The sequence below is a fragment of the Mercurialis annua genome, linkage group LG1-X (genome assembly GCF_937616625.2).
Source record: "Mercurialis annua linkage group LG1-X, ddMerAnnu1.2, whole genome shotgun sequence".
NCBI classification, from domain to species: Eukaryota; Viridiplantae; Streptophyta; class Magnoliopsida; order Malpighiales; family Euphorbiaceae; genus Mercurialis; species Mercurialis annua.
In genome coordinates, this window is record NC_065570.1 from 56,173,860 (window position 1) to 56,244,187 (window position 70,328).

A 70,328-nucleotide genomic window follows, 5' to 3' on the forward strand; every position below is an offset into this window, starting at 1 on the left:
TAAATGTTTTGTGAATTTATTTTAAAATACATTAAATTTTATAATTGTATTTCTACAAAATAAACACATGATAAATTGATATTAAATTAACCAATATTCACTTTAATTTTATAATTAAAAAAATAAACTAATAGTGAACTTGTTTTTTCAAATAAACATATAGTAAACCGATAGTAAAATTCTTTTTTAGTTAACCGATAGTAAACTTAAAGTAAAAAAAAAAACGTATTTTTACAATTAGAAAATCTACTTTTGCAACTTTAAAAAGTCAAACTGTATTAATAATAAACTCAAGTAGGTGAATCTATATTTTATAAATTATTTGCACATCGCAATACTTTTCAAAAAAAACCTATAATTTATTGGATATTTATTCTCCTTTGTCATGTAATTTTCTTTATATATTTTGAATAAAAAATACCTATCTGAAAAATAAATTAAAATGAGATTCATTTGATTTGTTTAGTTAATAATGTTTTTTTATATAATTGAAAAGGAAAAAAAATTATGAAAAAAAATTATATTCACAAATTAATAGTTTATTGTTCAGTATTTATAACATTTGAAGTATAATTCTTTGATCAGTTAAACAGTTTTTAAACCTCTCCGTATCAAATCGAAATTAAACTTAATAACCAAAATTAACCATTTTTTTGGCAGATAAAAAGAAAAATAAGATTGAACCGCACTAAACCGGCCACTTTGGTCTTCAGTTTGGCTAATTCCAAAGCTGCCCACATTGAGTGCATTTACTTGCGGTTTTGTACTCCGATTACGACGCGTCAGAAGCAAAAAAGAAGAGTGAAAACCAGGCGCAAAATGGGTTCGTCGTCCTTAACAATTTCAACGGCACCTAAACTACGACCTCGGGTACCCCAACCATTCAGCTCAATAGTCCCACCATTTCAATTACATCTCCTAAGCGGAAGAAGTAAAGAAAATAAAGTAGGGCCTCTAATCATGTGTTGCTCCAATTCAAATTCTACTGCTTCTTCCTTTCCAACAGCAATTGAAGAACTAGCAGAAGATTCTTCTTCATTCGCAGCAACAAACATGTCGAATCCTGCTCCAATTGTTAGAAAACGAAAGAGATACAGGAAGCCGTACCCAGGAGAGCTCAAGGGTATAACCGAAGAGATGAGATTCGTTGCCATGCGGCTTCATAATATTAAAGGCAAATATACCCACAACTCCAAAACCAGCAGCCGAAGTGACGATGATAAAAACGATGATTATAACTCTCCAAACGACGCCGCTTTAGGTAAAGAAGATGGTGAAAGTTGTTGGGAAGCCAGTATGGAAGGGTTCCTAAACTATCTTGTTGACAGTAAACTCGTTTTCCAGACTATAGAGCGTATTGTTGATAAATCCGAAGATGTTTCTTGTGAGTTATTTGTGCCATTAAATTTGAAATTTACACATCTAATTGTTTCTTCAATTTGTGCTCAAATTTATAGTTTAATTATTTTACAGATGTTTATTTCAGAAGAACTGGTTTGGAACGGGCAGAGGGTCTTGCACAAGACATACAGTGGTTTACCCAACAACACAAGGATACGGTGATACCTGAGCCTACTTCTGTTGGACTGACTTACGCCAAGTATTTGCAAGAGCTTGCTGACAAGAATCCTCCCTTGTTCCTCTGCCATTTCTACAATATATACTTCTCTCATTTAGCAGGTGGTCAAGTTATTGCAAAACAGGTCAACTTTTATGTCTTCCTCTGCTTGTTTATTTGTCCCGTGTCGGTGGTGGTGATCATATTTTTTCATTTCTTTTCATGCTTTTGATTTCACCATAGTTAATTGACATACACCTTGCTTTATTCGAGCTTACAGAACTTGAGCAGACCAGAATTTATTTGTTGGAACTTACATTCTAAGTTAACGAGTCCCCTCTGCGGCTCTGTGTGCTGTGTTGATATAAAAAGAATCTCTCAATATATTTATATATGTAGCAGGTTGAATAGCAAATTTCAAGTTCAATCTTTTCATAGGCTATCAGGTTTGCTTCAATCATGCTTAATCAAATAGCCAAACAGATAATATCAAGTGAAGATTTTAAACATGGAACTTACATGATTTGTTCTGCTCATGTATCGAGTTTCTTTCTCAAGAGATAATAAAATCATAGTTAGAGACTCACCAAACAGATTGAGCTTTTGGTTGAATTGGTTATTTAATATGGTACTAGAGTCTATCGGAAGGTCTAGAGTTTGTTGTAATCCATCTTGAGAATTTTGGTTCGATTCTTCTAAAAACTCAAGTTGTCAAGTTGTTAGGTGAGGGAGCTATAATTATATATGTCAGCACACCTTGCATGTGAAGTTTATCTAATCTCTAGCATGTATGGTGTCATATTGCATTTGCCTATCAATCTGGCCGATGCTTCGACGTTCTATGACCTTACGCATCTGCTCTGAATGTTTGAGTGACCGTTTAACGCATTGAATTCTTTTTGTTTTTCAGAAACCCCTAGAATATTAAAACTTATAAACCAATTGCACTTTTTAAGAAGGGCGTCTCAGCCTCAATATGTAATTAAAATCATTATCTGTTGGTTTGTCGATTATAGGTCTCTGAGAAGCTCCTGGAAGGCAGAGAGCTAGAATTCTACAAATGGGAGGGAGATGAACAAGAACTGCTCAAGGGTGTTCGAGAGAATCTCAATATGCTCGGAGAGGTAGATTGATCGAGACTAGTGTATATGATTTGATTTGCATTAACTTTTACGGGGGCTGAGAATCCTTTTAATGCTATTGATGCAGCACTGGTCTCGCGATGTGAAAAACAAATGCTTAAAAGAAGCAACAAAGTCATTCAGGCATATGGGGCAGATAGTCAGGTTGATCATCCTATGAACCAAACTTGGATACAGATGCAGCAGTTTTTGAAGTGTGTTCTTGGTGAGGCTGCTATTAATTGCTACCTTGTTTTAGTCTTGCATTTTGATTGAGCTGATGTTTATGCATATTATTTACCCCGTCAACCATCAGTTTAATCTTGTAATGTTAGTGCCCATAAATTCTTCGATTTAAATATTAATTTGCCTCCCAAACTTGCACATTATTGGTAATTAGTACCAGAATTAACTCTTTTGTCAATTAGTTTCTCGAACTTGTTAAGTTTTATCAATTAGACTAAATGTATCTATTTTGAAAACAACTATAAGAAGCTAATTGACAAAAAAAATGGTTTAATTGATAAAAAAAAAGGGTTAAATTGATATTAAATTACTCAGCACTCCCTTACTTTGTCTTGGAGGAGACTATGCCGTCTTGAGGAGGAAAGGGGAGAGATTCATTGACCCTGCAACTGAATGAGTTTAGATAATTTTGAAGTGGAAAATGCATATTAACAAATCGATAGTACCAATTCATAAAAAAGTTATTACCATCTATTCCTTGCAAGTTCATGGGGCAGATTGATATTTAAGTCTAATTTCTTCCCCTTTGACTTATTATTGGATTCTGTATACTTTTTTGCAAACTTCTGCTATACTAATGTGTAAATATGGCCTCTTTTGACTATTTTCATCATCTACGTACCATCTCAGATATATAATCGCAATCGCAAACCCAACAACGTATTACCGAACCAGCAAAATGAGCTAAAATGATTGACAATGGAATTGCACGCATAAGTTTATCAGAAACGTTCAGCTACCTTGAAGACCAACAGTCAATTCTCCAGCTCTACTTAATCATAATAAAACAGAGAACTATTATCTAACTAAGCAATGCCTAATTAAACAAACAATCGCCCCTTAAAGGAACTCAACATAATTCTGGCAAATCTTTTGTCAATGGACGCTGATATTAGTGGGAGGCACGTCTCTCTTAAGTTTGGTCAATCTGTACATAATTCTAATAGAATTAGTAGGTGAGAAATCTTAGCCTTTTTCCGGCTTTTCTTCACAAAGTTGCATTATTTGTTTGTATCCTCAAAATGTTAAAATCATGAAATTTTTATAACATTTTGCCAACCACGTAATTCGTGCACGTAGTTAAGCATATTATAACACATTACTAAATATATTTTTTTTTGGTACAGGGTCCATGAGGTTTCCTGAACGGGTCTCAACTATGAGACGACACCTTTAAGCCTTCCACATTCAGACTAATCCCCACTCGAGCCGTGTAGGTCCCTTGCGGGAGGCAAACTCTGGCCCCAAGTTTTAAACGGCTGCATACATGAGTACGGTTCGAACCCGCGACCTCACTTAAGCTAGAAGAGCGCCTTACCAACTCATGGGGTTACATTACTAAATATATTGATAATGTAATTAGTTAACTAATTTTTTTTATATCTGGTCACCGACAGACAGAATCCATTGCCTTGCATGTGGATTAGGCACAAAGTCAAAAGCCATTAGCAATCATAGAAGAAAATTGTAACACTTCAAATTGAAGCTGAAACTCGTGCTTTTTTGTCAAAATGATTTGATACACCAAAAAATTTCGTGCATTTGCAAAATGGCAACAGCCAACGCTTATTGAATTTTGATCGAAGACTCCAATTTTTGAAAAGACAATTTATCCTTTAAATAAAAAAGAATGTGAAAGTCCACTATAAAGATAAAACGTCATTACTGGCTGAAAAAATAAAAAAAGTTTCTTGTTTGAAACTTGCTGGCAAATGTCCCTAAAAGAAAATGGAATTTATATTAAATACGCGTTAAAGACAACATATCAAACCAAGACTGTCCAAAGATTTTTATAAAATAGTACTCCATGTATTAAATTATTAATGTGTCACTAGAAAAACAACTTTCTCCACAAAGAAAAACGAGGATGAAGAAGAAGAAATTAAAAAGCTGCAATTAATGATTCTTTTATTTTATATGTTCCTTTATTCTTTATTTTCTTCCTTGAAGGATGGCTGAACATAAATGTTTCTTCTACAAAAAGGTACTGTAACTTTAAGTTATATTTTTATTTTTCTTGTTTTAATTTGTTTGGTTCCTTTTTTTTTATTAGTGACTCAGAGGTTTTATGTATAAGTGTTAGTTTTTTTCTGTTTAGTTTGTAAGTTATGAATTAATCATCAAAGTGAGCCTATGAAAACTCTTGACCATTTCTATTGCCTTATTTTTCTCTAAATGATCTAACTGAATAAAACCCAAATCACTTCCTATACTTTCTTTTTTCTTCTTTTGTCTATCTATTTTGATGGATTATTATTGTAGATGGAATCCACAGTAAGTATGATAATAAATTTTTTTTTTATATATATATCATTTTTTTAAATAATTTGTATAACTCTTGATTTTTCAGGATTCATTAGTGATAAAAGCTCCAAAGAAATCTCCATTGGTATTGAGATTAGTGGTGTTAGCCTTTGCTATGATCTGTGGTGTTTACATTTGTTCAATATGTTTAAAGCAAATAGACCCACACACAGCATCAAAATTGTTAAAGTTTGAAATTTTTGATCAGCCATGCAATAATTCAGACATACAACCATGGGAAATTCCTTATGTACATTACCCAAAACCTCAAACATTTAGCAGGTATCACCCTAATTATTCTCCAATTAAGAATGTTCTGTTTTTTCTTGAAATGAAGGACTAAAGTGCAAATTTTATAAGTGCAGGGAGGAATGCAGGTGCAATCCTGTAAGATATTTTGCAATATTTTCAATGCAGAGATCAGGAAGTGGATGGTTTGAGACATTGATGAATAGTCACATAAATGTAAGTTCTAATGGAGAAATATTTGGGAAAAGGGAAAGGAGACAAAATGTTTCAGCAGTTGTGAATACATTGGATAGAGTTTACAATCTTGATTGGTTTAGTAGTGCTGCCAAGAATGAATGCAATGCTGCTGTTGGCTTCAAATGGATGCTTAATCAGGCAAGATTTGTTTATCAAACAATCAATTTTAATTACGTCCAAACTTTAGGGTTCAAATTTCTTGCGATTATTGAACTATAAATTTTTTATATTTCAGTTACCGTCGTTTTATTTATTATATTTTGGTAATTCAATTTGGATTTTCTAAAATACGAGGTCGCAATTTCGATCAATAATTACTTATGTGGCAATGAAAAAATTAGGTGCACATAATTTTTGTCGCCCATATAAGCACTAATTTGCTTAACTTTATCGAGTAACCTCCCGTTAAGAAAATGGAAGTTGAGTTATTAAAATATATAAATGAAATGATGATGCCTGGACTTTTAAAAAAAAAAAAAGCTTATACTTCATTAGCGGCAAAAAAATTAACCCCAAACTCTTTATCGTAATCTATTGGGGAAATATTCGAGTGATGCCTAAATATTGCCACTTATTTCAATTTGCTACTAGAGTTTTAATTTATATATTTATGATAACTAATTTTAATTTTAGTTTCAGAAAAAGTATCTCAATTTTTTTGATCAAATTAAGCTTACGTATTCTAAAAAATGTTTCATCTAATTGCCACGAAAGCTTAATTTGATAGGAAAATATTGCAGTACTTTCACCTGAAGTAATAATTTAAAGTAAATTAAAATGTAGATACCACATAGTTTAGGTACGTCATAGTCATTTAACCATGGAATGTGTTATTGAAATGATTATGTTTGTAATTTATAGGGTGTGATGGAACACCACGAAGGGATAGTGAAATACTTCAATGAGAAAGGAGTTCATGCAATTTTTCTATTCAGAAGGAATTTGCTGAGAAGAATGGTATCTGTTCTTGCTAATTCCTACGACAAATCTAAAAAACCTCTCAATGGAACCCACAAGTCCCATGTTCACTCATCAACTGAGGTACAATGTTCTTGCAAATTCCTATCACTTAATTTTTTTCCTACCTTTATAAAATTCTAATAAAATGTAAATATTTTTTAAATTTTTATTCACATTATATAAACAAATTATGAGTCTGCCATTGTTGCAGGCGGCAGTTCTTGCAAAATACAAGCCAAGAATAAATGCCACCACATTGCTAGCTGAGCTCAAGCATGTAGACGACAGAGCTGCGAGGGCAATAGGATACTTCAAAACCACTCGTCATATTGTCGTTTACTATGAAGATGTCGTAGGTAACCACAAGGTAAGGCCAGCTTGTAATATTAATCTAGTTCTAACATTTTTTATTAAGATTAAACTAATATATTTGTGAAATGTAATGTACAGAAACAGAAACTAAAACAAATTCAGGAGTTCTTGAGTTTGCCGTATAGAGAGCTTACGAGCCGTCAGATTAAGATCCACGTACGGCCCTTACTTGATCAGATTGACAACCCGGAAGAAGTTCAACAAGTACTTAATGGAACATCTTATCAGAGTTTTCATCAGTCAGATTATCAGTTATAGTTTTTAACCATTTATTTCAAATATTTAAATCACATTTTTTCTCTCTTTTACATTAATTTTTGATATCAAGAAGTTTTAAATGATTTTACGTTAATCTTACTCTTAGTTTCTGCCTTTTATTTCTTTTTCTATTTTCTCTTTTCTTTCTTTTCGATAAATAGAAAAAGATGAGCGCTTGTGGAAAGATTTGAACCCACGATCTGATAGTTTGCTGCCAATATTTATTGGCCATTTGAATTATAGCTCATTAATTTTTTTTTCCTGTTATTTTCATTCAATTACAATCCTGAGTAATTTGGCGTAATTTTAATAATATATACTAGTAATATGTTTATTAAAAGTTTTAGGCAAACACAGAGACTAAAATTTATTAATCTAACAACTTTTAACTGATCGGTGGTATTGTAATTACAATGTGATTCTCAGATTCCGACATGTCAAACAAAACACGCATGCACAGCATGGCCAAGCATAATCACATGTAAAATACCAATTGACTTGCATATAAAAGAAAGCAAAATATAAAATAAAATATAGACAATTTATCGAAAATTTATTTAATTTAACTCTTCAATTTATTTAGTTCTCAATAAAATCCATTCAATAATTTTAATTGTATAGATACATATATTTTAAAAAACAAAAAACAAAAAGTAACCACGGTGACGTTTGATAATATTGAAAATTAATTGCTGAAAATAATAATTGTTGAATTAAATAAGTCTGTTTGATAACTTCAAATTACTGAAAAATTATTAAAATTATTAAATTTACATATTAAACCTTTAATTCTAATTTAAAATATGTTTTATGACCAATAAATTTACTCTCTATTAAACCAAATATTTTAATTCAATTACATCACATATCACAAAATCATAAAAAATCATAATTCTATTTAATAAACTAGATTCACTTAAATGTATATTAATATTAAATGTAAATTAAATTTATAGTGTTTAATATTTGTCAATATATCTTTATATTATTACTATTTACACGTTTCGTGTCCTCTATATTTATAGGATATTGTTTTTATATGTGTCGTTTTCGTGTCGTCTTTATTTTCTGTTTTCACTTCTATGCTACCTAGCGGTGAACCAGTAGTCAATTGTTTCGATCACCATTTGATTTTTAAATACTGGTTGAATGCATAGAAAAATAAGAAGAGATCTTTAATTTTTGGCAAAGAGAAATATTTTTTGAGAAAATTAGGGAAAACACTCCATTTTTGAAAATAATTGTAAAGATTACCTCACCAAAAAAAAGATATGGAAAATACTTCCCGTTTTTTTTTATTTCTGTTTTTACTCTGACGTGGCTTTTTTTAATATAACTACCTGGTTTATTTAAGTTTTTACTCCCTCTCTTTTATAATTTATTTTTATACTCTCAGAGCAGTTACTGCTCTTCTTCTTCTTCTTCTTCTTCTTCTTCTTCTTTTCTTCTTCTTCTTCTTTTTTTTTCTTTTTTCTTCTCTATCTTTATTTTTCGTCGCTCGTCAATCCTTCACCGATCTGCAGTCGCTTCGCCGCAAATCCGCCGCTCTTCTATATTAAATTTTAGCAATTTTTTTCTTAACTCGTGGTGATTATTACGAGTTATTTTAACGCTCAGATCCGAAAAAATTGTTCTTCAAATTTTTCTGTTTTAGATCTAAAAAATCTGCATAAATAACAATTTTATGATGAAAAAAATAATTTTCTGCAGAAATAACGATTTTTTACAGAAAACAGCGTCTGATTATCATATCGTTATCACTATGACGTTATCATATCATTATCATAACACTGCAGCGAAAACGATTTTTTATTAAGAAAAGTGCTTGATTATCATTTCGGTATCACTAACGTTAGCATATCTATACCATTAACGTTATCATATCAATATCATAATATTATAAGATTATGATAATAATATGATAAGATTATGATAATAGTATGATAAAGTTATGATAAAGTTATGATATAGTACGTCATGATAATGTTATGATAATATTTTTTGATACTGTTAAGATAAAGTATATTGTGATAATGTTATGATAAGTTTATGATAAAAAATTATGATATAGTTATGATAAAAGTACGTCATGATAATATTATGATAATAGTATGATATAGTTATGATAAAAGATAAATAATGTTATGATAATAGTATGATAAATTTGATGATAATAATATGATACCGTTTGATAATAATATGATAAGGTATAATAAAATGTTATGATAAAATACGTTATGATAATATTATGATAATGTTATGATAATATATTATTATGATAAAGTAGGTCATGATAATGTTATGATAATATACTGTTATGATAAAGTACGCCATGATAATATTATGATAATATAGTGTTATGACAAAGTATGTCATGATAATGTTATGATAGCAATATGATAATCAAACATTATTTTTCATAGAATTTTTTTTATTTTCTGCAGTATTATGATAACAACATGATAATGTAGTGATAATGATATGATAATCAGACACTGTTTTTCCACAGAAAATCGTTTTTTTTGCAGAAAATTATTTTTTTTCAGATGAAAATCGTTTTTTTCTACAGATTTTTAGATCTGAAAACTGAAAAATTGCAAGATCGATATTTGTTAGGTGTGTAAGTTAAAATAAACCATAAAAATTACAGAATCGATAATTTAAATCTCAAATAATAGTGGAACGACGACGGAGGCGATGGCGGAGCGATGACGAAGGCGATGGCGGAGCGATGGCGGAGCGATAATGAAGAAGGAGAGAACAAAAATGGAGAAAAGAGAACCAGAGAGAGAGAGAGAGAAGGGAGAGAGGCTGTCAGTTATATGAGAGTAAAATTCTGAATATTTTGACACAGAGAGTATAAAAATAATTAGACAAAAATCATGAGGTATTTTTAATATCTTTTCCACACTGAAGTAATATTTCCTATTATTTTCTTATTTTAGGTAAACACCTAATAAGCCCATGTTTTTTAGCAAGCTGCGATATAGAAATTGGGCCGGGGCTCGGGCTCGTCTAACCCTGTAAAGTGTTGGTTTTGGGCCTATGATATTAGCAGAAGAAGAAAGATGCGGCATCTTGTCCGAAAAAAATCGGTCATGTAAGCATCTCTAATGACTCCTGTCGTGCAAATTAAGATTCGGCCTCCCGCCATCTTCTCCTACTTCTGCGATTTTTATTTGTCCTAAAAAATACCAATTTTGTTTTTTTTTAACACCACAGGGACTTCAATTCTCCGTCTCTTCAATTTCATATTTTCCCTTAAAAATAGTTGTGATGCTTCGTCTCTCTTTTAAACTCCGTCGTTACCGTCGCCTTCCTCGCTATTTCTCTTCCTCTTCTAAAAATCCCGCCCAACCTCCGAATAACCTCCACAATTCCCGTTATGCCCCTCCTGAACCGCCTATTCTTCACAATAACCCTCTCCTAACTACAACAAATGTCGCCGCCGCCGCTAATTCTCCTCGCTACTCCGTAGTTTTTATCTCCGCTGCTGCTGTCGTTTCTGCTCTGATTGCCTCCGTCGCTATTCTCTCTCCAAATGACAAAACTAACCCTAGTCATGATCATAGCCATAGCCATCACGCCTCTAATCCTCTCCACGCCGCGATTGAGCACGCCATTTCAAAATCGAATGAGTCCTTTAGAAGATTCTTTTATCACGTGAAACAAACAGGCGTTGCCTCATCGGTTTTATGGCAATCTTTGAGGTCCGTACTGTCTTCCGCCAACCATGAAGTCAGGGTTGGATTCGAACTTCGTGTGGCTGCCTTGTTGGCCGACATTGCAGCCGCTAACGGAGAGCGCAGAGCGGCGCTTGTTGGGGCTGGCGGCGGGAAGGTGGTTGATTGGTTGCTGGAGACTGTGGCGGTTGGCAGTGGGACCCAGGCTGAGGCTGCGAGGGCGCTTGCTTACTTGATTGCCGACCCTAATGTACGCGGTGATGTGCTTGGGAGGCCTCACGCTGTGCCCTATCTCTTGCGCTTTATATTTTCTTGCCAGCCTAAGAAGAAGGTTAGTTTTGCAATTGCCTTCTATTAAGAATTCGTATTTTAGGGAAAGTTTATGAATTAATAATTGTGTGCACAGTGATAAACATTTCATTGTTAATTGTGAAATATAAGCAATTTGAAGACGAGGTGGCTGAGAACTATGTAGGGGTAGAATTTCAGATTGTATTGAAAGGTCAAACTTGTAATATGCATGTCAGCGCTTATAAATCTATAATGTAGAAGCATTTTTACTTTATTAGTTTTTATTTGCAAATGCAGTAGATCACTTGGAGCTGTGTGTTTTTTACATTGATGTATTGCATTTCTGTGGGAGCAGCATTCAAGACGTAGTTCATTCGATATTTCTGATTCTTTGAAAGGTAGGAGCATGCTCGTTGCTGCAATCATGGATATTGTCACATCCCACTATGATAGCAGTTTAGAAAAGGTTCCTTTCAAGTCATCCTTGTCAGGGAATGCTGAAACAAGGGATATTGCTGCAGCTATCGAAGTCATTGAGGAAGGTGGCCTTCATATGGATGGGCAACAAGAGAATGAACGCGATGATGACGATAATGGGAGTGGAATGAAGGGTATTGGAATTAAGATCCTTGAAGGTACAACTGTTTTAGGACTTGGTAGAAATAGTGGGCTTGCAAAGCTGGAGGATTGTAATTCTGGTCATATAGAACTCCTTCAGACTCCTAAAACCCTTAGCTTGCTACAAAAGCAAGATGGTGCTCTGGCACAAAATTTGTCTTCAGCTGTTGTTCCTGGACTCTGGGATGATCTGCATTGTCAGCATGTTGCTGTACCTTTTGCAGCATGGGCATTAGCCCAGTGGGCAATGGCATCCGATGCGAATAGATCCAACATCCAGGAACTTGACCAAGATGGGCAAGCTGTCATGACTGCAATAATGGCACCTGAGAGATCCGTGAAATGGCACGGAAGCTTGGTAGCAAGGTTGCTGTTAGAGGACCGTAATCTGCCCCTAAATGATTCTGTTTCTGATTGGAGTTCCAGCCTTCTTACAACTGTTTCTCAGGCAAGTAAAAATGATGATATCCCGTTGGCTCAGGTGGCTTTATCGGCTTTCTTGCTTTCTGTTGAGAGAAGCCCAGGGGCACGGAATATAGTGATGGACAAGGGTCTTCAGCTGATGAGAGACACAGCGAAGCATACAGAAAAATACAAGCAAGTGCAAGAAGCATTAGCTAGGGCTTTGGAATTACTTTGTACTGGGGATATGCACTTATCTCTTGAGGAGAGCCAAAAATGGTCTGGCATTCTGCTTCCTTGGGTTTTTGGGAAAGTTTCATCGGACACTATAAGATCTTCAGCCATGAAAATCCTCTCATGCATTCTCGAAGATCATGGACCATCTTCTGTACTGATTTCCCAAGGATGGTTAACCTTGTTGTTAAAAGAAGTTCTGGCTTCCAGCAAGGCCTCATTTAGCAACGGAGTCATTCAGCCTAAAAATGGCAAAGTGAAGGTTCGTCAATACTTCTTTTGTTTTCTTTCAGGAATATTTTTATCCAGATTTTAATTCCGCATTATTTAATTTTTCACGTATGACTATGATGTGCTTATTTTCCATGATGCTAATTTATTTATGCAGACACAAATTGATCAGTCCAACATTCAGTATGCTACACAAACTGCTATTCAGTTGGCAGGTGCTGTTGTACGTCTAGCAGGGAAACAGCTGGGAGTAGCCACTGATTCTGTTGATACATTCCCACTGGAAGATCTTCTTTCCTTGGAACCCTTTGTCGGACTATTTCAAAACTATAAGAAAGATGCTGCGGCTAAATTTAATGTGGCAGATTCTGCTTTTGCGACCCTTAAGGGGATTAAAGCATTAACTGAACTTTGTTCTGAGGATTCCTTATGTCAAGAAAAAATTGTCGAACTTGGGGTCTTTTGTTTGTTGAAACGCTTTTTGTTATGCGATGATTACGAGAGGCTATCTGCAATGGAAGCTTATGATGCATCTAGAACCCTTGAGGCGCAGGAGCGAGTTCCAAATGCTAATGGAAAAACGCTCAATGCAGCTAGTGATTCTCTATCTAGTGTTCGGGTTCCACCTACAGCACACATTCGTAGGCATGCAGCTAGGCTGTTAACTGTTCTCTCACAGCTTCCTAAGGTTCAGAAGGCCATTCTAGCAGATTCAGCTTTGTGTGAATGGCTAGAGGATTGTGCTGATAGCAAGATCCCAGGTTGCAGTGATTCTAAAATGCAGAGTTACTCTAGGGCAACACTCTTAAATGTGTTCTGCTGTCAGCATGCTGCTCTACACAGTAGTATTCCTGATGGTGGAGGTACCAACAGAAACAGTGGTTGTACTCGGTATAATGACATGATATTTTTGATTAATCCTGAGTTGCCTCACTGGAAGCATTGTGAAAATATCTTTAGTAGTAGTATTATTAAAAGGAACGAAGTATCTTTGGTTAGGGATAATTCCGACGATGGCTGCAGTTCATCTGTAACCAGAGTTTCAAACACTAGTGAATGTTCTACTTCTGCCAATAATTCCCTTCATAACTCTAAATTAGAGGCTCCTAATAGCGCTTTAAATGATGGTGAATGTTCTACCTCTTCCAAAGAATACTTTAATAGCTCTAAATCAGAGGCTCCGCAGCTAGATGTTGTTTTTATCCATGGCTTGCGTGGTGGGCCTTATAAGACTTGGCGTTTATCTGAGGACAAAGTCTCAACTAAATCAGGTTTGGTGGAGAAAATTGATAAGGAAGCTGGAAAACTAGGAACATTTTGGCCTGCTGAATGGCTATCATCTGACTTGCCTCAAGTACGCATGTTTACCCTCAAATACAAGGTTTGTCTCTATCTTAATGTTTGTTAAAGAAAATCCTGATTTTATGGGAATGTGTTCTGTCATAAAATACCCCTACATTAGCAAATCGAAATTCCTACGCTAAAATATAATTTTAAGGTTTGTGAACTTCCCGACTTAATTAATTAGTTGAAAATCCTAAGTTACATAAGTTTGTTTTAAACTTCTAATTTCATAATTCTTATTCTCCATTACGGTTACATCTGGAAAACCTTATATTTTTCATTCTGGGAACTCAAAATGATTATATGTGCTTTTTTTTTTCTTTCGATTTGGATTTATTTTTTTTACTTTTAATTGTTGTTGTTTGCAGACAAATCTTACACAATGGTCTGGGGCCACACTGCCTCTTCAGGTACTTTCGTTCGGCATTCTAGTGGCATGAGCAAATATTTTGATTTATTGGCGGGTTTATCCATGCTAGAAGTTAAGTTACCGAATTTGAATTTTTTTATTTTTTTTTTCTTTATGTTTAGTAAAATCAGCAAATGATTGTAGGCTAGCAAATAATTGCTGATTATATTAAGCTCTGTATCAAAGGCTTCTTTCTTGAAGTCTAAAGATGAATACAGCATAACTCTTGGGTTTTTTTAATTCATATAAAAAAAAGACTCGTGAGTTTTAAGTATGTTATAGGCTTTTAGCTAATAAGTGTCAATCTTGTTATTTACACCAATAAAATTAGTTTATTCAATGGCTCATATATGTTTCTTGTATTTAATACTTTATGCTGTTAAAGCATCATTAAATTGTCATTGGAACGTGCAGGAAGTGAGCTCTATGTTGTTAGAGAAGCTTGTTGCTGCAGGCATTGGGAATCGGCCTGTTGTGTTTGTGACTCACAGGTAGCAGCTATTCGTCTTTCTTGTTACTACTATCATTGATGTTTATTTTACAATTAAGCTTATTGAAGGTCCGAAATATTCCTGCACCAGTTAACAAAATGATGGCAAACATTTAACCTTTTTAATTTAAAACTTTTTGATAACAATGATTTTGATATGAAACAGTCTCAACTCAAGTGTTGATTTTGAATCTCAAGTGTTGATTTTGAAGAGATTATCCAATTTATAGATAATGTACATCAAGGTCTGTAAGTTAAACTTGTGTATAATGATATGGTATAGTGTGTATATACATATATATTGACTTGTTGAGAGTTAAAGCTATTTAGCAATTTTCTGTGGTTGGTATATAGGACTGTTATAAGTTCTTTTTGTTGGTCATTCCACATTTCTATGGTTGGTTTCATCTTTTGGGACATTTCCTGATGGCATCTTGCTTTTGGTAATAACAGTTTGCTGTTGTTTGCAGCATGGGAGGCCTGGTTGTGAAGCAGATGCTGTATAAAGCCAAGGCAGAAAATATCAATAACCTTGTGAACAACACTGTTGGAATGGTAAGATTCACCTTATGGTGGTTAATTAAATTGCAGTTGTCCAGTGTTACTGGACTATATTTTTAATCTAAATCGTTACTATGTATCCAGGTATTCTACAGCTGCCCACACTTTGGTAGTAAACTAGCAGATATGCCTTGGCGAATGGGCCTTGTGCTCCGTCCTGCTCCAACTGTTAGTCCCTAACTCAATGCATCAAGTATTGGTTGCATAATTCATTGTAGTCAAAGTAATTATTATGAATCCATCCATGCTTATAGCAGTTATTTATCTGTTTCTTTCTCAGATAGGGGAGCTAAGAAGCGGGTCTCCTAAATTAGTTGAGCTCAACGACTTCATCCGCAACCTTCACAAGAAAAAACTAGTTGAAGTCCTAAGTTTGTGTGAGGTAATTAATGTGAAATTAAGATTTGAGACTGAACTTAAGTTTGTGTTAATTTTTAAATCATGTGAGACTGAATGCCGGTTATTATTGCTTTCCAGACCAAGGTAACTCCAATTGTTGAAGGTTATGGTGGATGGGCCTTCAGGATGGAAATTGTACCAATTGAATCAGCATACCCAGGATTTGGTGAACTTGTTGTAAGTGCTGTTTTCACTATAAAAAAAAAAATCGCTATCCATGCATGTAACAGTGTCTGAAATCTGATAACATGTTAGATTCTTAGGGAAATATGTTGCTCACTTGCTCATTTGTCATATAACTTGAAACAGGTGTTAGACTCGACAGATCATATAAATTCTTGCAAACCAATAAACCGTGACGACCCTTCCTATAAGGAGACGTTAGAGTTTCTGCAGAAGTTAAAAGCTCGTTATTCAAAAGAAGACGCTTCACTATAATCTTAAAGCACGAACACAGTTGGTGATGATCATGCAAATTTTTTGGATTAAGCTTTCTTGGTGTTGATGACGGTTATATATACATGGACAGTGAAAACAAGTTTTGCAAGATGGAGTTTTTTAGTCATCAACAAGTGGAGCAGCTTAGGGTGATCAGGTTACTTATTATTTAATCATCCAAACACAAGACTTGGAAATTCATTTGTACATTGATTCGGGGTGAATTTTGTATACTATCAGCATCTCAAAAGAAAAATACCCAACTTCTGTAAATAAGCTTACAGCTTATATTTAGTTTAAAGGTATTGTACTTGTACATAACTTTTAACAAGTAAAAGAAAATATAGAAATGCATGTTTATATGGAAGTTACTGCCAAGTTTGGATGGTTAAGGCATCTATAAGAGGTTATGGCTTCGAATCACGTATTTGTAACTAACTACAACTAACAATTGAGACTTTAAAGAGTCGAGATTAAAAAAACTGCCTAAAGTCTTAGTTGTAAATTACAGTATTGGCCGGGCAAATTTTATTTGTTGCACGGAATGAACATACGAGCCGTCAGATTAAGATCCATGTTCGGCCCTTGATCAAATTGACAACCCGGAAAAAGTTCAAAAGGTACTCAATGAAACATCTCATCAGAGTTTTTCTTCATTCAGATTATCAGCTGTAGGTTTTATTCAAAATATTTAAACAACAGTTCTCTATTTTGCATTAATTTTTGACATAAAGAAGCTTTAAACGATTTTCTCTGCTATCAGATCTCAACCTTACTCTTATTTCTTTTCCGATTTACCCTCTCCCTTTTTCTGTTATAATCAATCAATTACCATCCAGAGTAACATGGCGTAATTTAAATATACTAGTTTCGCATTACGTGCTACGCACGTGGCTCGTAACATGACTCGTCAATTTATGTATAAATTAAATTTATTATAATTAACATCAATTAAATTTATTTATAATAGATTATTATATAGTTAGAGCTATTGTTAGAAATAAATATAATATTCAATTTATTAATTTTAAAATTAATCGACGCTAATCAATATTTTAGAATAATGATTGATATAATATAAAAATAAGACTTCTTTTTTGTCTAGATGTAATCCAAGCGGGTTCAAGTGCCTGAAGAGCATATTTGCCTAAACAAATATGATAACCTCGAAAAGCTATTTCTTTCACTCTTCCTCGATGTTGTTTATGGAATCGGGTTATTTTGGAGTTATATTTGATGAGATCAGAATCTGTGAGGAAAAAAAAAAGAAAAAAAACAAATCAAATAAAGAACAGGTAAAAATATATCTTAAATAGAACCGTACTTGAGATATTTTTTTTTTTGGTCAAATCACCAAAAGGCATCTTTATTAATAAAGGAGGAGCAAACAGCCAAAACAGACCTAGCAAAGCTAATACACAGCAAAAACAGAACAGACAACAAAGAGCCAAGAAACTGACAAACTACTATAGCCTACTATCCAACCCAAAAAGACAGCAGAGAACCCAACTAGCACACAGCAAGTCTGATGTTCTTATAGACTTGGTGATCAGGGATCATACTCTAATTGAAAATCAAACTTGCTCTCCAAATGTGATAATTGGAGGCATAAAAGATAGACTTTCTAAAGATAGCAATCTTGGACTTACCTTTAGTTCTCCTAACAAAAAAACTGACTTCTCTTCTCCAATGCATCACATCTCTATTAAAACTCATGTCAGCAAGTAATCTTTTCCAAATTGCTTTGGAATAGCCACACTCAAAGAATAAATGACTGATGGACTCAGTTTCAGACTTGCAGAAACAGCAAACATCACTTTGCACCACCTTCCATCTAAGTAACTTGTCTTTTGTGTTAAGCTTATCTTGCAAAGCTAACCAAGTAATGAAAGAATACCTGGGGATGTTATCCTTATACCAGATAATAGAAGTCCAGGGGATACTGCTAGCAGCAGGATTCAAATGCTTCCAACAACTATTAATAGAAAAATTTCCATTTGCAGACTTGCAGGTCACTTTATCTGTCTCATCTTGCTTGATCTTAAAATTGCTCTTGACATACTCCCAGATAGCTAGAGTATAATCATCCAAAGGATCAGGAAAAGACCAGTTATCATTTTTCCAAAGACTTTTCACAGTAGCATTTCTGTCTAGCTTATACACAAAAGGAGAAGTTGGCTCCATCACCTAGCTTATACACAAAATAATCTGCAATTCTAGATCTAATTTTCATAATCTGTCTCCAGCTGCAGGAAGCTTCATGAGGCTTAGCTATACCCCAGAACCCCATCTTCTTCAACTTGTTTGCATTAACCCAGCTACCTCATACGGCTCAATAGTCAATTCTTTTTGTGTCCCATTATTTTTTAGTTAACGCAAAAGCTATATCTGCCTCATTCTATGAATCTCTTTCTTTTTGCGTATGATATCACCACACCCTTTGGCAGCATCCACTAATTCAACGGATGAATAAGAGAAAATAGAAGAATCCCTTTATTATCTAAAAAAAGATTGCTCATATTCGTCTATTGTGTGTCAAATTTATGGTTTCATTGGTGCAAATTCAATCACCTCCATTTTCAATTCAAAAATTATTTATAATTTATTATAATTATATCAATATATTTTATATATAATTAATATTAAATTAGTTAGAATTTTTTTGGATTAAAAAATATCTTTGTGAGTTAGATTAAGACTATTATTTATACTAATAATTAAAATAATAGTAAGTGTAATATTATATTAATTAAACTCATTTCAATTATACTAACATATTTTAAAATAATAATCAATGTTAAATTAGTTAGAATTTTTGTTAGATTATAAAATATCTTAAGAGTTAGATTAAATTTTTTATATTAATTAAATTTATTTATGAATTAATTTAAGACTAACTATTAATTATCTATACTATATATAAAAGCACGGATGGGGGGGGGGGGGAACAGGCAAATTTACCAAATAATCCCTACTAATTGATTAGTTAATTAAAGGTTTTATAGTAATCGATTAATTAATTTAAAAATTAAAATATCTATTTAAATATTTGAGTTAGAATAGAACTGTAAATTAATTTGAATAAGAAGCAACGAAAACCTGTTCATTAATAAGTGATGAAGAATACTAACTAAGGTAAAATTCTTGGAATGAATTATAATTTGATAAAAACTATAACATAAATATACAAGTAAACTCCTTTGTCACGAATTATTGGTATAATAAAGTCAACAATTTTATTTTATTCTTAATTTCGTAAGAAAAAAATAGTCCAGTTTCTAATATTTGTCAGTTTGTATAAATTGTTATATTCATTCATTAATAATCTATGTTATAAGCTATCTTTATTTTGTTGTTGAAAATACAAACAAAAAATTAATCTTTTCTTTTTATTTTACTGAAATTTTATAGATACCAATTAAAAGTACAAATAATTCTTTTAAATTAAATTTCAATTTCTTTTCAATTATATACCATGTAGGGTATTTTAAATATTATTTGAATTTTACACTTACGTAGTATAATTTTAATTATAAAAATAATTATTAATTAAATATAAATATAATTATGATGATTCGAAGAGTCACACTACGAGCCACGTGTGAAACACGTAAAACGACACTAGTTATATATAAAAGCACGGATAGAGGGAGGGGAACATGCAAATTTACTAAACAATCCTTTCCAGTTTATTATTAAATAAAGATTTTATAGTCATTAACTAATTAGTTATTCAATTAATCACTATTATAATTAAAGTCCTAATTAGAAAAGATAGCTAAATTATCGCCAATTAGGTTTTAGTTTGTAAAAAATAGCTAAATTGTCTCCAAATTAATAGGAATACCTATCTTTTAGTTTGATTTAACTACAAAATTAAAATACTGTATTTGGTCAATATATTATTATTTAAATGTTTATCTTATTATTTTTTAAAGATATTATTAATAAAATTAAGTTAATTATTTAATTATGGTTATTATAAAACCAAAAGAAGAATAAATTCAGTATGGAAAAAAAATTAATAAGCGAATATATTATATTTACTTTTATAAAAATTCTTAACTAATTTAATATTAATTATAAATAAAAAATTGATATAATTTATAATAAATTTACTAATATGTATATTGACGAGTTACGTTACGAGCCACGTGCATAGCACGTAATGCAAAACTAGTATTGATTAAATGTATAATTTCAATAGTAATAAGTGTAGTATTAAAATATCATATTCATATTTCAATATACTATATATAAAAGTACGGAAGGGGGGGGAGGGCATGCAAATTTACTGAATAATTGTTTTCAATTTACTACTAAATAAAGGTTTTATAGTCATTAACTGATTAGTTATTTAATTAATCACTATTGTAATTACATGCAAAATACCAATTGACTGCATATAAAAGAAAGCAAACCATAAAATAAAGTATAGACTATTTATTAAAAAAAATTAATCTAACTCTTTAATTTATTTAGTTTTCAATATAATCCATTCAATAATTTTAATGGTATATAATACAAATATTTAAAAAAAAAACAAAAAGTAATTAAGTTATCAAAAAAATATTAGAAAACATAAAATTTGTAAAAGCATTCAGGCGATAGGCATTCATAAATAAAACAAATATAATGATCTTTAGTGATTTCTTCAGGTCCATGCAACGCATAATTGCATTTAACACATATATTTGCAAACTTTAGTGCTAATTCTCTATAAATGATTGTATTTGTAGCCCTGAAAAACCAGACTACATCAGTCAAGCAAATGATCTGAAGTGTAATTCAGCTAAATTTTTATTTACTACTCTATATACAGCAGATCTTAAGTACAACTAGTCAGTGCTCTGAGGAAATGAAACTGAAAATAATCGATATCATTTCCATAATTTCTTTTCTATTTTCTTCTACCATTGCTTCCAAAACTACAGATTATAACTAAGCTACAAACCCAAGCAGCCCAATCAGCAAATCGCTGAACCATTCATTGCCCCACCGTTTGGTTTTCTGTTCTTCTTATAACAAAGCTGTCAACTATTTTAACACTATTTATTGGATCCTGATGAGAACTAACCGCCCGCCATTTACTAGGGTGACGTCGCTGATGATTCAACACATGCGGCTGCTTTTCTTCTCCTTCCCACTTCGAATCCAGTTTCCATTCCTTTGGGATCTGCACATCAGAATGAATATCAGTAACATCCAAAGTCCAAACTGTGATTTAGTATTGCAGAAAATGTTTTCTATAGATCTACTAGTAACCCAAGACTTGTCACAAAATCTACCTAAACCTTGGTATCTAACAACAGTTTGGTACTCTTCAAAACTAGACAAGAATATTAAAGAGATCAAAACAGGAAAGAAGTGGAAAAGGGCATTTATTTTTTATTGGACCGAAAAATTTAAATGGTAGAACATTCCAATGATATCTAGCATAAAGTGGCTCACCCAGCTCATATATCGTTTCCACAGAGTGAAAAACAAAATAAGTTCGTTTTCTTACCTTATCAACGGCAAGGGTGAAAACTTCAAGATCACCATCCTTATTGATATGGAACCGTGTGAAAGACTTGTAATTAGCAATTCGCAGTGACGAGAAGGCTTCATCAAAGTGTAGGTGAAACCAGTTAATGCAGATGTACAGGTAACTTCCAAAAACCAAAGAAACAATGGGCGTTGAAAAGACCCAGAAGTAAAGGAAGACAGACGCATAATAGATGATAGCACCCCCTCTAGACAATGACTCCATTCCTTTCTTGCAAATATTAGTCCGTGTTACAGCCATGACCTGGTAATTTATCTCGTGAACATTGTGAATTTGGCCAATAATTTATTTCTGTAACTATTACAACTTTGTTACCTCAGGAACATCAAATGCGGACATGAGATATTTGATACATGCTGGATAAAGACCAAATGTCCACTGCTCTATGCGAGATCGAAGGCCAGTAGGATCTGGAAAGTGCTCGCTTTCAACTGATTGGTACCACTGGTACAAAGTATGATAGCCTGAAATAAGAGATCAACTATTATGTCATGATCAATAATCATATTAGTCGAGAAGCTTCAAAAGCACTACGAAGAAGAAAGATATAATCACGGGTTTTAAAATTTGAGGAAGGAAAAGCGTTAAATAATTGTCAAACGACTGCCATTATAATAATAAATGAAAGTTCGTCAAACATAAATCAATCAGCTATCTTGATCAGCAGAGTTTCAGCTATCCATTTCTGCACACCACTGGGATGATTATTGACAAAAACAATAAAAAGTAGAAATGCACAAGCTGTCCTCATACTGTAGACCATAAGCAAGCACTAATTACAGGAAAAAGAATATGCAACTCACCTGAAGTTGCTAGTAGGTTATGCCTAATACAAGTCTCAACCCCCAGTTCGAGGAGCAACATAAGGACAAGAGCTGATGCCAAGTGTGAAGAAACATGAAGAATCCCTATAATTGCCCGTTTCTTCCTAGACACTTTCGGTGGTACGAACGCAATTGCTGCAATAAGCAATACCACAGCACCTGCCAAGGATACATAAGAGTGGTCCAGCACATACATGAAAGAATTCCACACTGTGCCAAAGAAACTCCTCAAGTGTCCGGAAAACGTATCAGCTTGCCAGATGTGGTCGAGCTTACACTAGAAAATGAAGGGGAAAACTCAGTCAACCATCAGAAACACAACTTATAAGTCTTGTTATGTACCGTAGTATCATTAATTCCTCTGTAAAGAAAGAACAATAAGGTAGAATGGCAGCCACTTATCATCTTATAGGCTTTTAAGCTAGTTCATGCTAAAAAAGAAGAGGCGGGAATTCTAACAGTCAGCCTAATTGGATCCAATCACTTAATACTGGCTTGGATGAAAGCAGTTTAGGAAAATCAAAAGGCATTCTAACTCTAAGGTTAGGTGAGTTAAATGGATTGTGGATCTAATAACACTACAGATGGATGCTCACCTGTGGAAACAGAGAAAAGCTCAGCAGAAAGTATATAATGCCACCTATGAAATCGAATTGCCAATTCTTCTTTCTAAACTTCAAAATATTTCCCAATGCTATCTGCGACAGTGGCATAGCATGCCATTAACAAATAGATGGATACAAAGAAATCAAAGAAAAAAATAAGAGCAAAATCAAAAAATTACCCTGCTCGAATCTTCTAAAGAAGGATAGGCAGCCTTGATTTCATATTTAGTTTTATATAATTTGTTGAAATTACTGAAGACATGGGTAGGATGTAGAAATGCACCACCACAGCCATTTACAAGTAAATGTTGCACATGAACAGGCCCATCTGATGGAACATATGAATGACGCATATAATGATGTAAGTCTCCAGCTATTCGGAGCTTACATCTTCCTTTCAAATAGTCACATATCAAGTGTGAGACATTTTTTGCAGAGACACCGTCCCAGTACCAATCCAGCAGCCAATTTGGTTCATGAGTCATAATAATCACCGAGTCATTTTCTCCAATCTACATTTAAGATAAAAAGAAAATGATCTCATCAGTCCATAGCAAGGGAACGACAAAAATAGGTTACATAGGAATTATGCTAGCTGTACCTAATGTACAAAATAACAAATGGCTACTTCCAGTTTAACAAGATCCAATTTCATGCAATGACAAAAAAGGCACAAGTCAAAATGATTATCAAACAATCAACCATCTAAGTGCCCTGAAGGTTAAATGGCAGATTGAACTACGTCTATCCATATACTAAAAATATCATTTTAACTATGATATGATAAAACGATGTGATCCCCCTAAACGGTGCATTCTGAAACAATATCTTAATCATTGACAGGGATTAACCAAAAATAGCAGAAGATATAAAAAAAGACTGAAATTAATGGGACTACAGTCCCAATTGTATCCGCTTCTGTAACCTTAGTTGCAAAGGTATCAACATGTTGAAAAGGAAAAAGAAGAAAGTACCTTCTCCTTTATTAATTCTGAAAAGAATTTGAACTGGTATACATCAATATCATTATGGAGTGCTAGATCAAGACCAAAAACCCACCATCGTTTAGGGAGTTGCAAGGCGAAATAACTCTTCTTCTGCGGCATAAACCACCCACCCAACCAGCTTTTGTGACATATGTACCTCATAAAAGTATGAAGTCCATCAAACCAATCTGAAAGTTAGAAACAAAAAATCTATCAAACCGAAAAACGATGAAAAACTTTATTGGGGAGCACAAGCAAGAGAAACACATAAGACAATTATATCGGACAAACTCATATAAAACTGAAAACAATTAGAATGAGCACAAGCTTTTCTTGATACGGAGGAACAAATAAAATTTAGGAGGTTCAGACTAACAATGACGAACCATGATTCCCAGGAATGACAAAACACTCAGGTCCGTCATACTGCTTCAGTTCAGACACCCCAACAGGTAACTCAGGTTTATTTGCAGCTATATGCTCTGGTTTATACCATGGTGGAGGCTGAAGAGCATACTCAAAAGGGCGAAATAGCCGGTTCTCATATGAAAATGCTGACGGATTAGGATATCTACAGAAAAAGCATAAATTATAATCAACTATCAACTACTATATAATAAAGGAAGACAGATGAATAACATAATCACGCACAGAGAGGCATGCATGTAAACATAAAGTAATTTTCCAAATGAAACTACAACAACAGATGCTTTTTATCAGTCAAGACCGGTAAAATAATAATGTGCCAAATTTAAGGAAGTCGTTGCAATAACAAACAGCAATAATTGAATTCAATAACAAGTTTCTTGTGGTGAACCGTTTTAGACCCAAGGACAAGGACACCTCAGCACCCTTAAGCTATTCATTACCAGTTTGATCTAGTGAAATTTCAGAATCTCTACAGACAACAATTTAATCACACAACATGTACCATTGAAATCAAGGAATTGCCAACTTTCAGGGAGTTAATTAGCCGATAAAAGGACTCTATCAAACAGTAGAAACTTAGGTTGAGAAATAGACCAGTAATGATCAGATAATGTCATAAAACAAGGATAACAACTTGCATAGCAATTATCAAAAACAAAATTGCATAGTAATAAATATGGTCGAACTTACGCAAGATCTCCTCCTATAAGGAGTAGTTTCCCACGAGGTAAGGAGCGGACAGATTGACCTCTGGTAAGAATGGAAGGTTGAGCAAGTAGTCGTGCAACAGCATAAGATGAGTTTCCACCATCACCCGTATCAGCCATGAAGTCAAACCACAGATCTTCCTTCTCACTAAAATGATCATACATAAGATCCCCCGGTTGTACTCCGTCTTCAGCCTTGCTCATTGCTGCCTGATAATAAAGAAAAAGATATAGCAAACAAGTGATAAATTATCTAAGATTAAATGAAAACTGACTAAACAAAGAAAAAAGGAACAAACAACATACTCGTATGTAGTAAGATGCTCAACTAAACTACAACTAAGACAGTAAGCTATAAGAGTTTTTATAGGGGGGACAAAATGTTAATGGATATAGAACGGAGTACACCAGAAATTATACCTGCATCATTCGCATGTCAAAGCGACCAACAAATACAGTTACTGATACCAACAGGTCAAAGACTGTCTTGAATAAATCGGCTGAAGTTCTGCAACATGTAGCCACTAGCAAAGTGAGAAAATAAATTACAGTGTTTCTGTCTTATCATCACGTCTCAAAAGAAGAAGGAGCAAAACAAGAGTAAGGGACTAGTAACAAATACCCTGAATACCAAGGAACCATATCCAGAAATTCAGGCTTCATTTGCTTAGCCTTCAACTTTTCATACTCCTGAACTGATAATGGATGAGAAAGAGCCCACCTGTATTTCCATAAATGTGGAAGCTGCACTTAGCAAACAAAAAGTTCCTAAAACTAATATCTAGCAACTCAAAAAGACAAAGCATATATATGATAATGAGAGAATCTTAACTGAATGATATGCCATCCTAATTTTAAGTACAGTTGTAAGGATCACTACTCACCCCGTTGATCTTTCCACAACATAATTGGCAATGTAAAGCCCGATAAAAGTGGCCCACAACGAGTATATAGGCGAGATTTCATCTGATGAACCTGCACATCCACTTCCATTGCAGCCTAACTGCAAAGCATAAAATAACAACAGAAATCCTAGGAAAATCAGGACAAAAAGAACGATAAAAATCCAAAAAGCCTTAGAATAACTACAAGAAGACTTTGAATGAAACAAAAATTAAGGAAATGGCATGTGTGTACCTCCCCATAAATAACCCATTTGGAGAGAAGTGGATAATCACTTGCAGACCCAACTGGAGCAAACCAAGATGAACAGAACTGGTCTTTTAATTCATTCATGCGGACAAGGTTTGCAAGCCATGTGTTCCTCTCTTCTTTTTTGAAAAGATTAAACCAACCAGAATACTTTCTTGAGAGCGTTCTATCTCTCAAAATAGCACGGTTACCACAGTGGCTATAAAACACACAGCAAGCTACGCTGAGAACCTAATCGGAATCAAAGGCATAAAATCAATTATTAAACCATTGATATCAACTAAAAGGAAAACTGAAAGTTGCATAATATGTGCAAGTATAAGCAGGTTTTTCAAGCACTTACAGCGCAATTTTGAAAAATGGTCAATAACTCTGGCTTCTTTCCAGCGACACGGGAAACAAGGCCAACATACCAAAGGCCAAAAAATACAATGTGGAAGACAAGAAGAAATAAAATGGAGGAGATATAAATTGTTAAAAACAAGGATAAATTCATCCTCAGATCAACTCCCATTGATTGAAAACTAGGGAGATGATACAGGGCTGCAACTAAAATCCAAGCTATGTACCTACAAACAACACATATTCAATTCAGAAAAGCCCTCCATCTCTTTTAACTGAAAACCATATTAGCAAATGAGCAATGGTAGGGAGCTTACCAGCGGCTGAAATTAGAATAGCTGGGTTTAATAGTCTTCTCTAAAAATGGGGAAGAAAAGAAATAAAAGAAACCGAGTAGGCAGGCATACATAGACCACCATTTAACATTATTGTCCAGCTTTTCTACAAGCGTGAGCATATTATCAGAGGATATGAAAAACAAGCAACCCACAACCACAGCAATGATGGCATGCCGCGAATGCTCGTGTGGGTAAGGATATGTATGAGTCAATATAGTTCTGACTCTCTCCATTTTTAGATTGTTTAGTAACCTATCAGAACCCATGGACCAAAATTGTTGCACCACTGAAATCTTCTTCTTCTTCTTTGTCTCTATAATAACAGAAATCAGTCAATTCAAAATTATGCTAAAGAAACCAGAATTTATCTTCTGCAAATGCCAGCTCCAGTATCCTGATCAAACAGTGCAAAGAAAAAAACAAAACTGTTAAAAAAATGCAAAAAGTGGAGTGAATTGAAGAAAATAATAGAGGAAACTTGGGAAGAGAAACAAAGAAGAAATAGTGGCATTCGGATAAGGAAATAAAAGCAGCCGAAAACAAAAGTTTAATGAAGAGAGCATTTAGGGTTTACCAGAAAAAAGAAAAAGAGAAGCGCAAGCAAAAGCAAAAGCAAGAAAAAAAATGAAAAATTCAAAGAAAAATGGATACCTTAAAGATGAAGAGATGGAAGAGAGGCGGTGAATTGGGCAGAGAATAACAAAAAGAAATGCAATTTGAATTGATGGAGGAAGAAGATTGCTTGAACCGACTTTGGGCATTTTAGAATGTCTGACTCCAACATTACCATCGCATATTCTCTGCACCTTCACTTCCACATTTTCCTTCTTTTTTTTTTAAATTAAATCCAAATGTTTTCGAGAAGCTATTTTTTTGTTAATTACGTAAATTGGCCAATACATATACAACCTGCCAAATTTCTTATGATTAAAGTATTTCACATGGTTTCCACTTCTATTATTAAAAATATTAGGCCAAATGTTGCAAAAAGACCAAACCTTTTATAAAAAGTCTTGACCTTTCAATTTTGTCGATTTTGGCCAAAAACAAATTATTTGGTTTCAATTATGGCCAACTCTCAATTTGATTTCAATTTGCCTATGTGACGCCTATGTGGCATGCCAAATATTGAAAGGTCAGAATTTTTGTGAAACCAAATAATCCATTTTTGGCCAAAATCGACAAAATTGAAAGGTCAGAACTTTTGTGAAACTTTTGTGAAAGGTTTGGCCTTTTCACAGCATTTGGCCAAAATATTAAATTTAAGGATGGTATTATTTTTAAAACATGTTACTGTCGTTTTGCAATCTTAGCAAAAAACCATAATAAGTATGTGTAAAATTTGCGGACGTGCTATCGAAAAACAAGCGATTGTGATTTGATTAACCTTACAACAAGTACTCCAAAAATTTGCTAAGAGAAATTGAATGAAATACTGAAACTCAACCGCAAAAGTGTTTACAAATTGAAGAAAATTGAAAATACAGGTGTTTGAGCGTTTATGCCTTTGGACGGTGTTTTTGTGAAATTTATTCGGAGGGCAAAAATCGTCCTGCTCCTCTCTTATTTATAGCACTTCTGGAAATTGTCAGTGATAATATAATTAACTGCCCACGTTTTCACAGCACTTCTCCACTTCTAGAAACTGCTCCTGAACTACCGCTTTACAGAAAAACATGTGATATTTTGAGCTTCTGCTCTTTTAACTTCTAATAAAAATATTTTTAGGGTTATGGCCAATTAAACACGATTTAATGGCCAATCTATCTGTGGACTCATTCTTCTGAGGATGAACTTGAATTTTATGAGTCTTGGGCTTCCAACAAATTATTTTTAGACTTTTGGCCAATTAATCACAATCTAATGGCCATTTTAACTATGGATTTATTCTCTTGAGAAGAATTTGGCCTTAAGGGTCTAGGGCCATATTTTTAATTTTGGTGTAAATAAAATAATAATGGTAAAAATATAATGTTAATATTTTCAGAAAAATATAGATTTTATCCTTTTTTTTAATTGTAAAAATATTTTGAAGTATTAAAAATTACACTTCCTACTTTTCCACTTTAAACATTTTTAACTTATTTTTACTATTTATAATTTTACTGAAAATAGATCGTGGTGGTTTAGACACGATGATCCAGTCGTTGAAATTTGGTCGGAATTTTATAGTTGAATGGCTACAGTTGGTCGGCAGTCAATAGTGGTATGTTAATTGTGGACTTGTGTCACGTTGTTGATTATGACCAAATATTAAAGTGTATTAAATGAGAGTTTTTCAGGTAGACTCAGTCTACCACGTCATCCGTAAACTAGCCTATCACATTATAATACGTCATTAAAATAGTGGTATTATCGTAATTTTATTTATTACTTTTTTACACTTTTAAATAGTAATATTACAATAGTGCCATTATTTTAATAAAATATTCATAATATGATAAATGTTAAGTATATATTACTACTTGACCAGTTGATCAAATATTATTGCATTTAATCTCAAGATCTATTCATCTCGGATTATCATAAAATCCACTAAAAATCACTTGAATTTATTGATCAATATGTATACAATAAAAAAAATTATCTAGGTCTGCTTAAATATACAACATAGGTCCACCAAAAATACTTCAAACCATATCATATGAACAAATCTATACTATATATAAAAGCATGGATGGGGGGACATGCAAATTTACTGAATAATCCTTTTCAGTGTACTATTAAATAAAGGTTTTACAGTCATTAACTAATTAGTTATTTAATTAATCACTATTGTAATTAAAGTCCTGATTAGAATAGGTAGCTAAATTATCTCCAATTTAGCTTTTAGTATGTAAAAATAACTAAATTGTCTACAAATTAGTAGGAATAACTATCTTTTAGTTTGATTGAACTACAAAACTAAAATACTGTATTTGGTCAATATATTAATTATTATTTAAATTTCTATCTTATTATTTTTAAAAATATTATTAATAAAATTAAGTTAATTATTTCATTATAATTATTATAAAACCAAAAGAAAAATAAATTCAGTATGGAAAAAAAATTTAATAACCGAATATATTATATTTACTTTTACAAATTTTCTTAACTAATTTAATATTAATTATAAATAAAAAATTGATATAATTATAATAAATTTACTAATATATTCATTGACGAGTTACGTTACGAGTCACGTGCATAGCATGTAATGCGAAACTAGTTAATGTAAAATCCATCAAAATTAACGTCAGTTCCACCACTTAAATTTATTAAATTCACGTTAAATTTGAATTATGATCTGACTTTAAAACTAAACAAATTGACCAAAAATTCATCGCCTATGGTTCTAACAATGATTTTTTGATGGATTTTTAGTAGTTTTTTAAAAGGGTAATGTCATAAAAATTCACCAACTTTACACATTTTTTCAATTTAATCACGTTTTATAAAACTTCTCATAAAAATACACCAACTTTCATTTTTTTTCCCAAATTCATACACGGTGCTGATGTCACTCATTCATTAGTTAAAAATGATTTACACCTCAACAAATTGCACCAATGAATGAGTGCCACATCGGCACCATGTATGATTTTGGAAAAAAATGAAAGTTGGTGAATTTTTATGAGAAGTTTTAAATAACTTGATTAAATTGAAAAAACGTGTAAGGTTGGTTAATTTTTATGATGTTATTCCTTTTTTAAATGTAGTATTTTAATAAATATTTTTTTGGATAGTTTGAAAATTAGTTTTCGTGATAAAATTGCCATATTTTATAGGTAAAAAATATTGCTATGTCTTAATCGTTGCTCATAAATAATATTATCTTACATTTAAATTTTAATAATTTAGCCAGTTATGATAAAAAAAAAGTATTTAATTTTTTAGCGGATTAAATAAGATTGGAAATTAGACATTGTCTTATGAACTTATGTCATTGAATTTGAGTAAATTGGTGGATTTTAATTTGATAATAAAAAATTCTGGATTTAAAATATTACCTTTGGAGTGGATATAAAACTTACAATGACTATATTACAAAATAAAAAAGAAAATGCGACATAATTCATATATATGTTCAGCTGAAAGAATCAGATAGAAATTTTTCAGTATATGTATAAAGCAACAAAATTTGAGAAATTACCGTACTTACTTCGACTCACTTGGAAAAGAGCTATATTCTAAAAGAATCAAGAATGGTTTTGAGAGATTTCTGAGATGATTGCCATTGTTTATCATTTGCGCTCGCTACGAACAACACAACCGTGCTTCCTTTTGCTGTTGCCTTTGCAAGATTGTGAGTACCCGTAAGAGCATATGGTGTCTCAAGCACATATTTGTAATACTGCCACCAACAAAATTGTTGTGAGAAACTAACTCATCATGTCTATATTTCACATTTTCTATAGTTTTGATGATTATTCAATTGTTTCTAACACAGAATTGGATTTTCCATTCACAATTTCAATGAGTGAAGTTGTGCAATTCAAGCTGAGAATTTACATCCTAGGACAGATTTTCTTTTCTTTTTAAATCCTTTGTTACATAAAAATAGTATCTTACCGATTCATAAGCACTAAACTCCTACTCCTACTTTTCTTTTTCTACCAAGCTAAAAGAACTAAACACAAAAACTTCAGAAAAAGAAAAAGAAATCCAATGAAAGTTGGATTAGAAGTTCAAGCGGTACTAAATTTTTACTCCATATTCCAATTTTGTGTCAAAAGCTTCCGCTCATATAAAATGGTATAAAAGTTAATTATTTATTTTATTCATCAATTTTCAATATGATATGATGATCAGGTGAAACATAAATACGATGTCTTGTCAATCACTTATATAAGTCTTCATCTGACGTGAAGCTTTTCATAGCAAAATATACTTACAGATCGACTTACATGTTTATTCTAATTTAAAAAAAATGAAATAAAAATTAATTTTTGAGACAAATTATAAATATTAGTACTGAACAGAAATATATGATTAAAATATAAATACCCACAACTAATAGTACGAAAGCAATACAATACTAGTTAGGAATGAGCAAACATTCAGTTCAACTAAATTAATTAATCTACTTCGGTTAGTTTAATTAAAACATTTTGGTTAATCTGATTAGTTCATTGGGTTCAATTAATAAAGAAAAGTATAGTTAATTTTTTAAAAAAATCATCGAAACCGAATTAACTAAATATTTTTTATTTTACTTTAACAATTATACTTTATTTTTTTTTCGATTTGACCAAGTTAACCCACTATGTCGGTTCAATTTTGTATTTTTAAATTTTAATTGATTTGATTGTTCAATTTCGATTAATTTAGTTAATTCAGTCTGGGAGAGAAACTTATTCAATTAATTTGGATACTAATAATTCAGTTTGATATTAAAACACAGATGTTCATCCCTAAATTACTAGTGTTAAAAAACACGTCAATTAATTTGTTTAGTAAAATGGCGCCCATGGCCTAATGGATAAGGCGCTTGACTTCTAATCAAGCGATTGTGGGTTCGAGTCCCACTGGGCTTGCTTTCCTTTTGAATTCAAAAAAAAAAAAATGTTTAGGAGGAGGGAGCTAAAAAAAGAGTACCGTCTGATCTCCAAGCTTCTCAACTGATGTTTCCAAGAGTTCGTCGGGATCATAGGAGTTTCCGGTAACAAACGGACCAAGCGAAGCAATAATCCTTTCGGGGCTCCCAATCTCTTCAATGGTGGCATTGAGTTTGTTAGTCAATCTGAGCAAAGGAGACACAACAACCTGAACTTTCCCCTGTTTTTCATCCTCAAATTTGACCTCAACCCAAGGCTCTGCGCACTTAGGTTGGCAATAATTACCAGATAAAATATTGGCTATTCGCATCTGCTTCCAAGTGGGTGGAAGAATAAACTGATAGGGTTGCACATTTCCTGCAACACTCTAACTTTCAATATCAGATTTAGGGATTTCAATTTTGGTTTAAAATGAAGAGTAAATTGTGGAGTTTCGAACCTGCGCGAAGAGCGGGCGTGTCTTGAGGAGAAGCTTTGAAGAGTACAAAGGAAGGATCGGAAGGGGAAGGTGGCAAGTAAGAGCCAACTTGTACGTCTCTAGCTTCCGATGTTTTTGTCAAAATGAGAGGCGATAATCCAATTCCTTTTAAAATTTGTCTTCTCAAAGAAAAATTGGTATTATTATTAGTAGCAGAAGAAGCGGTTGTTGGTTTTGTGAAAAATGGAGAGAGCGAAGCAGTTGCCATTACAGAGTTTGATTGATGAGTTTGGTACTCTTATTTCTTATCCTTTTATGTCTCACTTCTCTTACTTATGTGCCTACGCTGCGTCGTTTTGCTATCTTGTCGTTTTGCTACAAAGAAACCAGCAGTTCAACAATTTCACATAGGTAAGTGATTTTGTCATGAAATTATCAGTAAAATAAACTTGACGATTATAGGAAGCGCAGACGAGATTGTTTCATGTAGTATTTAGCAGTGTTTTTACGGGCAGCTGAATGGATAGAGGCTGTAGAACTAGTCTTGTGATGCTGCTAGAGAAACAACTTCACATTATCATTAATTTTTACCTTATTGCAGCAAGCCTCATTTCACGGTATATGCTATTCATCCTTCACAGTTCAATTCCGAGGCGAGCACAATCCCGAAACTATTACTCCAGCTGGGAATCAAGTTTGTAGCGAAGAGTGAGCAAATAACTGTAATTGATGTTTGCAAGTGAATCATTTTTGCTCAGAATTTCGAATTGCGTATATCTAATATTTATACTGCTCTATGGTAAATAAGAAAATTTATACTCAAATTAATACTCCGAGTCTCAAATCTCTTATATACCTATATTTTACACTATGTAGTCATGGAAGGGCGGCCTATTCTTTTAGATTCCTAATTATGAACAAAATTTAGATTCTGCTGCATCTTTCTCTATTATATGTGCGCCCCATTAAATTTTCTGCTTCTTTGTATTTTGCTCAAAAAAGTTGATAATAGACTGGTTCAGATGAACAATGTAAATGATGTTTATTACCTCTTTATGGACTTGAGGAAGGATTTCGAATTTAAAGATCTGGCCAATGACTAACAACATAATGCCACAATTATTTTGGTATTTTAGATGTTCTTTTTTTTTAGTTTAACTTAAGTCTGAATTTTCCAATTTTTTCATTTCAGTCACTAATTTTTTTTCTTCTTTTTGATCATTGAACTTTCATTTTTTTCATTTTAGTATTTCCGGCCAAAAATGCTTAGGTGGCAGCCGGAAATTGACATGTGAAAACTGGATTTTGCTAGTTTTACTTTGAAAATTTATCACATATACATAATTGATAATTTAACTTTGAAAACGAGTATTTAGGTCAAATTATGCATATATAGAAAGTTTTCAGGTATAAAAAAATTAATTCGGGCTTGATGTGCTGTTTTTTCCATAGTCACGCTAGTTAAAGCCATCAGATTTTCAAACTATGATATAATTGTTAAAAGGGTTAATTCCTAAAAAAAATCACGAATTTTACACGAAGTTTCATTTTAATCATGACCTTTAAAAGTTGCCATTTAAAGGCACGAACTTTCATATTGTTTCAAATTTATCATTTCAGTGTATTTTTATTAACTAAATTATTCACTAAATCATTAATGAAAGACCCAAGTTATTAATTAACATCAAATCTTATTATCTTTCAATTAGAGTATCTAGGATTAGGAATTTTTAATCAAATAAAATACACCGAATTTTACTTTGATGATAGATATGAAACAAAATGAAAGTTCGTGCCTTTAAATGACAATTTTTAAAGATCATGATTAAAATGAAACTTAATGTAAAGTTCGTGATTTTTTTTAGAAATTAACCCTTGTTAAAATAATAACGGTGAATAAAATTGACAAATTTTAAAAATCGTGATAGAATTGAAATTTTATATAAAGATGATGAATTTATATGTATTTAACTTTTTTCTTAAATTCAAACATTGTATTTTTTATTAGAAAGTTAGAAATTATTTTAAAAATTTGGTCGCAATTAAGAAATGACGTAAAAGTTTGAATTGAAAGTTTGTACAAATTTGGTTACGATCAATAAAAAAACTATTTTGCCTAGTTTGATGGGTTATTTTAAATCTAAACCAGCATCTACCCACGTTTGATTCAAAGTGGTATTCTGGTATGGAGTCCAGCAATTTGGTACTATAAGAGGGTAGGGTAGAAGATAGAGCACATGCCAGCTTTGTGTAGGCATACTGGCGTGGCCCTAACTTCAGTGGCTAGCACATATCGGCCAGGGGATAATGTTTGGCGCAACCACGTATGGCCATATCAATTTGAATCTCCCCTTTTGTCTAACCAAATATGACCTTTCTCCCCACTAGAAGTCAACAAAATCTTTGGTTCTTCCTTAGATTCCGTGGCACTACTCTATCTTTTGTTCTTCCTTTCAACGGCTAGGATTTGATGGCTCAGTCACTCAATGCCCTTTTTCTTATCTTTCAACACAAATTATATGCTGTTGTTGTGGCTAAATTATGGATCGCACGAATTGAGATGATAAAAAGTTGAGACTTCGTGTTGCCATTAGCATTCTCTATGGTCCAAATGCTTTTCCTGTGCTTAACTGAACTTCCCCAACCTGAGGAGCCAACCAGCCACCAGTTTTGCTTCAACTTTCAACTATATGCACAGTTAAGCAGCACTGAGGGGCCTGTGTCCGCCTCGTGTTTTATGAGCTCTAGTCTTCATTAAAACACGTTAAAATATAGCAATACTAATCAACACCATTAGGTTTAGAGGTGTCCAAAAGTTAAATTACGCTCAATGGATAAATTCTGTTCCAATTAGTAGGGGACCATAGTTTTTCAAAGATTAACAAAAATATATATGGTAATATATATGACCTATTCGTCCAATTTAATTTACCATTTTTTTTATTATATTTGTACTATTAACCTATATCTTTTTTACTGTTAATATTAGAAAATTTGAAAAAATTCTTAGATAGACTCAGTCTACTATGTCACTAAACCTATCATATTATGACACGTCGTTAAAATAATGGCACTATCATAATATTACTATTTAAAAGTGTAAAAAGATAATAAACAAAATTACGATAGTGCCACTATTTTAATGACGTGTTATAATGTAATAAACTAGTCCAAGAATGACGTAGTAAACTGAGTCTACCTAATAATCTCTCGGGAAATTTGATATACAGACTAATGGGTGAAATTAATGACACACTCCTTTATTTCCTTTTGGATGTCATTTGTTTCTTATCAAAATATATCTATTAGTATAAATTTTAATGATAAATCTTTTTTCAAAAAATTATTAATATATTAACTTTTAGTATATCTATATAACAGTTTTATTGTCTATTTAAATGAGTATTTAATGATTTTTTAAGACTTAAATGCACCAAAAATCACCAACTTTCGCGTGTTTTTGGTATTTAACATGCACTTTTAAATTGGCAAAAAAGTACATGAACTTCAAAAAATTTACAATTAAAGACAACGTCACCATTTTGGATATAAAATAACACTATTTTTCAAAAGAAACACACACGTGGTCTTAATTGCAAAAAATTGGAAAGTGCATGTTAAATATGCCAAAATTAAAAGATTATGTTATAAAAAACACGCGGAATTTGGTGATTTTTGGTGTATTTAAGCCTTTTTTAAATAAGTGTGCTTTTAAAAAAAACCGGTAATACTAGTTAGTTCTCCATTTTATACCATCATTTCATCTCTCTTTATGCATTAGCTTTTTATTTGTCCAGATCTCTTTTAAACATGTATAATGTAAATAAGAAATTGAATCCAACTATTGTTTTATTGCCACGTTAAGTGATACAATAAAAAGAGACAAAAAAAGGTTAAATACTCGTTAAAAATGACATTTAAAAAAAACAATGAGGCATTTATTTAACTATATCATTTTCTCAAGACAAGAATGAGTATAAAAGAAAATATATCTATAATATCTGATGTATTTTTATGTATAAAAATGAAAAAATAACAAATGAAATAGGACGGAGAATATATTTTAATAAATGTGAAAGAAAAAACTAAATTTGGTTAAAATTATATTAATAACATTATTTGAGAATTTAAATTTCTTAGATGGATAGTTATCCAGCATACGTTCTATCTAGGTTTGTTTATGGTTCATTAGTTCATTTTAATATGAAATCGTAAAAGATTCAAATTTTTGTAGTTTGATTTAATTTAAAAGTAAGAATAATTGCTTTCATACAAGTTAAACCTACTAGTTTGGTTTAAAATATTTTAGATTAATCATAATAACTTTGATCCAACTTAAAAATAAAATAAAATTTAGTTATACGTTTGATCGAAGCGAATGCACACAAGTCCATTTGGTATTTATTTTCTCTCTAGATTTGTCTGAATGCTCTGATAAGGATTAGGCTAAATGTGAAACGCTTAAAAGTATTGTGTCATAGTTAGGACCCGTTCACGACACCTCATGAAATTATTAAAAAGAAGATATTTATTTTCTCTCTTAGATTTGTTGACTAATACAAATGGTTAAGCACTAATATAGACAGTATTGGACCCTTCATGAATTTTGTGGGGTTTGAAAGGTTACGAGCCTTTCTTTAATTGGTAGTTAAAAGCTTTGAAAATCTAATTAATTAAGTGCGTAATTGGTAACCATCAATCACTAGTAATGCATCAAGATCTTCAATCATTGCAACAAAATCTTGAATTTAGCAATTCTAAACTTATTTAACAATTAATTAATGATGCTATTCGTCTTTAACACATATTCTTAGTCACAGTCTGATGCTAACACAGTAAGTCGAGAAACTTTTGAGATCAGATTCAAATGACCAACACCTTAATACGGTAATACCAATAGGCATCAAGTCAAAATTAGTATGTATTGGTTTCATACCAGAAAAGTATTATTCAGATATAGCAAGTGCATGCACTCAACCAACTACTGATTACTTCCTCCGTCCAATATTATAGGCATTTAATTATAAATTACGTTTTCTTTTTCTATCTAAATATACGCTAGTTATAGAATTTACTACTTTTTATGTTTCAGCCTAATTGACACTTCAATAAAAAAAAATTGACACCAATTTTTTTATGTTCCATCCTAATTTTCATTTAAAGTAAAGGTATTGTGGTAACTTTAATAAATTAACTCATTTTACTTAAATATAAAATATTTTCTAATATTTGTATTTTGTTTCAAACTGTCAATCGCAGGAGAACCACCTTAAGTCTAGGATAGGATTTAACCCTAGCTACCATTGGAATTTTTTTGTAAGTTTTCATTTTAAAAAAATAAATAAAGGAAGAAAGTAGAATTTATTGTGAAATTATAACTATAAGAAATTTAACTTCGGGGTGCCGGGAGAATAAAAGGAACTAAATGACCATATAAAATTTAGCCTAGTCTGAAAGAAATCCTGTTACCGTCACTACCGGGGAGGAGTATAAATAAGTACTCATATAAATTAAGGTACAAAATATAGTATATTTATTGATGCATGGGGCATGCAAAAATAAATATAAGATAGCCAAATAATAAGAAAAACAATAGACGTACACCTTCAGTGTTCCACCACAGAGAATCTATGGAAACATAATCATGAAAGGTTTTGAAATTTATCAGACAATCGCTTTGACAAAGTTTTCCGATTTCTACAATTTATAATTTATTTACGGTACGTAATTTGCTCCACTATTCAATTCAACTCTATAAATACCTAGCAAGCAAACACCTCTGATGCACCAAAAATCCTTTTTCTTCTTTAAATCTCTCTTTTTGAATCTTTTACTTAACATAAAGATCACTCATATATTCTCCATATGGCCAATGTTAAGCTTTTCTCCGGTGTTGCTTTTATTATTGCATTACTGTTATCCCGTGGAATTGTCTCCACAGAGGCAAGGCCATTGAACCGGCAAGTGAAAGCAGCTGCCGAGGAGAAGGGCATCCGCGGGTTCTACTCCAGCCGGAGACTTTTGGATGGAGAGAGCGATGATTTTCGACCAACAAATCCCGGTCACAGTCCGGGAGCTGGCCATTCTAATGGCCCTAGCAACAAAAATACACATTAAAGATAGATACTTATATTTATTTTATAGTATAATTAATTAATTGCTTAATGCTATATATATGCATGTGGAATATATTTCAATAGCGTAATTGGTAAGTTTGGTATGCATTTACTTCCTTAGACTATGTTGTGGTGTATACTACTTTGTTATTTAGGTATTACTGTAACATTTGATCTCCTGTATATATATATTTCTGTTACGGTATAAATAAAATTGGATTTTAGAATCAATCTTTCGGTTAATGTTGCTTTAAAGTTGTAATAGCCGAATATAAAAAGTACTCCTTCCGTTCTATTTTAAAAGTCTTATGCTCTCTCCGGTCCATAATATTTGTCGCATTTGGCTTTAACACAAGAACTAAGAAAACAATTAATGTCTTAATTTGTAAACATTTTTACTAAGTTAACCCTACATTGAAACTTGTTTACATTTATGAATACCATTTTCATTTGTTTATTGTATTCTTTCAATAAATTAATGGGGGGCAAACATGGAAAAATAACAATTAATGCTCTCTTGATATTATAACATGACAAATATTATGAACCAAAAAAATTTCTCAAATGCGACAAATATTATGAACCGGAGGGAGTATTTCATTATAAAAGTCTTATTTCTATTTTTAAATGATATATGGATCACATTGAACATCCTTTTCTACATCACCTTGAAAAAATGGTACTCCATATCAATAATAAGGGCAAAATAAGAATATATTAATATATGTTTTTTTAATGTTTTTTTAATTTTTGTGTAAAATGAAAAAAATGGGACATAGGGAGTATATTCTTTTGTAGCTATTGCTCCTTTCTTTGTTAATTTATGAAGCTGTATTCCGAAATAGACAATGATTAATTACTCCATATATCAATAAGCAGTGTAAACTTGTACAAGTTCAAGAACAAATTTAATCGAAATAACTATTTTAAATGTATGTTCAAATTCAGTTTGAATTCAATTTAAATTTAATATTTATTATTTAAATCCGATTCATAAATTAAAATGACTAATTAATTTTTTGGGCCTATATATAACATAAAGAAAAACATAAGAATCAAAGTATAAAGACAAAAGGCTCACATAGACCCTTACAGTTAGTCCAAAAGAATAATTAATCCCCTAGGGTAGGAGGAGGGCCACTTTACTCCATAGTCCTTCAGAATGGCTCACCGGTGAAGAACAAACTCATCTTGGGCATGTTCACCGGAGGAGACGAACGGTGTCCCGTTCGTCTCAGACGATTTTTTTCTATTAAATTTAGGAATAGATTCGGGAAAAAATAGGCGCTGATTTAATATATTTTAATTTTAATTTTAGTTGATTTAAATTGAATTTTGATTATTTTAATTGGAGTTCGAAGTGTTTAATTAGGTTTCAAAATGTTTCATTAATTTTTGATTGTTTTAATATATATTTTAATTTTAAATATTATTTAATTATTGATATTTAAATGAAGAAGAGGGTAAAAATGGTTAAAAAAATTATAAATATAAAATTGTTAAGTATTTTAAATATTAAGAGTGTTTTTGAAATTTTTCTCTATGTGCCACGTTATCATTTGACAGAAACAATAAATGGAGGTAGTTTTTAGTGTTATGTGAGCCTTTTGACAAATATAAAATACATTTTGGTGAATGAGAGACAGAAACATGTATATTATGCGCAATGTTTTTAAAACCGGACCGGAGATCAAACCGGCTTCGTCGGGGGTTCACGGTTCGACCGGTTCAACCGGGTTCAACCGGATTTTTTAATTATAATAAATATAAATTATTTAAATTAAAAATATGTATCATAACTATAAAATATGATAAAATATTTAAATAAAATTATCTTTAAATAGAATTTATTATCAAATGTGTGAAATATAATAATAATTGATCAATATTTATCTGTGTATAGAATAATTATATGTATGAGAAAAATTATAATTTTTAAAAAACATAACTTTTAATTTAACTTGTTATTATATTTTAATTTTAAAATAATTTATTATGAATATAATTATATAATAATATTCAAGAGATAAATATATAATTTTTAAATTTTAATAATTAATAATATTTAAATAAAAAATATAATATAGTATGTTATAAATAAAAATATGATAATATGTAAAAAAAACAATTATAATTTTTTTCATGTAATATAATTATAAATAATTAATATTTAAAAATATATTTTCTTGATTTATATTTAAGAGTATATAATAATATTAGAGAGAGTTGATGTTTTTTTTAGTGAAAATTTTATTTCATAAAAGTTAAAATGACATATGAGAGAGAAAATATTAAGAGTAATTAATATGAGAGAGAAAAATCAATGCACATGGGTGAGAGAAAGAAAAGGCACACATGGTAGGGGCCACAAATGTACTTTCTAGCCAAAAAAAGTGTTTTTTTGCCTATTTTATTAAAAACCGGATTTGTCCGATTTTTGGGCAAAATCCGGTTTTTCCGGTCAAATCCGGTTTTGACCGGTTTTGACCGGTTTTTTAATATTCCGATTTTAACAGAAAACCGAACCGGACATCCAGCCGGTTCCCGGTTAATCCGGTCCGACCGGCCGGTCCGGTCCGGTTTTCAAAACATTGATTATGCGAACTGCCTTAGAACTTAGAACTTTTACATAACTGGTGAAATATCTAATGGGATTCCATATGAATTAATAATTTGTTATTTTATTTCCATGTGACAATCAGCTGTAACTAAAATTTTCTAAAAATTAACCTACCCAAAGTTTCCTAGATTAGTAAGGTGGACTATATCGATGATAAGATTAAAGCGACAGTTATATATGATAGAATTAATAAGTCACATCATCAAGAAAGCAAAGTTGTATTGCAGACAGTTTTATGGGTACAGCATACAGTGGATATTAAACACCTTAGATCACTAAACTTATCTGCTATTACAGAAAGGGTACTAAACTTCATTTTGTTACAAAAAGCTCACTGTGTTATACCTTTTATTACAACGGGAGGTCACTATGGCAGACTCGGTCAAATTTTATTACAAAAAGGTCACTAAAATTATTGTGAATTACAAAAAGGTCACTAAGTTATATTCCTATTTGTAATTCTGGCTTGCCACATAAGCAAAAACGGTGCATTTTAGTGTCAAAACGGTGCGTTTTATATGAGTGACATCTCGTTGTAACAGAATGTATAGTTTAGTGACTATTTTATAACAAAATGAAGTTTAGTATCCTTTCTGTAATAACAAGTTAGTTTAGTGATTTCGAGTGTTTAATATCCGCATACTGTCATTTTGGTTGGGCATATAAATTTTGGAGGCCAGAATTGATCGACTTTGATTATTAATAAGTTATTCCTTAACTAATACTAAAACTGTGTGTTTAGAATCTTGACTTTTGGGTCGATACAATTCATTATCATTCAAAGTGCCTAATGTTTCAATATAAATTGTTTTGTTTAAGAGCAGTGCTTTCAACTTTCATGTGGGTTGGTCAACCTCTCACTTAAGGAAGAGAGGTGCAATTTGCAAATTCCTAATGTCTCATACAATCAATCATGATATGACAAACTCATTTTCATATGATAAATCTCAATTTGTTTTATTAAAATGAAAAAACATATAATTTCATGTCCCTTAAATAAATATATTAAATAATTATTAAACTAAATACACGAGAAATTTTAATTTAAATCAAATTTTTTATGTATTTTTTTTATAATTAAATAAAATAGTTGTGGAAGGAACTAAACAGATTCTTATACTAGTTAAGTTATAGTTTATTGGTTCTTCAAATATTTTGCTTACGGTAATTATTCTAGTTTAGAATTGTACTATTAAATAGTTCACTCATATGAGGTTGGCCTGTTGTGAACAAAATGCAGAAAATTATTTTTTGGCAATTCGCTTACGGTAATTATTCTAGTTTAGAATTGTACTATTAAATAGTTCACTCATATGAGGTTGGCCTATCATGAACAAAATGCAGAAAAATATTTCCTTCCATTGCCAAAAGAAAAATCTTCAGGTACGTTATTAGAGTATAAAGTCGTGGTGTGAGAAGTTTGAAGGTATAAAACTCATACCAGATTGCAGGAGGGTATGAATAATTAGCACGAATATTTAGGTTTAAGATGGTGAAGAAACTACTAAGCAAGTGTTTGTGTTTGTTGGTTGAGTACTCATGAGTGGTGCAGAAGGGAGTAAAGAGTAGGTTTGTGTTGGGTGGACCTGGTCTCTACATATCAAGAATTTTAGGCCCATTTTGGATTTGACCCTTCTTATTCTATGATTCATTCAAGCTTGTCAAACCAAAGAAAACAAAAAAAAGGCAAAAGGCTCACATTAGCCCCTAGGGTCAAACTGAAAGAATTTATAAGACCCTAAGGTGAATGGACGGCCAATTAACCCCCCGTAGTCCTTCAGAATGGGTCTCTTAAATCCAAAAAGTTAACCCCGTCTATTATTCCGTCTGTCAGTGGCTATAATCTGACGTGTCATTAATTAACCCGCGCTAAGTAGTTGGAGAGTTGTGGTTTGGGAGTAAATGTGAAATTCAAAAAGTACAGAAATTTATTTGCTTCTGAATCGAATATTCTTCCAACTCAGAAACGACGAAGGTGACCGTGGTGGTGGGCCTCTGAGAATAACTTTGTTGATTAAAGCTTGAACAGGTATGTTATTTTTGATTTTAAAATATGGGTTTGCTGAGATGTCTGTCAATACATGAATAGTTGACTGATAATGGGGATTTAGGGTTTTCTAGGGTTTTTTTTATTATTATAAATTTTGGGGATTGAAAACGTTGATTTAAAATAGTTTTTAATTGCTTTCTTTCCGTTTGATAATTTCTGAATTTAAAAATTGGGTATTCTAGGGTTTCTGTCATATCGTGCACAGTTGAGTGAAAATTGGGGATTTAGGGTTTTCTTATTTTTTGCTGTTATGGTGATTGAAAATGTTAATTTTTGTTGTAATTAATTGCTTTATTACATGTGTTCATGGCAGTATGCTTGAGTCCATTGATGTGCATTTTCACTATGGTGGAACATGGATTAGCAATCCAGAATTAGAGTACAGTAATGGCTTGGTAGAGACAAAGTTTAGATTTGACCCAGATTATATGTCAATTAATAATATCAAGCTTAAATATAAAGATGATTTAGGGTTTCCTCATGTGGATAGGATTTTTTATCTTAAACCTGGAAGAAGTTTAAGTAATGGGCTAAGATTGATTCAAAGTGATTATGAGATTAGGAAGATACTAAATTCACTACATTTAGAGGGGGAAATTCACTTGTATGCTGATCATGATGTCAATGAGCCACATTATACAGAAGAAGTGTTAGTGTTGCCTTATGAACCCCTTGCTGAAAATGAACCTTCTAATGAAAATGCCCCCCCTGCTGATAATGAACCATTTCCTGAAAATGAACCCCCTACTGAAAATGACCCCCCTGCTGATAATGAACCTTTTCCTGAAAATGAACCCCCTACTGAAAATGACCCCCCTGCTGATAATGAACCATTTCCTGAAAATGAACCCCCTACTGAAAATGACCCCCCTACTGATAATGAACCATTTACTGAAGGGGTAGAGGCTGAAGAGGGAGATGAAGGGGTAGAGGCTGATGAGGGAGATGAGGGAGATAATGAAGGGGTAGAGGCTGAAGAGGGAGATGAGCAATCTGATGAATGTGAAAGTGAGTATTTTGCTTCTGATGACCTAGGTTCTTATGATGAGCATAGTTCCAGTGACAGTGAAAAAGATGAGGCATTGAGGAGGAAGAGTAGGCATCCTGGTTATAAAGAAAAAGGCCCATATCCATTTTTCTGTCTGGGCTTAACTTTCTCAAGTCCAAAAGAAGTGAGGGAGGCAGTGGCCAAGTATGCTGTAGCCCTAGAAAAACCTTTAACATTTAAGAGGAATGAGTCCAATAGACTTAGAATTGTTTGTGGGCCAGATTGTCCATTTTTGCTGTATGTTGCTAGGGAGAAGTCTGAAGATAAGCTTATGGTCAGAACATACTTGGATGAGCATCAATGTGGGAGGGTGTATGTAAATCCTAGGTGCAGTTACAATTTCTTAGCAAGCTATTTTGAGAAAAGGCTTACACAATATCCAGAAACAAAGATTCCAGATCTGATAAAGATAGCAAAACAGGAGCTAAGGGTCAATGTAAATTACTCCATGTGTAAAAGAGCAAAAAGGAAGGTCATGACACAGCTTGCAGGTAACTATGTGTTAGAGTATGAAAGATTGGAAGCATATGCAGCTGAGGTGAAAAGGACCAACCCTGGAAGTGCTTGTGAGCTGCAACTATGTCCAGACATGTTGCAACAAGGAAGAAGGGTATTTTGGAGGATTTTTGTATGCTTTGAGGCATGCAAAACTGGCTGGTTGAATGGATGCAGGCCTATTATAGGTCTAGATGGGTGTTTCTTGAAGGGAAAGTGTAAAGGGCAGCTTCTTTGTGCTATTGGAAAAGATGGAGATAATCACATGTTTCCAATAGCATGGGCTGTTGTGGATGTAGAAGACAAGATAAATTGGAGATGGTTTTTAGATTGGTTGATTGTTATGCTAAATCTCAGAGATGGGACTGGAATCACTCTTATTTCTGATATGCAGAAGGTTTGATTAACTTTACTATCATTATTTCATTAGTTTATGCATTAGTTTATTATTAGTTGTATGTTCATGTTAGTTGTGGCTGTTTATGTTTGCTAGGGACTGGTACCAGATATCAAGGAGGCTCTCCCTGAAGCAGAGCACAGGTGGTGTGCTAGACATGTCTACGCTAACTGGAGCAAAGATTGGAGGGGAAGTCAGCTGAAGGAGAAATTTTGGATTTGTGCCTGGAGCACCTATGAAGAAGATTTCAAGGAGAACTTGAATAATATGGCTAAAGACCATGGAGAGTTAGCAGTGAAGGACTTGATCAGATATGATCCACAATTCTGGTGCAAGGCATATATTAGTGGCAGGTGCAAGAGTGATATGATAGACAATAATGTCTCTGAGACTTTCAACTCCTGGATCCTTCGTTGCAGAGACAAACCAATCATATCACTGTTAGAGGCAATCAGAAAGAAGGTCATGACAAGATTTGCAAAGTATAGGGGAAGTGAGCAGAAATGGCATACATCTTTCTCACCAGCCTGTATTGAAGTGTATGAGGCCAATTTGGAGATCAGTGCAGAATGTGACATTCTGTTTAATGGACACACAGAATTTGAAGTTAGTCATGGAGAGGAGCAGCACACAGTTGCAATTGACAAAAAAACATGTACATGTAGGGCATGGGATATTACTGGAATTCCATGCCCTCATGCCATCTGCTCAATATACAAAGCCAAGGGAGTGCCTGTGGAGTTCATATGCAATTGTTATAACAAGGTAATGTTCAATAGGGCATATGAAAATCCTATGCATCCAGTGAGGGGACTTAAATTCTGGAGATGTGTTGATTATGCAAAGACTGAACCACCCCCTTTTAAGACACAACCTGGAAGGCCAAAGACAAAGAGGGTGAAAGCAGGCCATGAGACTACTAAGCTTCCTGTTACTGGAAGAATTGGCAGAAAGGGTGGCAACATAACCTGCAGCAAGTGCAAACAAATTGGTCATAATAAGAAATTTTGCAAGGCACCAGCAACCACTGCTCCTCCAAATGCACCTGCAACCACTGCTCCTCCAACTGCACAAGCAACCACTACTCATCCTTCTGCAAGTCAGCCAACACCAAGTGGTGCATCACAAACTTGGAGTCAGCATGTTGAACCAGCTTTTGCAACTCAGCCAGGTGGAGTTCCTGTGGAATGCCACAGCATTTTTTTGAGTGGATTTGATGGGATGTTGTCTGATAATGCCTCTCAGGTATGATTAGTTTATGGTTTCTCATTTATTACTTGTTTATATTTTATGTTAACAACAATTTATGACAGGATGACATACAAGGGCAAGAACAAGTTAAGAGAAAACCTGGCAGGCCAAGGAAAGTAAAGAAAAATCCAGTTCTAGCAAGGCACTATGCAAAAAAGTTTAAAAATGCAGAATCAAGTGGTGTGGGACTTAACTTTGACCAAAATACTTTTCATGTAAGTTAATATTGTATGGATTCAGTATTGGTTCTGTGGTTTGGCTATGTTCTGTGGTTTGGCTATGTTCTGTGTTTTTTATTATTTCAAACTGTTTGCAGGGCTCATTGAAAGAAAAGCAGGTTATTGACCCCAACCAATGCTCAGCTGCTCCTGAGAAGGAATCAGATGCATGGACATTCAGAGATGCAATGCCTCAGCCTATTAGGCCATCTTCCAAGACAACAAGTGATCCAAACAAGTTGAGGAAAATCAGCTTCAGGGCAGAAGGAACTGGGCCAGGAGACTTAGGCTTCACAGCCTCTAAAAAAGGACTAACTTGGATGGGAGAATCTGCAATTTCAGGCAGCCAGTTAGAGGTTCAGAGGGAACAGATGATTGGATCACAGTTTAGAGCCAGTTCTTCTAATGTGGGGGGTACTTCACAATCATCTGAACCACAGTCAAAATGATATGGATATTGTAGGATGTATTTTGCTTATTTTGTCTCTTAACAATGGTTATCAGTAATTGTAGAGAGGTTAGCAAGTTAGCATGCTGTTTAAGCATTATAGTATGTATTTTGCTCTTTTGGTAATCCAACATTGGTGAACAATGTACTTTCAACCATATTTATGCAAGCTATGATATTAGCATGTTGTTTTGCAAATACTAAGTAAGCTGCCTGTTACAATGTACTTCATTAATTTCGAAATGTCGATAACAAAATTACAAGCTGCAAATTCTAAGCAATACAATCATAAACTGCTAACTTTTAGTAGAAGCTGCAAACTTTAAGCAATACTATCTCAATGAATCCCTAATACAACAGAATAGAAATCATAAAGGTGGCAACAGTTATGTAGAATGCATATTTGTACATAGTCTTCTTCATGCGCAAATCTTTGATTGTTTTTTCAGTCCTTATGTTGTCCTCCTTTAACTCATCAATCAACTCTTCTAACCCCTGCAGATGAGAATCTCTATTCAAGTTTATCAGCCTATTGACTTCTCTCCTCAGCTCATTCTTTTCCTTATACAAAGCATTGATCACAACCTTGGCTCTATGGCTCATGACAGGGTCAATCCAATTGAAAGAACCACATCCGCCAACCTAGTATACACAATTAGGAGAAGATAACCAACAAAATTAGTCCATTCAATTGAATTAGGATAAACTAAACAACAATTTTGCGTTCATAACCTGGACTTTTTACCTGATAATTGCGACATCCATAAAATCTTCTACCTGGGTTCGTCACCTTCCAAGCTGTATACAGTACAGTCATATCCCCACATTCACATAATGTTGCAGGAGGTATGGAATCATGTCGAAGAACTGAGCTTTGACCTGTTGTTCCATCAGACGTTGTAGAAGATGAAGCCATTAATCGGTTTTGAGAAGGATTGAGGTGTCAATTTTGGATTTCAATTGATTTTAGGTTTCAAAATCAGAAATTAGGGTTCATCATTTATATAAATGACGTTTTGTAATTTCAGAGAAAGGGAAATACACGTCATTAATGCAACGGTAACATTTTTTAGGGTTATAATGTAACTGACAGACGGAATAATAGACGGGGTTAACTTTTTGGATTTAAGAGACCCATTCTGAAGGACTACGGGGGGTTAATTGGCCGTCCATTCACCTTAGGGTCTTATAAATTCTTTCAGTTTGACCCTAGGGGCTAATGTGAGCCTTTTGCCCAAAAAAAATGACTCTAACTTTGGATTAATTAATAGATTAGACCATTTTAATTTAAAATGGAATTTAATTATTTATTTTTATTTGATATTAAATAAATTTTTAATTTTTAAAAATATTTACTACTATACTAGGTAGAGAATTGCATTCTCTTAAAAAAAACATTTCTTTTTTCTTTGTAAAATTTTGGTCGTCTATAATTTTTTTATTCTTTTTTTGTCTATTAGCAATGATTTAGTTTTTTGTAAATAGTAACCATCTTTTATTTTATGTTACTTTATTATTTAGAATACAATAAATAGTGAACTCTTTTTTATTTTTTTTCTTGATTAATTAAAATTTATCAACGGAGAGTATATCCAATTCAATTACCAAAAAGTAAAGATAGGAAGATCTCTCATCAATAAACATAGTCGTTTACGGGCTATATTAGTTTTATTTATCTATTAATGTTGCTATTTTAAAAGAAAAATTATATTGTCTTGTATTTGTAAAAGGTTTGTTGTCTTTTTCTTTTTGTGAAAAAAAGAAAAATATGCTTTTTATGAAAAGTTTGTTGGGTGGTGGTTGAGTCGGATGTCATGATTGTATTTTTTAATATAAGAAATCTGTTTATGGACGATTAGAGAAGTTTGATCGAAGACTTCACTTCATTAGACAGTCAATAATTTATTTTTTATTTTCTATTTTCACACGTAGCTCTGCAAATTAGCCAGCGTGTTGTCTATTTCATGTAAAGTCATCGGGTTTAATTTTTTTTTTTTATTTTCTTACAAATATATTTATTTTATATTTGATTTGATGAGATTTAAAATATTAAAACATTAAAAAAATAAAAAATGAATTATTTATGTTATAAAAATCACTAAATTGCATATTATTTTTGCTTTATTACTACAGTAAAAAAATCGGTGAATGCATTATTAAAAGTGAAGTTGGGTTTTCTCCAATTATGGAGTTTCACAAGATATTTTTTGGGAGTCGTTTATTGCTTGTGAGTTGTCAGATCTGAGATATTTTTACGTTTCGATTGGAGATTTGATTTCAGATTTAAAATTTATACAACTTTTTTTTAATGAATAAGTTTGTACAACTTGATTTATTTTTCTTAAATTTTAATGATATGAGATATTTTGTTGTATTTTTAGCTTGATCCATGTTTAGATTTTGTTATTTTAGACTATTTGGATGATTTTTGGTGGTTAAATTATCCCTATTTGATGACTGTTTTATAATACTCATTATTCAATGTAACTTAATTTGTTAAGCGGATTAGTTTTTATATAATTTTTATTATTAATAAAAAATTTAATCTTTAATAAAAAAAATATTGGCTCATTATCGGCCTGCCATTTATTTGTTGACGTGTAAGGTAGGCAGCCCAATGCATAGTAGATTCACATTATACACGTGCTCTTATTTGATTAAAATACCAGTACCTCTTAATTAAATGCTTAAAAATAAAGTATTTACCAAAATACTCTATTTTTAAAACTTTTCAGTCGCTACCTATTTTACTAACTTATTTTATAAAAGTACCTACTATATATAGAAGTTTTATCTTATTTTAAATTAAATTTTACATATCCACTCTTTTTTCTCTCTCTCTTCTCTCTCAAAATTCTCTTTTCTTTTCTTCTTTTTTTTCGTTTGGTTTTTAGTTTGTCTCTTCCATTTTTTTCGTTCGTCTTTTCTGTTCGCGCTTCCGTTCGTCTACTTCCGATGGATTTCTCGTCGTTTCCGGTCGTTTTTCCATTCGTCCCTTCCGTTCGCACTATGGATTTCTCGACATCGTTTTTAGATTTGTATAAATTTTTAAATCTTTTTATGATGATTTAAACATTTTGTGAAAAAAATATTGTAGATCTATAATTTTTTTGTTTATAGAATTATTCTATTATTCATATAATAATTTTGTTTTTTTCTTATTCATAGATTTGTTTATTACTACTGATTTTGTATAAACAAATTGATTTACGGTGTATTTGTAGTGATTTTATAATATAATTACGTTATAATGTATTTTTGGTGTATTTATAGTGTATTTCTGGTGTTCTCGGGATATTTATGTTTTTTGGTGTATTTCTGCCATTTTTTTTAGTATATCTATGGTTCATTTGCAGTGTTTATGGTATATTTGCGGCGTTTATGGTGTATTTGCAGTGTTTTTATGGTATACACCACAAAACACTACAAAAATGCTATAAATACACCATCTATACACTATTATTACACTATAAAAATACCATAAATACACTATATATACACTATTAAACACCATAATTACACTAAAAAACGCAATAGATACACTATAATATACTATAGTTACACTAAAAACACGATAAAAAAATAAAAATAAATACCAGAAAAAAAAATCTATAAAAAAAATTATTAAAAAGTGAAAAAAAAAATTTGTGAAATTAAAAAAAAAATATTTTTCGCAAATAAAAAAAGTCAGAAAAAGTCAAAAACTGACAGGTAAAGTTGTAAATAAGTTAGCAAATAATGTATTGTAGGAAATTACCACCAAAATTAATCTCCACACTTATTTTCCTAACTATAATTCCTACTAAACAGGAGTTTTCATAATTATGAAATTTTTTTACCCAGGCCAGTAAAAAAGTCATGCACTTATTCAATGAGGTGTTAGAGAAATGAGCAAAAAGAGAAAATAATGAGAAGAGAGAAAAAATTGTGTTAGATTTTTTAACACCTCATTGGATAGGTGCATGTAAAATTCAAAAATCAGATTTAGGTTATAATTTTCCATTATGTTCAGCTTTAATAACAAATTTTTTCTTTTTAAACAATCAAATAATTTTATAAAATCAATCAGAGACAGTAAGTTATAGTAATAAAAAACTCAGAAAAATGACAAAATCACTTCTGATGATTTAAAATGGATAACAAACTTAAGCAACAAACTACACTTCATCATGTACAAGAGGGAGTTGTGTTTGGGAAATATTTCAATACTATTATTGTCTAGCTAAAACTTTGTCATCAGACATAAAATTTAATCAAAAAAACTACAAGTTTTTTTATTATTAAAAGTAGACCTGTTCTATAGTAATAGTTTGCAAAAATCAACAGGAATTAATATAGGCTTAAATGCTCCAAAAATCACGAACTACCGCGTGTTTTTGGTATTTAACACGAACTTTTAATTTTGGCATAGAAATACACAAACTTTCAATTTTTTGCAATAATAACATGGACACCATTTCGGACATAAAACGACGCCGTTTTGGCCATAAAATGGTGCCGCTTTGGACCTAAAACGACGCCGTTTTAAAAAAAAATTCACACTTGGTCTTAATTGCAAAAAGTTGAAAGTTCATGTATTTTTAAGCCAAAATTAAAAGTTCGTGTTAAATACCAAAAACACGCGATAGTTCATGATTTTTGATGCATTTAAGCCATTAATATATAGCCTAAAAAAATCAAAATTCGAACCCAACTCACACATAAAAATAACATTTTTTTCTTTTAAGTTATATTTTAATGTTGATGCAAAATTATTACTATTTTTTTTTGTGTTAAATATTTTTTAACGAAAAAATTTGCTATGATTTTCTTGTAATGTGCCGCAACAAATTTTCAAATGCAATTACTAGCACTTTTTTTTTATCTCTTTTCTAAAATTATGAATTATATTTATAATTATTTAGATTTAATCAATCTATCATAAAAATAATATTTTTTTTCTTTTAAATTATATTTTAATTTTGATGCAAAATCATTACTATTTTTTTTGTGTTAAGTATTTTTAACGAAAAGATTTGCTATGATTTTCTTGTAATGTGCCATAATAAATTTTCTATTATTTTATTTTGAAAATACATCTTTTTAATAATTTTTTTATCTTATTACGATAATTTGAGAGTCAAACTATGTCCTGCCTAAGGGGCATGCACAAATTACGCTTAACTTGCATTTAATTTATATTGCCTCCATTTTTTTTGGAACAAACGGTCAATTCACCCCCTCAACTTGGCATGAAATATCAAAAAAATTATTTTGGAGGATTTTGTGACAAACAAACCCGCAACTATATTAAAGTACATTAAATCAGCTCCTCTTTTATTTTTTTCCCACTCTCGACCCGTGTTTGAAACAAACTCTCCTAATTAAAAATTTAAAATAGATCCTATTATTTTAAAAAATTATAAATTAATATCCAAAATTTAAAAAAAAATTATTATTATTTTTATTTTTAAGGAGCTCCTCCTCAGCTCCTCCGCGAGGAGCAGATCTGCTCCTCATTGTGAAGCAGACCCATTGGGTCTGATCCTCCATCGTGGAAGAACAGACCCATCTGTGAAAGAGGACGATTTAATGGGAAAAAAAATTTCGTTCGAGAAAAATTCTGGTGAAAAACAAATCTAACGGCGGTTCCTAGTGAACGCAGTAGTCGGCGGTGGAATGAAGCGGTTTTCGGTGAAAAATGAGGGGTGAATTGATTTGGTTTTACAAAGTTTAGGGGTGGGGGGGTTGATATTCTTACTCTCTCATAAGTTGTGGGTTACTTTGACCGAAATCCCTCTAAAATGACTAATTTGATATTTCGTGCAAGGTTGAGGGGGTGAATTGATCCCTTGTTCATTATTCAATCAGAGTATAACAAACAATTTTGTTTTATTTTAGATTATAAAAATAAAAATCATTCTAAACATATTAATCAATAAATATTTTAATTTATTATATAACTATGAGAAGAATTTATAAAAAAAGAACTATGAGAAGCGATAAATTTATTCCCTCTGTTCTAATAGAGTTATCCATTCTCTTTATTTTTTTTTCAAAACTTTTGTTAATTTCTAATAAATAACAAATTTAATTTTTTTATATTACTCTTATTTAAAACCCGCTAACAAACAAGCATTAATTGCTATATATTGAAAGATACAAGTAAATAAGGATGAGTGACTACGTTAAATAAGGATATAGTAAGAAAATGAGATAAAAAAATCGTGAAAATTTATCGTATTAAATGTATTTTCTTAAACTGTGTGATAATGATAAAATGGACAACTGTAATGTAATTGTTTTTTAATTTTTTTAAAAGAAAATGCTATTTAGTCCATCAAAATTAATCCACCTTGTTGTACCGCATGACGTGACAGTTTTTTATTTGCTTAATTCCTTTTTACAAGTACGTCTCAAATTCCATTTTTAAATATAGTTACTCGTTTGTTGATACGTTATAATAAGATGGTTAATTTTGGTGGATTAAATTGTGTTACTCATTTTAAATGTATAATTATAGATAAATGACTTAACAATGATTGCTTGCAACGCATTATTTCACATAAATTCAATTTGCAAAGTTTTACGATTGTAATAATTGTCACCTCAAATTATTTTCCCCATCACTCGCTTACTTCAGGTGACGGTCCTCAAATTCAACAAATTAAACTAGTAATTGAGGTAAATATGGAGGAAACATTAAAAATTTCCATTTTTACCTGCAGCTACTAGTTTACAGTTAGAAGAAAAGGTGGAAGAATCTTTACTATATTTATTAACCCTGAGGTGACGTAAAATTGTTTTTTTTTTTACTATGAAAGGTAAAAATAAAAGCAAATCCAATAGGACGAGTTAAGTACCACCAACCCGAAAAAGAGCAGCTGGCGGAGGATCCAGTTAGAGTAAAGAAAACCAAAGTAGAATCACATGTTTATCCTCTGCTCTCACCGACGGCTTCGATTTAACCCATAACCTTCTCATCTAACGGCTCTCACTGTAACCGCGTTTACTCACTAATCCTTTTCTTCTTTCATTCATATCTCTTTTCTATTTTTTAATTTTTTTTAAAAGTATTCACAAACAAACATAAATCCTTTCCTTAGACCCTAACCGTGTTTATTTCTTGTTTTCTCTCTAAACAAAACCAAGCAAAGCAAAACAAAACAAAACAAAACTCTCAGATTCATACTTTTCTCTCAAAAAACCCTTAGATTCAAGAAATTTGTTTTTTTATTAATAGTAATAATATACTTTACATATGTATATATTTGAAACTTGTATTTATAAGATAAGATGCAATCAAACGGTTCTGATTCATAGCAGCAACAGCCGCCGCCTCTTCAGGAACAGAACCAGCGGCAGCAGCAACAGCCACTGGCACCACCGCAACAGCAGTGGATGGCTATGCAGTATCCAGCTGCTGCTATGGTAATGCAGCATCAGATGTTACCACCTCAGCATTATGCGCCGCCTCCACCTCAACACTACATGGCTGCATACCACCAGTATCACCATCCTCCTCACCTACAACAACCTCCGCAGCAACACCATCAGAACCAGAACCAGGGATCTACCGCCGAAAATAAAACTGTTTGGATTGGTGACTTGCATCACTGGATGGACGAGAATTATTTAAACAATTGTTTCGGTTTGACTAGCGAGGTATAAACTACAACATGTTTGTTTTATATACATGTACTATTTTCTGCTATATTAACATTGTATTTTGCATGCTAAATTTGAATCTGTCTCTAAACTTTTAATCATACGATTTCATTGTATCGTACAGACTGTTGGGGTTTATTTTCATTCCAAATTTGAAATTGATCGATATGTATTTAAACATTTAAAGTGTTATACATGCCAATAATGTCATATAACATAACTTTTTTAACTAAGTAATTCTATGAATAATATAACAAATTAAAATTAACTAACAATAAATCATTTGGATATTATTTTCGAACTGATTGTCCAAGGCTCCTAGTGTTTTCTTGAGTACAAACCTATTTAAATTACCAAATGATAGTTTCGAGGAGAAATGGAAGTCACAAAAGTATCCCTTTTTAATTCCATTTTTCTGTTCTCTTTTTTGGATAATCAAATGAGCCAAATTTTATTTTCTGAATGTTAGACTTGAGATTCTGGATTTTGTTTTCACCAAATTTAAGTTGAGCTAAGCACACAAAGACAGATGAATCTCTTGTACCAAACTTTTCATATTCTAATTCCATTTTCAAGAACTTAAAAACGCCTATTTTGTTTTTTGAAATAGTTGTCTTTTTGTCTAACAATTATTTTCATGTATTGTACAGATTGCTTCCATCAAAGTTATACGTAATAAGCAATCTGGTTTGTCCGAGGGATATGGATTTGTGGAATTCTATACACATGCAACAGCTGAGAAAGTTTTACAGAAGTATACTGGCATTCTGATGCCTAATACAGTTGGGCAGGATGAGCTGGTACCTGTCTCAGTGATCATGTCTTAGTAGAAGTTATCTGAAACTGGATACCTATCAATCTTACCGTGATCGGAATTATGTTTTACAAGAAATGTTGCATTGCTAGCTTGTTTATCTGTTATATTTTGGATTTTGGCAGTTCCGATCAGATTTTGGCAACCAATGGGGTGGAGCATACTATGGAGGGCAAGTTTACGATGGTTACGGATATGGTGTGCAACCACCTCAGGATCCAGGCATGTACGCTGCAGCATATGGGGATTTTAATATTTCCGGTGTATGGCAGCCACCAACAGCAAGTAAGCTGAAAGAATTGCAATGACCGGAAACATGTAGCTTTAGCAATCCGAATCTTTCACGAGTAGAAGAGGCAAAATAACCTTGCCTCATTTCACTGTAGTTCTATTCATTATGTAGAATTCATATAAAATCCCTCCAATTTTTGGAGTGGAACCGAATTTTGATGACACAAAGAGATAGTTTTGTAGGGATTTTAATATTTCAGTGATTTGTTTAGAATTATGGAAAGATTAAGAACATCTTATTTTATGGAATGCCTGATTTTGTGAATGTGTCCGTAGAGTGATGAAAGAATAAAACGGGTGCTCTAGTATTTTTGCTTGGTAGAATTAAAATGTTATGTCAAAAAAAATCTACTAATATTTAGAAGGCACTAAAGGACTCTTCATAAAATGAAACAATAGATGTAGTATTTTTTTTTTCCAAAAAGTTTAATAAGTATGAATGAAAGAAAAAAAATTTAAAAAGCAGAATGCGAGAATCATTTGTCCAACTAGATAAGTAGGGTGGCGCCGTGAAAAGTTAGTTAGTTGTATTTGTAACCTTAGAGAAGGGCGAAAGGTTTCTTGGCTCTGCAAAGTCTGAGTGGCTAATGAATTGGGATTTAGAACATTTGGAAAATAAAGAACACACCATAGTCTATTATATACTTCTCACGCTCCACGTGACTCTGCTGCTTCCATTTTTAGACTACCGTCTTATCATGTTTCTAATTTATCCTCTTTTTTTTTCTAATAACAGAAGGAGAAACTTTGTTAGAAAAAAGGATAATTAAGGATGAGATTTTATACACTACACTCAATAATGAGATGAATGATTGGTTCTTAATTTTTCTACATATAGTAGTATTTAGAAATTGGGGAATATTATATTTAAGAATTAATTAATTGTTAAAGTGCAATTCTTAGCAATTTATTGTGTAATTAGAAGCTTTAATCTAGCTGGAAAAGTGTTGGTCTCATGGCTGCACAGCACTCTGGTGTCGGGTAGGCTGACGGGGGCACATACGTACTCTATTTTAAAAGTAAACATATTTTATTTCCTTTGCATATTACTACTATTGTTTATGATTACATGCCTCATTTTTTTATTCTAATAAAACAGATCAATATTATAATTTTATGGCAATTAAAATTAATTAATTTAAAAAAGTCAAATTATAAAATTTCTCCGATCCATACATTTTAGAATTTTTATATTTTATTTTGAAATGCTTTATTCTAGAACTTTTATTAATTTTTGAAAGACTTTTAAATTAAATTTCTCTTTTAACTTATATGGACACTATCGTTAATAAAAATAAAATATATTGATTAATGTTTTGTAATGTTTTTTTTTTATTTTTGTGTAAAATAAAATGAGATTTTTAAAATGGAATTGAGAGAGTAATATTTTTCAGCATAAATTATTAATAATATTATCCTCAATATCAAAAACATAATTGTCCACTTTTATATTATCACGTAGTTTTAAAAAATACAATTAATGTTATACGTTTTTATAATTTTTTTATACATTCTTGTTTGATATAATCACAAAAATCTCATTTACTTATAATTAGTAATAAATATTAATTCATTAATGAGTTTTAAATAGAAAAAATTATAGAAAATTAATTTCAAAAATTGTTATATACTATTAGAATTGGATAAAAATTTAAAAAATTAAAAAGGTGGACACGAAACAGCGTGTTGTGTGTGTGTATAAAGTATAGCATAGTATTTTTTTAAAATTTTCACATACTATTTTTTAATCTTCTTTTTAACAATTTTATTCCATTTCAGAATAGAACAGTAGAAGAAGCACGTGATTGGTAGATTGCGATTTACCAAAAATGAAGGGTCGATCGGTGACAAATGATAAGCCCACGAAGGATTATGTTTAATGTGTCAGTCGTTTATTGGCTACAACACTGGCGTAAAATAAAACGTGGCATCCAGCATCTTCTACAGGTGTACCTACTATAAATTTAATTTTGGGTCGGCGCGCTAATTGTTTGTTTAGGTTTAAATTTTGAATTAATTACTAAGGATTGTTATTGCGTAGAGATTTGTTTGATTAAAGTAATGAAGAAAGGTTTAATATGGCAACAGCTGGCTAATGGCTTTCCTCTCTTTGCCCAACACGTCGCCAATGGCATCAAATTTCTGTTTCGCTCTTCTTCTTCCTCCTTCTGCTTCTACTGTTAACATTCAATTTCACCGCCCAATTTATAGTTCCCCGACGTCGTTTTCAATTCGTTCTTCTACTTCCTCCCCCTCTTCATCGTCGTCATGGGCTTCGTCCTCCTCCACCGTTTCCAGTTCGCAGCAGCCCAAAGTTGTGGTCACCAGAGAACGCGGCAAAAATGGCAAGCTCGTTAAAGCTCTGGTGTCTTCTCTTTCTCACTCTCGCATTCTTTTTTCTTGCATTTTCGTATTATAATTTTGATTTATGAATTTTGACTCTCTTTTTTTTAACTTATATTGATTTTTTCTTTGCATTTTGATTTGAGTTGATTATTGTGTATTATCTGTCAATATTATTCAAGTGTTTGATTAAATACGAAAACGAAATGCTGCACTTTCAGCAGTCTAATTGTTATTTAACTAATTTGCACGCCCATTTTTCAATAACAGTTACCTACATACTTAACTCATCACTGTTCTCCATTTCAGGCCAAATGTGGGATCAACTGCCTGGAGCTTCCTCTAATTCAGCACACTCAGGGACCTGATTTGGATAGACTTCCCTCTGTATTAACCGGTAAATTCGCTTAACTTGTCGGATTAGCTTTTGCTGTGTGAAACACTACTTAGTGTGTGTAATCATGAAATACATATCTTTACTTGTTAGGCTTCTTCTATTTGAGCTCTTTGATTATGGGAGAAACCGATTTTAGGTTCAGTGCAGAGAGTTTTCTTTTACACGATATGGATGTGAGGTGTCCTGACTGATGTAACTAAGCTGATTATCTAGTCCCACATATCTTAAATGCCCTCAGTGGCCAGATGCTTATGTTGCTGTTCCATTCAAATGTTATATTCTCCTCGCTATATAATTATTTGATAGGTGAATATTTTTCAGTATGCTGAGCAATGGAAGTTCTCTTGCATATTCATGCTCAATTTTCTTGTACTATGAATTGTCAACAACATAACAAGTGCGTGTTAACCACTTCAATTTTTTAATCTCTCTAATTCGATATAACGATTTCAGCAGATACTTCTTTTGACTGGATTGTCATAACATCCCCTGAAGCAGGCTCGGTGTTTCTAGAGGCATGGAAGTATGTAAATGAACTTCTTTCCTATGTGCTTAATTTGATTCAAGTTCCTTTAATTTTTCCTCATAAATGTAATGGTCTTCTGTTAGCATTAAATGTCTGCACAAAATTATGTCCCTGAGTGCATGTCTGTCTCTTTATTTTCTTGTGCTCAGTTGCTTACCTGATTATTGGTGAATGGTGAACTCGTTTTTCTTCGCCCAAGGATGCATATGCAGACTTAGAAGTCTATTATGTTCATATTAGGCTAGAACAAAACTAGAAGGCCTGGAACTAAGCACTTAACAACTTTATTTCTTGTAATACTTAATACAGCTGCAGGTAAGGCATTATGTCATTGAATATACATGTTTGAGTATGTTGATGAGCAAAACATCTGCCCATCGACATCTACTGAAACAAAATTCAGCTATTTATTTTCAACCCATTTTGTATCAGTAAAATAGTAAACAAGAGTACTTTGCTGTGAATTTATGCCGTGTTTAACACATGAAAAAGTCATAAAATAATTTATGGTTCATATGGTTATTAAAACTGTAAGTATAAAAAGGAATAACCAAATTGAATTCATGAATTTAAGTTAGTTTGTGGACGGATAGAGATTTTTTTTCTTTTACTTGCGAGTTCATTGTCTCGGTATCATGTACTTTTTTTAGTTATTCCAACAATCAAATGTATACTTTTCTGGGTAATAGACATATTTTTGCATAAACAGTTGCATTGGTTCAGTTCTGTGCAATATGCTTGTAATGCAGGTCTTATATGAGGATGTCTAGAGTAAATATCGGCTAAAGCTATTTTGTCATATCCTTGTTCAGCTTCGTAAAATATCACTTGTCTTTTCTTTTCCTTAAAAAGTTAGTAATATATGTGTTCTTAACTATGTCCTTAGGGCAGCTGGAACCCCAAATGTCAAGGTAGGGGTTGTAGGAGCTGGTACAGCAAGCATTTTTAATGAAGTATTACAATCATCTGGACAATCTCTTGATATTGCCTTTACACCATCTAAAGGTACTCATAAGAGTTGTACATTTTTACGCCCATGTTGAATTTTTTTTGTCCCCTTACGCTTCACTGAACTACTAAACAATTTTAATATTCTTATCTCCTCGCTTGCAATCTATTTAATGTTTTCCTCGACTTCTTTCACTCTTCAGCTACAGGTAGGGTTTTGGCATCAGAACTTCCAAAGATTGGGAACAAAAGATGTACTGTATTGTATCCAGCTTCTGCCAAAGCAAGTAATGAGATCGGTTAGTAAATACTGTGTGGCTGTGTGCTTTCACAATGCTGTATATGAGAAGCTGCACAAGAGTAACTTTGAGCATCTTTCCTATATATATATTTCAGAAGAAGGCCTGATGAATCGCGGATTTGAGGTTGTAAGACTAAATACATACACTACAGTAAGTATACAAATTTTCAAAAATTTCTGGTTCAGATTACTTTAAGGAAATTGATTTCAATGTTAGGAAATGAGGGTATGATAGAACTGATTATATCAGTATATGTCTGTTTATTGTTGAATGACCAACTACCAGCTTCTTGATAAATCTTGTCAGTACAGTAGATCACACAAAACTTCAAATATTATCATGAATTCCATGCATTCCGATACTTCTCCGACCTAATTATGCTTCTTTTAGGCTGCGTTCGCTAAGTGTGGTTCTTATTTCATGTGTTCTAGGGCAGCTATAGATATTCCCTCTTTGAGTATAACTCATCCCTTTTCAGTTCAACATTAAGTAAATGGAGACATTGTTACAGATTAATTTGGTTGGGCAAGTTCAATCCTCGTAAAAGGGTTAGGAACATATTTTAGCAGTCTTTAATTTTAAATTCTGCATGGTCTCTTTTTATTCTTGTTGTATTTCGCAATGGCCTTACCTATGGTGTAAGCAATGATCTCTGGGTCCTTAGACGTCATATGCATCACTAGGATGGTTATGTCATAGATAAAGAACTGTGATATATTTTCAGACTCTCATTTTGTGTTTTTCCTTCAGATTCCCGTTGATCATGTTGACCAATTTGTTCTGAAGCAGGCACTTAATTGCCCTGTTGTTGCAGTTGCTTCTCCTTCTTCAATTCGGTAAGTGGCTGGCTAGTTTTTTCTCTTGGTAATGAGGAAGTTCTTTAAGTGAACTTACTGCTATGTTTGCCATAGACCCTTGGGCAATGATATTTCTGGTAGTGGTGTTATGGTGCCTTTTGGTATGATTAAATGTTCGCATAAACCATTTCATTGTGCCATTCCCCATTTGAGCTACCGAGTTCTTTAATGTACTCGATTTATATGCCTCTCTATTTTGCAGTGCCTGGGTCAATCTTATTTCAAAATCAGAGCAGTGGAACAACTCAGTAGCCTGTATCGGTGAGACAACTGCTTCAGCAGCAAAACGTTTGGGCTTGAGGAATGTTTACTTTCCAACAAATCCTGGTTTCGAAGGGTACTTCTTGCTCTTTCTGCCTCTACTCATTCACATGTCTCTGTAATATTAGTTACTGCAATCTGGATTTTCATTTCTTTTATACAGCGTTAACACTGTTTCGCCAGAAGTTTGTATAACATTCCTTATTTAAAACGTTATATTGCGACAGGTGGGTGGATAGCATTGTTGAAGCATTGGGGGCACATGTTGACTCCTAGAAGTCAGAAGTCTTTCAGGTGGTTATGGCTTCTCCATTTCTTCATTCATTGGCTCTCTTTAGACATTTTCTTATCGGATGCCTTCTTTCTAGAAGGTTAATTGAATTTTAAATCTCTAGTTTCTATCAAGTCCTTAGCAATCTGAAATAATTTTTTAAAAAAATTCATCTTCCTGTATTGTGCTTCACCTCCCTTAAAAAGGTTAAATGGTGATGCAAAAAGTTGGCTGCAAGGCACTGATGCACGCATTGCAATCAGCAAGCAGAAAGAAGATGATGTTTTGACATTTGGAAAGCTTCCCTTTGAGGTCAGTCTAAAGACTATAGAGGTCATAACCGAAAGGATTAGGATATTGCTGAAAAAGAAGCTTTGCGCTTGTATATATTATTTCTAATTCTAACTGAAATTCGATATCCATGAACACCTATTTGTCAACGCCGAATTTTGCACTTCACCTGCTGACTAGAAGCAGAAATTTTTATTTTACTTGAGGTAATTATCATTGTATATCACTGTATTTATCCCCATTGACCGGCTGAAGCTTATTAAGGTTTTTCATACTTGGTGTACTTCCGCTGTTATTTCAGAATGTAATATGTTCGCTCATGTGTGCAATTAATAATGCGGCAAGCTTTTCCCATGAGCGGCAGATGAATATCTCTACGCAATAATAATCATATTATGATCTTATGATAGTGCATTATAGTTTTAGGTGTATGCAGCATAATTTATTCTGCCCGCCTTTAGCATTAAACAGATGAAACTGATTCATTAATGTTGCATTTTTAAACTAAGTACTAACAGGCCAAATTCTTGTAAAACTACAGTTGCTTACAACACTAAATCATCTTCTTCTTTTGTCTATACGTAATGATAAACACTGTATTATTTTTCCCCTGAATGATTAAGCTGAAGGCGGAAGCTTCCCTTGTATGAATGAGGAGAAGAGAACTAGAGCTCTTGCTGGCTGATAACTGGGAACAAAATGTCCTGCTGCTCTTACACTAACAAATGTCAGGTTTTCATATTCAACAGCATACCCTCCAACCTGCACAGGATTTTTTTAAATTTGCCGTCAAATCAAACCACACATATTCTCACTTCACTCTAGAAACTAGCCTGAGGGAATTCGATAAAGTGGCAGACGACTTACCTCTCCTTGAGTGTACCAAGCGTGCCATGGCCAGCTCTGAACTAGTGGTTGCAATTTGTTAATGGCATATCTTGTACTTGTAATTGGTACCACACCATCTGCGTCGCCACTGCAATTTTATTGTTTTATGGTTAAGACTACTTAAAATTGAAGAGCTTGAATTAATTATTATATTAAACGAGAATGATTCAGTTTATAATAACAAACCTGTATAACCATATGCGAATTCCCTCGCTCATTAACTCTTTAATTACTGGTAAAACTGAATCTGGCGAATCTTCCCATGTCTTCCATGAAACTCTCGGGCTGAATTTGAATATGTAAATCATATGGACATATAACCCGAAATTAAAAATGCATATATTATGAAATATGACATGGTACCTGCAGGATTCCCAGAAATAAGGAGTAGCAGGGACATTGGCATGCAGAGCCATCTGTACTTGTGGATTGTTCAAGTATGCTTCGATATAGTTCGAAGAGCAAGGATCAGATCCTAAGAACTGTCCATGAATAAATTTCTATTATCCAAACAATACAATTGAACAATCACATTTTAATTTTGAACATTTTTAAGAATATTTGAGAAAGAAAAAAGAAACCCCCACTTACGGTATCACAGCTTGAATTAAAGGAAACATTGCACGAGGGAGCATAAATGTTGAATGCATAAATGTTACCCATTTCTCTAACTGCCAGGTCCAAGAGATCCTGGCAGAAAAGAGAAACATTTGGTGAAGAGAAGTTGCAGTTTGATAGAATTAGCTGGTGAACGTCATCTGGCATGAACGCATGTGACCAGAAATAATCCAACCAACCCAGAATATATGTATCATCGTCCATAAACGCATTCCCTAACTGAATATATATCATCAATTAAAACTGTCAATAAGATTAATCTATGTTGTACGGAAATTAAAAAGTGTTGTATTATCACATTTTATTACTAGAAAGTGAAATACTATTGAAACTCCAGAATATGTATAAACTATTACTATACAGAATGTTTGTAACTCACGGCAATTCCTTTAAGATTGATCTTGGTTCCATCAGTGTACATGTTGTTGTACAGAATTTGCCTAGCAAGTTGGGGTGCGAAATGACCTGCATACGCTTCTCCAGCAATAAAGAAGTCTCTGTTCTTATACTCAGAAAACCTCTCTAACCAGTTTACTATGAAAGTGCACGAATCCCAAGCGGTGGACCAATCCCCATTTGAGGTATAGTCAGATGTATTAGAGTATGAAAATCCAACTCCGGCAGGTGCTTCCAGAAAAATAACATTAGCATCTGAAATTGAAGTATACAATTTGTGAGACTGCAGGCTACTAATTTACAACTAAGGAAAAATGACTCACCAATATTCCAGGCATATTCATTCTGTTCAAGAGTTTCACCATCCCTGCTAACTCTAAACGGGCCAATCTCCATCATAGCTCCGATGCCAAAAGCGGAGCAACCCCGTCCTGTCAATCAAAAACGGGCAAAATGATTATTTTTATGATAACAAGTTATAAATATTAAATTTCAGAATTCACAACTGGTGTCAGAAACAAACCTCCACTGAGCCACAAGACAAGAGGCTTATCTTCTGGGTCCTGGAAAGACTCGACGAAGTAGTAGAACAAAGCGGTGCCGGCGTATTCATCGACAGTCACATATCCCGAGTACTGATTGAACTCTAGTACTCCGTTAAGTGGCTGTCCGGGCAAGCTGATGATCTTATCTCTCTCCTTGAGTCCAAATTGAGGACCCATGTAGACCGGAGAGTAGACCTGAGATTTAACCGAGACAGAAGTGTTTGTTGGTTGTTCAGTAGAATTGGTTCCTTTAGTAATGTATTTGAAAGGGTTAAAGCCATTGCTTCCGTAACAGTTGACAGATGTTGAAAAGATGAAGATGGAAATCAAACAGAAGACTATATAATTTGGCATTGGTGATGAATTATGTGAGAATGTGGATTCTTACAAGGTGGTAAGAGTGTATAGTATATTTATATCAACAAAAATTTGATGTAGTAGTTGAAGGATGAGCTGTTATGTGATGTTACGTAGAGGAATTATGTTGTAATGAGGAAATGAAGCAGAGAAGAAGACCAGCTTGGCATTACTAAATTGAGGGTTGAGATCTTTGTTTCTTATCTTGGGTTGATTCGTATGCAGAAACCTTATTCTTGTTGCAAACCCAGGAAAGCGAATCCCATGCATATCTTTGATTTCAGACTCCATTTATATATCTTAAAATATCATCCTTGAAACCAAGCGGGGATAGCTCAGTTGGGAGAGCGTCAGACTGAAGATCTGAAGGTCGCGTGTTCGATCCACGCTCACCGCAAACTTTTTTGCCTTTGTAAGGCTTTATGCGCCTGGGCCTTAGATTATTGGGTTTCATCAGCCCTTATTGTATTCCGCAATGGGCCAGAATGAACTGGGATCACAATCGGCCTAAAACCGTTAAAAAGTTTAGGGATTTTTAGACAAATACCTACCAAACACATACTTATTCTCAAAAATACCTTTTGACCACAACTAGTTGAAATTTACAGTTTGACCAATTTTTTTTATAAAAATACTTTTTTTATTTGCAATAATACGATTTCGGTTTCTAACAGTTTACGGTTCACTAAATATTGTTTTAACTAGCAGTTTACTAACCGTTTACTAATAGTTTACTAAAGGGTAAGTTAATTTACTAATTGTTTTCTAACAGTTTCCTAACGTTTTACTAAAAAATAAATCAGACTCCTAAATTTATAAATAGAAAATAATGTAAAAAATTAAGTACATAATAAACAGAAAGTCATTTTGTCTTAAGATTTCAAATTGAAACATACACAAAGTTTTGGTACAACTCAAATTTTTAATTAACAATTCTGTTCCAGCTAGCTTTAATCATAATCTCAGCCGGATTCAACCTCATTATTGTGGTTGTCGCTCCTCTTGTTGCCAGATTTCTCACCGCTCTCAGCACCTCCACCAGAAAATCCAACAATCGGCAACCCATTGCCGGCCCAGCAATCGACAACCCATCGCTGCCGTCGTTGAACCCATCGCCACCACCGTCGAACCCATCAATCGACAACCCATCGCCGCCGCCGTCGAACCCATCAATCGACAACCCATCGTTGCCGCCGTCGAACCCATCAATCGACAACCCATCGTCGCCGCCATCGCCAGCAAACCCATAGATCCACAACTCGTCACCGTTTTAGCGGCAGCTTTACGATATAAAATACCTTTGTTATTGTTGGTTATAAGATTTCTGTATTTTTCAATATTTTGAGCGTAAAAAAATCAAGAAAAAACGTAAAGAAGAAGGGAGGAAGAAGACTGGTGTATTTTGGCAAGAGGATAAGCGCGTCTGTATTACTGAGATTAAATATGGATTTGGTGGTGGCTGATCTAATTTCCTCAAAAGTTTATTCTCGTAGGCCCGTGTTTTTACTTTATAGCTATAGATGTATTGGGAATTTAAATTTGTGGTATTTAATATGTATTTGTGATGTAAGTTTATAGGTAAATACAAAACATAATAATTGATATTTTTTAATTTTTAAGTAAATACGGAATATGTTAATTTTATTGTATATAGTTCTATTAAAATTTAATATCTCAATGATGCGTATTTTGTATTTTTAACAATTTAATATATGAATTGTCATTTTTTTTACTTAAAATGTAATATACTTTATTAATATGAAAAATCCAAATTATGATTTTCTGATTTTCAATTTTTCAAGCCATTAGTGTATTTTTTTTTCTATCCATAATCAACAAATAAAATAAAAGTGATTAAATGAGAAAATATAATTTAAAAATAATTATCAGTATCACTGTAATAATAAATTAATAAGATGTCCTAATTTAACAAATTAATCTGTTTTTAAAAAACAATAAAATCATTACAAAATAAAACTTAAAGATCAAAGTGTAGCTCTTATACATGTTGTTTAAAATGTTGAATGGTGCTCCTGCTTCTCCTTTTGAAAGTGGTCTTTTTTATAAAAGTAATTGGTGACCACTTAAATTTCTTTTTAGTGATACTCTTTAGTCTTTACTATACTTTCTATTGAATTGGAAGCTGCACCTTTTTAACCACTCAACTCACAATCTCATCAAACTGCCAAAACCCAGGGTCTCGAAAGACTAAGAAAATAGTAGCAGATTTCACAGACCACCTATTGATAATTGATAGTTGATGCCAACTTGATCAAAACAAAGCAGTCAATTCATGCATTTCTCATTACAACTCAACTCACCATCTGATTAGTGGCACAGCCAAATCCTCGAAAGACTAAGCAAGCAGCTGATTGCACATATAGATCATTCATAATTGATGCCCACATAATGAAAATATTGTAGTCAATTCCTGCATTTCTCATTATAAGTAGGTGAAAATAATAAGAAAAGTATTCTACTTTGCAGCAGTCTTTAGCTATTCTTTTAATACAAGTCACATCTTCTTAATCATTCACCAATAATGATTCTAATCCAAAAAAAAAAAAGACGAGAGAAAAAACTACTAATATCTAACGCAGGGGCGGAACTAGGGAGGGTCGAAGAGGGTCGGCTGACCCTCCTCGCCGGAAAAAAAATTAAAAAAAATGAATTTTTTGGATTTTTTTTTCCGCAGGGCGGTTGTAACCGCCCCTAGAAACCGCCCCTACATGTGTTAGGGGCGGTTTTTCTCTGTTACAACTGAAAATTAACACATTTAAATTGTTTTACAGCAGTTTATTTTTTTTAAATAGCCTAACGTAAAATTTAGACCCTCCTAAATTAGTGTCCTGGTTCCGCCAATGATCTAACAACATAAAAAAATAACCGGAGATAATTACTGAGTGATTGACGGTTAGAGACGGTTGTCTATCTTGCTCCTACTTCTCCACTTCTAACCTTATTAATATTTTCAAATAGATATAGTTGTTTATTATGCTGCTCGTTCCGTCTTAAAAAAATTAAAAGAATATTTATATGAATTTAATAAATTAACTAATTAATTTTTTTAATTTTCATAAAAGTATAATTCTATTTATTTGTATGGGACTGTAGGAATAATTAAGTTAAGAATTAAATCCACAGTAAATTAACTATTGAGATGAAAGGATGGAAATTTGGGTAGAGATATTGTAGTCCCATACTCAAGTCTTTGTGGTACACAAAGTCTTGAATTAATGCACACATTACTAAACCATAATTATCAGCTACATCATTCCCTCGCAACTTGGTTACAGGAAGAATAATATTAATTAGGCCAAATCCATCTAGAAGTCCCTGTACTTTACACTTTTTTTTCCGTAGGTCCTTATATTTCATTTTCGTATTATCTGATCTTTCTATTTATCTATTTTTATTTTTCAGGTCCTTTTTGAGTTTTTTCCAGTCATTTTGTGTGACTGGAGGAAAAAAAGATTATAAGTATAGGGACTGGAAGAAAAAACATTTGTAAGTAGAGGGACTGGAAAAAACTCAAAAAAGACCTGAAAATCGAAAATAGATAAGTAGAAAGATCAGATAATACAAAAATGAAATATAAGGACCTACAGAAAAAAATGTAAAGTACAGACGCCTCTACATGAATTAGCCTATTAATTACTAGTAATAGAATTGATCCACATGATTAACTTTTCCATATGTACATGAAAAATTGGAATTACAATTACCTGAGAAATGGAATGGAAAATGAATGAGAGATATTTAAAATAGACCAACCAAATATTGAAGAAGTGATGTGCAAACCTAAAGTAAAGATATAGAAACCGACAATGATTTGTCTGGACACAACTATGAGATTTTGTCTGTTCCTTTGTCACAATATCATTAATTCTCCATCATCTATAGTCAATGCTTAGATCTTATCTATGGCCTCAGATTGAAAATTCATACATTATATAATGCAAATTAAATTTTATTTTTTTTCTGGTTTAGCTTCATCCCATATCTTTGTGATTCATTTTAGGAATTGAACAACGTGTGCATCTTTATTTTGTAAGACACGATCATACCTCAATGCATATTAAACATATATAATAACATGTTTTTGAGATTATTTCCATTTTTAAAGAGCATCCCATAGCTCCATTTACTCAACTAAATAAATTATCTTGAAGGCAATATTGGTTTTACCTTAGAGGAAGAAACAGTCCTAATCAAACTGTATCATGGTTTACATGCTTATTTACACTAATCGTTTGAACTATTTTTTTTTCTACCAACAGTCTCAGATTTTCATTTTTTAAAATTAATAATCATTTAATTACTTTTGCTGTGAACCCGATTGATATGACATGTCAACTAACTTAAATTTTATTGAATTTATAAAAAAATTCAAAATTTCAAATAAAAAACACACGCCTTTGAATGAGTTTCTATGGTTTCAATAAAAAAACTTAAAATTTTAATGAGTTCTTAAAATTTCACTTGGTTGTCATGCATGTCACCAAATGGATTATCAAACCGGACAACACACATTAAGGATTGATTAAATTACAAAAAATACAATAAAGACAACTAAAATTATGAAATAAATTATTTGGAACAGTTATATATAACACATAATAAAAATTTAGAGACGGTT

At 32.5% G+C, this 70,328-nt stretch overlaps 8 protein-coding genes, 2 non-coding genes and 1 pseudogene across 14 annotated transcripts; 7 read left to right on the forward strand and 4 right to left on the reverse strand.

Moving 5' to 3' along the window:
* The first annotated feature begins 686 nt into the window (after positions 1-686).
* On the forward strand, positions 687-3,057 carry LOC126665757 (probable inactive heme oxygenase 2, chloroplastic). Its single transcript, XM_050358652.2, has 4 exons — positions 687-1,384; positions 1,474-1,703; positions 2,575-2,682; positions 2,768-3,057. The coding sequence occupies exons 1-4, from the start codon at positions 820-822 to the stop codon at positions 2,858-2,860; spliced, it is 996 nt and encodes a 331-aa protein (XP_050214609.1). The 5' UTR covers positions 687-819; the 3' UTR covers positions 2,861-3,057.
* Positions 3,058-4,712: 1,655 nt separating this feature from the next.
* Positions 4,713-7,399, forward strand: LOC126678698 (uncharacterized). 2 transcript variants are annotated; one of them, XM_050373594.2, is made up of 6 exons: positions 4,713-4,909; positions 5,276-5,511; positions 5,595-5,853; positions 6,577-6,756; positions 6,887-7,042; positions 7,126-7,399. In XM_050373594.2, exons 1-6 carry the CDS (start codon positions 4,877-4,879, stop codon positions 7,303-7,305), a joined length of 1,044 nt encoding a protein of 347 aa, XP_050229551.1. In that variant the 5' UTR covers positions 4,713-4,876; the 3' UTR covers positions 7,306-7,399. The 2 variants fall into 2 exon arrangements, with proteins under 2 accessions (XP_050229551.1, XP_050229557.1); XM_050373600.1 differs by lacking the exon at positions 4,713-4,909 and adding an exon at positions 5,081-5,199.
* Positions 7,400-10,377: 2,978 nt separating this feature from the next.
* On the forward strand, positions 10,378-16,772 carry LOC126659101 (uncharacterized). 3 transcript variants are annotated; one of them, XM_050352713.2, is made up of 10 exons: positions 10,381-11,319; positions 11,635-12,795; positions 12,922-14,145; positions 14,477-14,518; positions 14,932-15,008; positions 15,478-15,562; positions 15,653-15,736; positions 15,849-15,950; positions 16,046-16,144; positions 16,277-16,772. In XM_050352713.2, exons 1-10 carry the CDS (start codon positions 10,582-10,584, stop codon positions 16,403-16,405), a joined length of 3,741 nt encoding a protein of 1,246 aa, XP_050208670.1. In that variant the 5' UTR covers positions 10,381-10,581; the 3' UTR covers positions 16,406-16,772. The 3 variants fall into 3 exon arrangements, 2 of the variants coding, with proteins under 2 accessions (XP_050208670.1, XP_050208671.1); XM_050352714.2 differs by having other exon boundaries at positions 11,230-11,319; positions 11,678-12,795; XR_008789763.1 differs by lacking the exons at positions 15,849-15,950; positions 16,046-16,144; positions 16,277-16,772 and having other exon boundaries at positions 10,378-11,319; positions 15,461-15,562.
* A 680-nt stretch (positions 16,773-17,452) lies between these two features.
* On the reverse strand, positions 17,453-18,938 carry LOC126664647 (uncharacterized). The gene is made up of 2 exons (XM_050357149.2): positions 18,055-18,938; positions 17,453-17,654 (listed from the first exon to the last, which is right to left on the reverse strand). The coding sequence occupies exons 1-2, from the start codon at positions 18,587-18,589 to the stop codon at positions 17,461-17,463; spliced, it is 729 nt and encodes a 242-aa protein (XP_050213106.1). The 5' UTR covers positions 18,590-18,938; the 3' UTR covers positions 17,453-17,460.
* A 2,160-nt stretch (positions 18,939-21,098) lies between these two features.
* Positions 21,099-28,182, reverse strand: LOC126657785 (uncharacterized; annotated as a pseudogene).
* Positions 28,183-31,342: 3,160 nt separating this feature from the next.
* LOC126674316 (psbP domain-containing protein 6, chloroplastic) lies at positions 31,343-33,592 on the reverse strand. Its single transcript, XM_050368786.2, has 3 exons — positions 33,316-33,592; positions 32,917-33,233; positions 31,343-31,672 (listed from the first exon to the last, which is right to left on the reverse strand). The coding sequence occupies exons 1-3, from the start codon at positions 33,560-33,562 to the stop codon at positions 31,502-31,504; spliced, it is 735 nt and encodes a 244-aa protein (XP_050224743.1). The 5' UTR covers positions 33,563-33,592; the 3' UTR covers positions 31,343-31,501.
* TRNAR-UCU (transfer RNA arginine (anticodon UCU)) lies at positions 32,783-32,857 on the forward strand. Its single transcript has one exon. It is a non-coding gene; the product is annotated as a tRNA-Arg (tRNA).
* A 21,476-nt stretch (positions 33,593-55,068) lies between the features above and the next one.
* On the forward strand, positions 55,069-56,917 carry LOC126665475 (polyadenylate-binding protein RBP47-like). The gene is made up of 2 exons (XM_050358292.2): positions 55,069-55,581; positions 56,235-56,917. The coding sequence occupies exons 1-2, from the start codon at positions 55,318-55,320 to the stop codon at positions 56,409-56,411; spliced, it is 441 nt and encodes a 146-aa protein (XP_050214249.1). The 5' UTR covers positions 55,069-55,317; the 3' UTR covers positions 56,412-56,917.
* Positions 56,918-58,716: 1,799 nt separating this feature from the next.
* On the forward strand, positions 58,717-63,168 carry LOC126664730 (uroporphyrinogen-III synthase, chloroplastic). 2 transcript variants are annotated; one of them, XM_050357257.2, is made up of 10 exons: positions 58,717-59,054; positions 59,342-59,429; positions 59,883-59,952; positions 60,842-60,960; positions 61,107-61,202; positions 61,300-61,355; positions 61,956-62,041; positions 62,265-62,399; positions 62,551-62,617; positions 62,801-63,168. In XM_050357257.2, exons 1-9 carry the CDS (start codon positions 58,785-58,787, stop codon positions 62,597-62,599), a joined length of 969 nt encoding a protein of 322 aa, XP_050213214.1. In that variant the 5' UTR covers positions 58,717-58,784; the 3' UTR covers positions 62,600-62,617; positions 62,801-63,168. The 2 variants fall into 2 exon arrangements, with proteins under 2 accessions (XP_050213214.1, XP_050213215.1); XM_050357258.2 differs by having other exon boundaries at positions 59,886-59,952.
* Positions 63,169-63,341: 173 nt separating this feature from the next.
* LOC126664729 (serine carboxypeptidase 1-like) lies at positions 63,342-65,737 on the reverse strand. Its single transcript, XM_050357256.2, has 8 exons — positions 65,311-65,737; positions 65,111-65,218; positions 64,771-65,042; positions 64,365-64,610; positions 64,137-64,255; positions 63,960-64,058; positions 63,753-63,861; positions 63,342-63,647 (listed from the first exon to the last, which is right to left on the reverse strand). Exons 1-8 carry the CDS (start codon positions 65,684-65,686, stop codon positions 63,504-63,506), a joined length of 1,473 nt encoding a protein of 490 aa, XP_050213213.1. The 5' UTR covers positions 65,687-65,737; the 3' UTR covers positions 63,342-63,503.
* A 276-nt stretch (positions 65,738-66,013) lies between these two features.
* TRNAF-GAA (transfer RNA phenylalanine (anticodon GAA)) lies at positions 66,014-66,086 on the forward strand. Its single transcript has one exon. It is a non-coding gene; the product is annotated as a tRNA-Phe (tRNA).
* Positions 66,087-70,328: the final 4,242 nt, after the last annotated feature.

Coding starts and splice junctions, on each gene's coding strand:
- LOC126664729 (XM_050357256.2), bottom strand. CDS start 65,686: ATGCCAAATTATATAGTCTTCTGTTTGATTTCCATCTTCATCTTTTCA. Junction 63,862..63,959: donor ATTCGCATATGGTTATACAG/GTTTGTTATTAT, acceptor ATAAAATTGCAG/TGGCGACGCAGATGGTGTGG. Junction 63,648..63,752: donor CTTGGTACACTCAAGGAGAG/GTAAGTCGTCTG, acceptor AATCCTGTGCAG/GTTGGAGGGTATGCTGTTGA.
- LOC126664730 (XM_050357257.2), top strand. CDS start 58,785: ATGGCTTTCCTCTCTTTGCCCAACACGTCGCCAATGGCATCAAATTTC. Junction 60,961..61,106: donor TGCCTTTACACCATCTAAAG/GTACTCATAAGA, acceptor TTCACTCTTCAG/CTACAGGTAGGGTTTTGGCA. Junction 61,203..61,299: donor CAAAGCAAGTAATGAGATCG/GTTAGTAAATAC, acceptor TATATATTTCAG/AAGAAGGCCTGATGAATCGC.
- LOC126659101 (XM_050352713.2), top strand. CDS start 10,582: ATGCTTCGTCTCTCTTTTAAACTCCGTCGTTACCGTCGCCTTCCTCGC. Junction 11,320..11,634: donor CTTGCCAGCCTAAGAAGAAG/GTTAGTTTTGCA, acceptor CTGTGGGAGCAG/CATTCAAGACGTAGTTCATT. Junction 15,951..16,045: donor AAGTCCTAAGTTTGTGTGAG/GTAATTAATGTG, acceptor ATTGCTTTCCAG/ACCAAGGTAACTCCAATTGT.
- LOC126674316 (XM_050368786.2), bottom strand. CDS start 33,562: ATGGCAACTGCTTCGCTCTCTCCATTTTTCACAAAACCAACAACCGCT. Junction 33,234..33,315: donor CACGCCCGCTCTTCGCGCAG/GTTCGAAACTCC, acceptor AGAGTGTTGCAG/GAAATGTGCAACCCTATCAG. Junction 31,673..32,916: donor AGAAGCTTGGAGATCAGACG/GTACTCTTTTTT, acceptor TGTTGGTGGCAG/TATTACAAATATGTGCTTGA.
- LOC126664647 (XM_050357149.2), bottom strand. CDS start 18,589: ATGGAGCCAACTTCTCCTTTTGTGTATAAGCTAGACAGAAATGCTACT. Junction 17,655..18,054: donor TTTTGTTAGGAGAACTAAAG/GTAAGTCCAAGA, acceptor TTTTCCTCACAG/ATTCTGATCTCATCAAATAT.
- LOC126665475 (XM_050358292.2), top strand. CDS start 55,318: ATGGCTATGCAGTATCCAGCTGCTGCTATGGTAATGCAGCATCAGATG. Junction 55,582..56,234: donor GTTTCGGTTTGACTAGCGAG/GTATAAACTACA, acceptor TGTATTGTACAG/ATTGCTTCCATCAAAGTTAT.
- LOC126678698 (XM_050373594.2), top strand. CDS start 4,877: ATGGCTGAACATAAATGTTTCTTCTACAAAAAG. Junction 5,512..5,594: donor AAACCTCAAACATTTAGCAG/GTATCACCCTAA, acceptor TTATAAGTGCAG/GGAGGAATGCAGGTGCAATC. Junction 6,757..6,886: donor ATGTTCACTCATCAACTGAG/GTACAATGTTCT, acceptor CCATTGTTGCAG/GCGGCAGTTCTTGCAAAATA.
- LOC126665757 (XM_050358652.2), top strand. CDS start 820: ATGGGTTCGTCGTCCTTAACAATTTCAACGGCACCTAAACTACGACCT. Junction 1,385..1,473: donor TAAATCCGAAGATGTTTCTT/GTGAGTTATTTG, acceptor ATTATTTTACAG/ATGTTTATTTCAGAAGAACT. Junction 1,704..2,574: donor GTCAAGTTATTGCAAAACAG/GTCAACTTTTAT, acceptor TGTCGATTATAG/GTCTCTGAGAAGCTCCTGGA.